General features: G+C 45.2%; 1 protein-coding gene across 4 annotated transcripts; it reads right to left on the reverse strand.

Moving 5' to 3' along the window:
• Positions 1-10662: 10662 nt before the first annotated feature.
• Positions 10663-36891, reverse strand: LOC119966188 (transmembrane protein 106B-like). Of its 4 annotated transcripts, none has more exons than XM_038797500.1 (8): positions 36759-36891; positions 32853-33085; positions 27040-27103; positions 22690-22849; positions 17967-18107; positions 17473-17522; positions 14775-14828; positions 10663-12933 (listed from the first exon to the last, which is right to left on the reverse strand). In XM_038797500.1, exons 2-8 carry the CDS (start codon positions 33070-33072, stop codon positions 12777-12779), a joined length of 846 nt encoding a protein of 281 aa, XP_038653428.1. In that variant the 5' UTR covers positions 33073-33085; positions 36759-36891; the 3' UTR covers positions 10663-12776. The 4 variants fall into 4 exon arrangements, with proteins under 4 accessions (XP_038653428.1, XP_038653429.1, XP_038653430.1 ...); XM_038797501.1 differs by having other exon boundaries at positions 36661-36770; XM_038797502.1 differs by lacking the exon at positions 36759-36891 and adding an exon at positions 35159-35303.
• Between the last annotated feature and the right edge of the window lie 35198 nt (positions 36892-72089).

Consider the following 72089-nt stretch of genomic DNA (forward strand, 5'->3'; position numbering starts at 1 on the left):
TGAGAAACAATTGCTCAGATTACCGTTGACGATAGTAGAGGGCTCCGGACCAAGCTTAATTGGACGAAACTGGCTGAAACACCTAAAATTAGATTGGATGAAAATTTTCCACAGTGGAAGCGGGCTGTTGAGTGGAGTACTCCAAAAATACCCGGAGGTCTTCCAGGAAGGTTTGGGGGAAATCATAGGAGCCAAAGCAACTTTGCACGTTGACCCAGAAGCCCTTCTGATATTTTGTAAGGCCAGGCCGGTACCTTTTGCATTCGGGAAGAAAGTAGATGACGAAATAGAAAGGTTACGGCGCGACGGCATTATCAGACCAGTACAGTTCTCGGAATGGGCAGCGCCGGTGGTACCAATTTTGAAGCCAGACGGCTTGATACGTCTCTGTGGAGATTTCAAACAGACGGTAAACAAATACACACTGCTGGACAAATACCCAATCCCGAAAATAGACGACCTATATGCCAAATTGGCAGGTGGGCTTTTGTTCACGAAACTGGACATGAGCCATGCCTACCTGCAGTTAAAACTGGACAAGGACTCCCAGAAGTTCGCTACGATCAACACCCTGAAGGGCCTTTTTCGTTATACTAGGCTACCTTTCAGAGTGTCATCAGCCTGCGCTATATTCCAGCGTACGATGGAAAATATTCTGCAGGGGGCGATTTATTTGGACAATGTCTTAATCACGGGTAGGACAAACAGGGAACACTTAAGGAACCTGGAGGAAGTGCTCACGCGTTTCGCAAAGGCAGACGTATGGTTAAAAAGGGGAAAATGTGTTTTTCTGGCCCCACAAGTGATGTACCTGGGATATAAAGTAGACGAGTCAGGCTTACACCCATTAGAAGACAGAGTAAGGGCAATAAAAGAAGCCCCAGCTCCCACCACGGTCCAGGAGTTACGATCATTCTTAGGGTTGGTAATCTATTATGGAAAATTTATTGAAAATAGGGCGTCCATCCTAGAACCCCACCACCAGCTACTAAAAAAGGGGCAAGAATGGAAATGGTCCGCCCGCCAAAACCGAGCATTTAGGGACATTAAGGAACAGCTGTCATCCGAAAATGTCCTAGAGCATTATGACCCAAGGAAGGAGTTGGTGGTCACTTGTGATGCATCCCCCTACGGGGTAGGAGCCGTCTTAGCCCATAGAGGAAGGAATGGGGAAGAACGGCCAATAGCCTATGCTTCGAGGACCTTGGCGATGGCTGAGAGGCAGTACGCCCAAATCGAGAAGGAAGGACTGGCGGTGATATTCGCAGTAAAAAAATTTCACCAGTATCTGTACGTGCGGAAATTCACCATAGTGACTGACCATAAGCCGTTATTAGGGTTATTAAAAGAAGACAAGTCAATACCCCCGATTGCATCAGCTAGAATCCAACGCTGGGCGTTGCTACTGGCGGCGTACAGATATGTTCTGGAGCACAGACCGGGAACGCGAGTAGCAAATGCAGATGCTTTGAGCAGACTTCCCCTCCCGGACACTCCGCCGCAAATACCAAAAGTAGAGGAGACAGTAATGACTAAATTGTTTGGACACCCTACCAGTAGACGCACAACATATTTGGTTGTGGACGCATAAAGACCCAGTTTTAGCCAAAATGAAGCATTTACTGCTAACAGGGGAACTGGAATGACCAGTGGAGCCCCAGATGCACCCATACTGGAGCAGAAGGGACCAAATAACCGTAGAAGACGGTATCCTATTATGGGGAGCCTGGGTAATTGTCCCAGCTCAGGGCCGTCAGGCATTCTTAACCGAGTTACGTCACGGACACCCAGGCATGAAGATGCTAGCTCAAAGCTACGTTTGGTGGCCAGGTTTGGACACAGGCATAGCAGCCTTGGTATGTCGGTGCCAGGAGTGCCGACAGGGGCAAAGAGTGCCACCAGCGGCGCCATTGCACCCGTTGGAATGGCCAGGCAGACCGTGGACCCACTTGCATATTGACCACGCCGGCCGTTCATGGGCTCAATGTTTTTGGTGATAGTGGATGCCCACTCCAAATGGTTGGGCGTCCACCGGGTAAACACGGCAAGTACAGCATCGACAATTGAAAAGCTCAGGGCCTTGTTTGCAACACATGGACTTCTGGAGGTATTGGTGTCGGACAACGGAACGGCATTCACAAGTGGGGAATTTGGAAAATTCCTGAACGAAAACGGAGTAAATCACATCAAAACGGCCCCTTACCATCCAGCGACCAACGGCCTGGCAGAGAGAGTGGTCCAGACACTTAAAGCGGGACTCAAGAAGCAGCCGGCAGCGTCAATGGACGCAATCCTCTCCCGCTGGCTGTTTGATTACAGGACCACACTGCATTCCACAACGGGCATACCGCCAGCTGAACTCTTAATGGGAAGGCAGCTGCGAACGAGGCTGAGTCTCCTTTTCCCAAATTTAACGGGGAAAGTGGAGAAACAACAGGAGGCCCAACGCAGGGGGCATGATAATAGTCGGCAGCAGAGATATTTCCAGGTGGGGGCACCAGTTTGGGTCACGAATTATGGGAATGGACCAACGTGGGTCAAAGGCACGGTAGAGTCCCAAACAGGGCCCATGTCCTATGAGGTTTTGATAGGAGGCAAGGTGCTGAAGAAACATCTAGACCAAATAAGGGCAGCGGAACCACACCTGGAGGCAGGCGAAGCAGGACCGCCTCAAGCTGGGATAGCCCAGACGGAAAGGATACCCACACCCCAGCCCCGAGCAATTTCTCAAGACCCCGTCATCCAGTCGTCAGAGTCGGAGATGGACACGTTCGACGAGGCCGCCGCGACACCTCTCCCCAAGGAGGAGGAAGAACAACTTCCAAGGAGGTCGTCAAGGAAAAGACGGGCATCTATAAGGTACACCCCGCCCACTTCGGAGAACGACCCGGCGGATGACACAGAGGTGACAGACACAGACATGAGGAATGAGGAGCAGGAAAAAGCTCAGAGGAATGCCAGCTGGCAGGAATTCCTCGGACCTTGGGGGGGGGGGGGGGGGGGGGGGTGTAATGAACTCCAATTGGCTTTATTGGTTGGCCAATTGGAGTATGAGCTCCCTCAATGATAGTTCATTGAGGGGGCCTATATAAGCACCTGTGTAGGCTTTGTGAGCCAGTCTTACATTGACTGGACTGCTAGCAGCACTGTTTGTAGCTGCTCCTGTAATATCGTTATTGTAAATAAATATTGGTGTGGTAACGGAACTCCCGTGGATTAATCCCGTGGATTACCACAGGTGTCCTCACTTGGGAGTGTGGGGAAGTGCCCATGTATGTGGGGGGGTGACATTACCCATGGTAGGGGACCCACAAGCTCACTTCGAGATCGGGGCACTCTTTCAAAATGGCAGCTTGAGTCTGGATTCTCCATCAGCGGGGTCCTCCGCTTCACCGGCAGCACCTTCACATCTGCGGATTGCCTGACAGCGTGGGGGTGCCCACAATGGGAAACCCCATTGGCCGGTTGCCAGGACGGAGGATCCCACTGCCGGCGGAGGTACACCGCACCGGAAAATGGGTACGGCGGGACAGAGAATCTGCTCCAGGTCTCGGAGTTCAGCTCCCCAGTGCTAAAAAACAAATTATGGCCGTTTGACACGGAGAATCGAAGTTCACATGAGACTCGGGCCCGGCGTCACTTCCGCGATTCTAGTCCCCAGAAAATTGCTCGCGCGCCATTTACGCAGCGCGAGCATTGCCAGAGGCCCTCCCAGTGATACTCCGGTCCCAACCAGCCAAATTCCTGACGCCGTGTTTCTAACCATGCCTGGCTGATCGGGACTCAATCCGTGGCTGCTCTAGCAGGGGGGTGGGGGAATCAAGCACGGGGTGGGGGGAGCCTTATGGGCGGCAATCAGGCAGGTTAGACGGAGCGGTACGGAGCAGATAGTGTTTTTTGGTCCAGGTCCGCAGTTCAGCGAGGCTGCCACCGTGCGCATGCATGGACTCAGAACCGGATGTGCGGGGGCCCATATCTGAGCCAAAGCTGCAGAATCACGACGGAACCCTGCCAGCCCCCGGCAGGCAGGGGAATTGGTCTGTAATTTTTTTAATAGGTATTCTGGAGTGAAACGCCGGCGTGGGGACATAGCCCCATTTTTGGAGAATCCAGCACTGTAAGTGTGGGCTAAAACGGCGAGAAACTCCCTAGGGTCCAAAAAATTGATCAAGGGCTCGATTCTCCGATTATGTCCGCAGATCAGTCTCGTCTTACGAGCAAAAAGACGGTGCCTCCAGCTTTACCTGCTGATATGGATGCAGAATTGCCGGCCGTGCGCTGACCTGGCCTGCCAAAAAATGCCCCTCTGCAACCTCCCTCGCAACCCCCGGACCACCCCCCCCACCAGTTCCCCAGCCCCCGAAGCCCCCCGTGCCAGGCAGAACAGCTTCCCCACCTCCAACTGTTGCGGCACTGGACACAGTCCGCAGCTGCCACACAAAATCCTATAAATGTGAGAGGACACGCGACCGACGCCGTCGAGAAGTCGGCCCTTCAGGGAAGGGCGTCAGGTAATATTCTGAGGCCATCCCGACAGGGTGGAGCCTACTCGAGTATGCTGTTTTTGAGGGGGGTAGAGCATTGGGAAAAGGGCGCCACCCCCGATTTCGGCATAAAACGAACTCTCTGGCCGATCGCCGAACGTAATTTCGGCTTCAGCAATTGGAGAATCCCGCCCTAAGTGGCATTGAATAACGGTGGGGTAGTCGCCGGCAGAATCGGCATGAAACTCCTTGAAAAACCCACCACAAATAAACTTTGAAATGTTTTGAACCGCACCCTAAGTGTTGACGCTAGGGCAGGATTCGAGGACTTCCATAACAGCAAAACTGGCATGGCACCTGGACTGATTCAGCAACTGTTAAGGGGCTAGCACTGATGCCACATAGAACACAATTGAGAAACGATGCCGGATTTGCGATTAGCGCTCTGGAGGCAGACAAGTTGCAGCTGTAAATACAGCCGTCACTCCCCACACACACTATCCCAGCCAACAAGGTGGTACCAAGGAGAGTGGCCACATGACTCATGAATGCAGAGTTTGAGACCCTCCTGGACACCTTGGAAGAAAGGCGGGCCACCCTGTAACCCAGCCCGCGAGGGAGGCTGCCAGCCACTGCAGTTTGCTATACCTGGGCGCAGGAGGCAGAGGCGGTCAGCGCCACCATCCAGACCGGCCAGCAGTGTCATAAAAAACTGTACAACATGCTCAGGGTGGCCAGGATGAATAAACAATGTGCCCCTGGCACCAACTCCCGTCACCCCAACCCCCCCCTCCCCCACCAGGACAGTAGAACCCCATCCTGCGCCATGTGCCAGCACCCATACCGGCCGCCATGGCCAGGTGCCCTGGCCACTGAAACCACCAGCCACGCAACCCCTGGGCTGTATGCGTTGGACTGTCTAACACTGTGCATTTTCTGTTTCCCCTCATCCCCACCCCAGAAGAGGACCACTCATAACCGCAGGGAACGGGAGAAAACTGGAGGGGGACCTCCAGACCTGCGATGTGGTCAGCGGGCCCGAGGAAAGGGCAGCCACCCGGGTGGAAATCGGTCTTGGACTAGAAATTGAGTACCTACTGAGTTGTGGTTCCCCATGCCATGTGTATCAACACACCCAAACACCACCCCCACAGACCACTCTCACAACCACCACTAACCCCCCTCTACCCCCCAGCCCGCGGTCTAATCATGCATCTTTTCTCATGTTTTGCAGGATCCATTTGCTGCTGATGGGGCGGGCCTTTTTGATGTCCCCAGCCACAGCCCAAACCCAGGGAGCCAAGCAGCCATGATGAAACCAACACGCAGTTGACCCACATGCCTGAAACCAAGGACACCCCGGAGCCCGAGTCTGGGCTGGCCAGAGGGGGGTGGGGGGAGGAGAATTGGCCAGAGTTGGGAGCGGCCTTGGCTCATGGACCGCAGTTCAGACAGCTCTCACCGCTCCAGTGTCCCATTCCCACCCAACCATCCTTCTTGCCGTGCAGCTGAAGGCTATTGCTGATAGAAATTGCAAATGTGGGCACTTCACACAACCCCGGCAGATTCCTGTTTTGGGGGGGGGGGGGGGGGGGGCATGTAACATGTGGGAGTCATTGCCTAGCAACCCAATCACATCTTGATGCATGGACACCTTGCTTGAACACAGTGGGAGGCAACATCCAAATACACAGGGAATGGGACACAGCTCAGGGTACCTTGTCCACAGCCAGAGGGTAGGGGATGCCTTGAGAGATGGGCTAAAGGTTGAGAGGCCAAGGGTTTGCAGAGGAAAGTGAGAGGCATCATACTGCTTATGGTCAAGGATTTTCATGTGTCACAGGTGTCGAAGAATGCCCCACTCTTCCGGTGGTGCCTCCCCAACATCCTTCATGTCTCCCTCCTCCAGTGCCCTTAGTGATCCTCAACGTGCTTAACCTTCCATGCTCTACCACTACGCCTATGGGTGGCATGGTAGCACAGTGGTTTGTCCTGTTGCATCGCAGTGGCAGGGACCAGGGTTCGATTGCCGGCTTGGGTCACTATTAAGTGCAGAGTTTGCACCTTCTCTACATGTTTGCATGGGTTTCCTCCAGGCGCTCCAGTTTCCTCCCACAAGTCCCAAAAGATGTGCTCGTTAGGTGAATTGGGCATTCTGAATTCTCCCTCCGTGTACTTGAACAGGCGCCGGACTGTGGTAAGTAGGGGATTTTATAGAACATATAGAACAGTACAGCACAGAACAGGCCCTTCGGCCCTCAATGTTGTGCCGAGCCATGATCACCCTACTCAAACCCACGTATCCACCCTATACCCGTAACCCAACAACCCCCCCCCCCTCTTAACCTTACTTTTATTAGGACACAACGGGCAATTTAGCATGGCCAATCCACCTAACCCGCACATCTTTGGACTGTGGGAGGAAACCGGAGCACCCGGAGGAAACCCACGCACACAGGGCGAGGACGTGCAGACTCCACACAGACAGTGACCCAGCCGGGAATCGAACCTGGGACCCTGGAGCTGTGAAGCATTTATGCTAACCACCATGCTACCCAGTAACACAGTTTCACAGTAACATCTTTGCAGTGTTAGTGTAAACCTACTTGTGACACTAATAAAACATTATTATTTTCAAGAGGAGCAAAGGGTGAGGCAATAGCATAGTGGTAATGTCACTGGACTAGCTGGATAGGATTTTATTCTCACGTGTACCAAGGTACAGTGAAAAGTATTTTTCTGCAAGCAGCTCAAACAGATCATTTAGTACATGTAGAGAAAATATAATGAAAAGAAAATACATAATAGGGCAACACAAGGCACACAATGCAAATGCAGATACAGGCATCAGGTGAAGCATACAAGAGTGTAGTGTTAATTAGGTCAGTCCATAAGAGGGTCGTTTCGGAGTATGGCAACAGCGGGGAAGAAGCTGTTTTTGAATGTTTGCGAGTGTTCTCAGACCTTTGTATCTCCTGCCCGATGGAGGAAGTTGGAAGAGTGAATAAGCTGGGTAGGACAGTCTTTGAATATGCTGCCCACTTGAGGTGTTGAAAGAATCAATGGATGGGAGGCAGGTTTGTGTTTTGGACTGGGCTGTGTTCGCGACTCTCTAAAGTTTCTTGTGGTCCTGGACGAGCAGTTGCTATACCAGGCTGTGATGCAGCCAAATAGGATGCTTTCTATGGTGCATCTATAAAAGTTGTGAAGAGTCAGTGTGGATGCCAAATTTCCTTCCTGGAGCAAGTATAGGCAGTGTTGTACTATCTTGGTGGCAGCGTTCACATGGGTGGAGCAGTACAGATTTTTGGTGATGTGCACCCCTCGGTATTGAAGCTGCCAGCTATCTCCACCTCAGCCCCACTGCTGCTGCCTGAAGTCAATGACCAGCTCATTAATTTTGCAGGCGTTGCACCACTCCACTCGGTTCCCTCCTGCATTCTGACTAGCCGTTGTTCAAGATCCAACGCACTATGGTCATGTCGTCAGTAAACTTGCAGATGGAGTTGGAACTAAATTATGCCACACAGTCATGTGTGAATGGAGTATAGTAGGGGCCTAAGTATGGAGGCTTGCAGGGCCCCAGTATTCAGGACTATCGTGGACTAATCCAGAGACCCAGAGTGCCGCGGGGTCCCAGGTTCAAACCCACCACTGTAGATGGTGAAATTTGAATTCAATCTGGAATAAAAAGGCTAGCAGTGACCAGTCAATTGTCAGGAAAAAACTCATCTGGTTCACTAATGTCCTTTCACGAAGGAAACTTGCCGTCCTTACTTGGTCTGTCTACATGTGACTCCAGACCCACAGCAATATGGTTGACTCTTACTGCCCTCAAGGGCAATTAGGGATAGGCAATAAGTGCTGGCAAAGCCTGACCGTGATCCATGAACAAATAAAAACAATCAAGTTATCCTAGTGCCCCAGCCAATATTTTGCTCTCAAATCAATGATTACTAAAACAGATTTTAATCATTGTCCCATTACTGCCTGCTGTCTGTGGGAACTTGCTGTGCACCCCTTTTTCAACTAAACAAAAGTCTGGGGGACTGCCATTCCCTTTTCATTTCCCATGGCAATGTCTTAACCAGAGTAAACCCAACCAGAGTAAACCTGCCTAGTTTGATTTTCAAAACAAAGGTTTGGCAGTTCACTGATCCTTTGTGAATTCTCCATGACAACCAGAATTCACTTGCCAAGCAATCAGCATTCGCTTCTCATGCAGTACTTATTGTCGTCAACAGCACGCCGCTTTTTTCAGCAATACTCTGTTCTGTAGTACCAAATGACTATTTGATTTAAACTGAAGGATTTACAAAGTCATTGAAGCTGCTGATGTCACATAGACAACATTTCTAGAAAGCCAGATTTAAAGCCTATGATTATATAACTTGCAGAGACAAATTAGGCAGACTGATTTTCGTCAAATGTGTTTTGACTTGTTTTATTTGCCAAGAAGATATGGAATTCTACCCAAAGTAAAATACCCACCATTTTTACTCAGGAGGCTACTCCGAACCACACTATTTCCAAGCTAATATACAATATGCATTGGTTTCCAACAGTGCCTACGACCATAAGGTTGCCAAACACAGGTGGAAATACAAAAATTGCATGTTCATAACCAAGACACTATGCAAGGCACGTCACCTCAAAGACAGGGCACCAGCGGGCTGGATCCCCAATGAGCACTACCAGCCTGGCACCTAGCAGTGCCACTTGGGAACCCTGTCAGTGCTACAGTGGCATCATCAGGGTTGCATTGCCACTGCCTAGATGGCACTAGGGTTCCAGGATTGCACCCTGACCAAAGCCCAACCATCCAGCCCCCCCCCCCCCCCCCCCCCGATAAGAGACCCCATTTATTGTCCAGTCGGGTGTGGCATGGACAATAGATCACTGTAGGAATAGAAAGACAGGAGCTGCTATGACAAAGTGTGGGCAGTGGAAACAGGCAAAATGTACATAATTTTTAAAAATACTTAGCTATTTTAAAACCTCGACAACTGAACTTCATTGAACTAAAGTGAGTTACTGCCAAATAACAAAAGGAGCAAACAGGTTAAAAGCCAGAAAACAGAAGCAGAGAGCCAAGAATGTAGATGCAGTGATGAAACATGTCTAAATGGAGGTGGGGTGGAAAAACCACCTTAAACGCTATTTTATCTCGTAAAATTAAGGATCTTTGTCACCTCAAGTGATCTTCATCTTTGGAAGGGGTGGTGGCGGGCGGGGGGAGAAAAGAGAGAGAGGTAATTTATGCAGAAACTGAGCAAATTAAAAATAGGTGGATGTTAACACAAATATTTAGGGCTGAACAAGATTGTGCAATTGTTGACACCTGAACAATGGGTTTGCCACCATGCGACAGAACGCACAAGTAATAGAGAAAAAGATTTTCTTTGATACTTAAAATTTTTGTCTAGTTGCTAATATTAAAGTTTGATTTGCCACGGTCATTGGTTTGGGATCAAAATGCAAAAGAAAATACTTGCTAATGTAACGAGAAGTAGCGTCTTTTGAGCTGATAAAACGAGGTGTGCCATTTAATCATGGTCGCTTCCCTTTTTTCAAAGGGGGCTACAAAACAAGCTATACTTATGAATTGTACACTGCATTCATTCAGTTATTTGCCACTCACAGCAGAAATAAATGAAGCGGCACATTAAAATGGTTCAGTGGAATTAATGCTACAAATCAGAGGTTCATTAGTTTTTGGGTGTTGTGCAAATTAGCTTTTATATGGCATTTTATTGAAGGAATGTCATGAAGTTAGAATCAGTCCCCATTGGGAATAAGAGGAAACAAAAAAATATATATATAAAAAAATAAATGGAAAAAAGAACGCCCTCCACTCCCCCTGCAAGCCATTGCAAATTTCATGGATCCTGATCCTACAGGGCAGCATGAAAACCACATGGAATGATGGTGAAGGGAAGCATTGCACATATTTGACAAGTAAGGATGAAGACTGCTACAAAGAGAAATGTATTAATAATTCACATTAATATAGAGATGTAAGCTGTGGCTTTTCTGCTTCAAAGATGTGATTGGCACCCTGGAATTTAACATTGAAGTTAATATGCTTGTCCTTTAAAAGTTAGAATTATAACTATATGGTGGAAAAAAGCATAACTCTTCCAAGAAGGCACAAAAAATTTGTACAACATTAAGTTTCATTGATCTAAGTTTAGTAAAATGAAATTTTAATAATGCCATGTCATCAGTCTTAAAATCTTTATGCAGAGAGCTCCAAGTATCTAGTACATTACAATCAGAATGCCATAAGCCTCAATATTGCACTTACTTTGTATTTACATCTAAAGGATGGTCAGTAAAGTTATGAGTCAGCCTTTAAAAACATTTATTTGGTGTTAGAAATTAAAATTGCCCATTTTCTAATTCTGAAAAGTTAAATAAGTCATGATTGTAAAAAAGTTCTTATTAGCATAAATACTTTCAGATTAAAGTATTAGACTTGAGGTATTAACAGAAAAGTTCAGAGGCTATCTGCAAACATTTGCAATATCAACACAAACCAGCACAAACAAAACCTGTGCAAAGACCCAAGGTGTCATCTACTGCAAAACAACTACTATGAAAAGATTTTGCATAATTAATACTGAGATCCAGCAAAATTAAGGGGCAATTTTTGATTTCAGTGAATCAGACTGGTAGCTTTTCATGCACACCTGATATTTTAGTTCTATCAAAATTAGTAGAAAGAAAAAAGGCAGTGTGTATAATAAGTACTTGATCCACTATGGGCAGTTTGTCTCAAGACCCTCTAATTTGGTTGGAGATAAGTTGGGAGGTGGAAGGACATCTTAAACAATGCAGAAAAAAATGAATTTAACTGGCTGGATTCATTGACATTTATTTGTCTGCAAGCAAACCTAATTCACCAAGCCACAAAGGTGGCTGGTTTTATTTTTATGTAGCTTAAACATCAAATACTTACATGTTTCATCAGATGCACCATAGATGCCAACTAATTGCTATTATGTCTGCTATTCAGACTTAAATTTCAGTTTGTCCCAGAATCTGACAAAGTTCTAAACATTAAAGTGCACAAAGGTGAAGTAATGTTAATGGACATCAGTTACTGGATTTTAGAAATAAGAGCAAATGTCATTTAAATAATAAGGGTCAATGATAATTATACCCAACTTCATGCTCAGTTGTTACAAGTCATGGGAAAATGCTTTCATCACATTATAAAACAGGGCAAGCAACGTCTATTGACAATTGTTTGAACGGGTTTTATAGAAATTACAAATTTATCATTTAGTTTCTACAAGATGACTGCTCAATTAATTACAGGTAGGTTCAAGCAAAGACATCAATTAAAATAATAGAATGCACTTTTCTGTTTGGTAAATAAATTTAATAGCTGGTTAATTATAAATTAAACTACTGATGCATGAATTTGCTCAATGAACCCTTGCATAACCATTCTAAGAACGATTGAAATTTTCACCCAATATTTAAGATATCAAATCACACTGTCTAATATGACGAGTTAGAAACCAGTGATCCAAACAGAACAATCTAAAGATATTATGTTGCCTGGACACTAGGTTTTACCTGATCAAGATGAAAATATTCCTCAATCATAACATGACCACATTCCTAAAAACAAGTGACAAATAGTGCTTCCACAATGCATTGTAGGATAATTTGGTTAGAATTAAGAATTAAATGTGAAAATATCCATCACAGAAACCGCTCTGACTTCCATTAACCTTTAATGTGCCAATTTAAATAATAGGGAGAATTTTCCAGCCATTTTTGCCAGTGGGATCTTCCGGTGATGCCAAAGGCAAACTTTCGTTGCGGGTTTCCTACCAGCGGGGCTGGGATTCAATAGGAAAACCCATCGACAGCGATGGGACCAAAAGATCCCGCTGCTGGTCAAGATCCAGCTATCTCCTGCCACTGAGAAACATACCGCAAGGGGGCATGGAAAATCCCCTTCCCAATGTGTCAATATAGAGTTCATTCAACAAAATAAGCACCATACAGAAAACATAGCTCACCTGATAAAAAAAACCTGTTTAAATATTTCCTTGAACAAACAACCAGATGATAAATAACTTTAAATGTTGAGAATAAAATAATCAGTTTACTTTAACCTAGTTAATATATACGGAGACATCATGCAGCCATTTGTACAGTTAGTCATTAGTTTTCGGTTATAAATCAAATTCACTTCACACGCATCATTTAGAACATCTAGTGCACCCAATTTATTTTACTTGAAGTTTGTTGGTTACTGATAGCGTTTATATTCTAAGCACTCAGAAAAGGTGAATTATGTAGCTGTGCAAGGTTGAGATCTTCTGATCTTTTGTAATGATAGGTAGTGTTTCGTCCACAATCCACATACTGATATCTTTCAAGTGAAACCTGTTCTGTATGTCCAAAGTAGGACGTAGTAACAGTTGCTCTGAAAGGAAATGAAATCATGGTGAAACAGTGTAATCCATAACTTATAAAACCTAATTTATACCAATTTTAAAGGTAGCAGACTCTAATAACTTAGGAAAACAACTTCTCTTCATTTCCATGTTTCACTTAGTTTCTGTACACTTTAAAAAAAAAAAATGCACTGCAAAAGAACACGATTCATTAAAGAACAGGGTGAGACAGTGCGAATTCAGTCAATGTTAAAAATAATCTTTCGGGGTTCCAGGTTGAACTCAATCTTAAGTGAACAAGTTACATATATATATATATATATATATATATATATATATATATATAATTGTTGCAAGTTAGATACTCTGGTTTAATTGAACAATGACAGGAAACAGTACGTTGATTGCCTAAAATGTGTAATGAATGAATATTTCAAGTTGCCAGCTTTGTAGATCTTTTCATTTGTTTCACAATTACAATCATCTTCACAAATAAGCAGTATGGCGCTGAATAAATATGTATCTACAAATCCCGCGAACAAGGTAGCTAATTAACACTTTACAAAGAACAGTACAGCACAGGAACAGGACCATCGGCCCAAGCCTGTACTGGTTATGATACCATCCTTGGCCAAAACCCTCAGCACTTCCATTTATTAGCTTCATATTATCACATCAGCTAGCCTGGGTTTTACCTTCACTGTTTTAAACATTGTCCAGGAATGTCAATTTATTTCATATTCCAGCATCTGCAGTAATTTGCTTTTATCAACTGAATAAAACCTACTTCCTGTAATCCTGGTAAAAGTTTAATTATTACATCCATTTTATACCTTTCTCCATAGGAGGCTTGGCACGGTGTTTTAATAAGAGGTATATATTGGGATTGTATGTTTAGAATAAATGAAAGTCATGTGACTGGCTCTGCAGTCTGCTTGACAAACCCATGGGTAGTTTAATTGTGGAGGTCAAAGGAAGGCTACAAACAGTGGTGCTGTAAATTGTCAATTTAAACTCAGGTGAAAGGGGAATCTAGATCAAGGATAGCCAGTTAGTCCTTCTACCTGGATACAAAGTTTAATATGTTTCACCCTGCCGTGAAGAAAAGGGCAGAGAAAGCCATTTATGAGATATGGTTACAGGCATCCTTACAAATCAATTGAATACCTCAGACACAGACCCCAACATTTATTCATTGTGGAGTTAGATAGATGTTTGAAAGGCAAGGGTGTCAAAGGTTCTTTGGGGGGGGGGGGGGGGGGGGGGGGGGGGGGGAGGAGAATCACACAGTTGCAGACAAGTCCCAGTTCAAGACTTCAATACATAACCCAGGCAGTAGAGAGTACAAGACATAGGTAAGGACTTTTAGGCTTGTCCCTTTCCACGACTTGAAGAGTCGGTAGCCAATGCATTTCTGCTAACACTGGCTACTACCTGGAGCCATTTCACACTCCTTAGTCAGGAGGAAGTCCAACATGAGTGTTGCTGGGGCAATCTGATTGTCTGACAGCTCGAGTCCCAGCTGTCCTCAGAGTCTATGTTGTGTCATCGAGATTTTTCGGGGGATGGGAGACAGTGGAGGCCTCCACCTCATCCTCCCAACCCCCTCCCCCAGCCCGGAGCCACACTTTTTCCCACTGCCACAAATTCCTCTTCAAGTGTGAAAATTGAGACTGGGTGAGAAATGACTCAAGTGGTCAATAATTAGCTGCTTAACAGTCTCAATTGGAAAAGCCCCACCCATCCCACCATAAAAGTGTGCTTCCAATTCACAACTTCTCATTTATGTTTTTTTTAAAAAAAGGAGTGCAACCACATTCTAAATCAAACTCATGCACTTAATGTTTAATATGTTATCCAACATACTTACTGCATCATAATCACAATGTTATGTACTTTGATTGATGTCAGTGTGCAGTAGTCACTGTAATTATGAAATAACAGTTTAAGATAGTAAGCAATCTCAATGCAAAGACATTTTCAACTAAAACAATTTGCATTCTGTTGGAAAATATTGCATCAAATAATGTACATTTGGTCTGGTTGTTCACCCTCTTTGGCATTTAAGAGTATTTACAACCACTTGCATCAGAGGTATTGTAGCCACCTGAGTTGGCCACTTCCCAAGTTCAAAATGGAGAAACACAAGGAACGCAGGGAAAATTGGACAATCCTAGAGAAACAAGCAGTTTACAGACTTTTCCTGTGTAATCTGCCTGCAAAGAAAGCAGACAGCACTGAAACCAGCAGCCATGCAGATTAATGAGCGATTCCCGGGTACAATAGTAACAATCAAAGGTGATCGAAGTAAAGCTAGACTCCTCGGCGCCAGCAGGAGTCCAAGACAAGAGAAGCAAATGGGCACCCAAGGACTGCCCAGCGATCGGGAAACAGCCCCAGTATTGGGGAATTCAAACCAATCGATTGGTATGGGATCCAATCGATTGGAAGTAAGCTCGGGGTCCGTCCAAAAGGGCGCAAAGCCCGAGGACTATAAGATAGAGCCCCGAAGGCCAGTTCGCTCTCTTAGCCAGCCCTCCCAGCAGAACATCTTAGCAGCTTGGAAGAACTCTTGACCGTGAGAAGGAGAGGCCTGGCTAACAGCTACACCGACAAGTAAGTGTCCAGTCAACGCACGCTACGAGATGGGCGCTCCTGACCCTTAGTCCGTACCAGTTGGAAGCCTGCAGCCCCAGGATTGAACAAGAGGCCATTGTTCTCTGACCCAGTGGGTTCTTTTCCAAAGATAAGTATTGGCCTGTAGTGGTACAGATGTGGAATTCATTATCACAGGAAGTAATTGGAGGTCAAAACATTGCATGTTTTCAAGAAGCAGTTAGATATAACACTTGAGGCGAAGGGGATCAAAAGATATGGGGAGGAAGGCAGGATTAGGTTACTAGGTTGGATGGTCAGCTATGATCATAATGAATGGCAGAGCATGCACGAAGGGCTAAATGGTAGCCTCCTGCTCCTATTTAAATAGAAATAGACTTACAGTTGGCATGCTGAGAACAAGTGGCCACTGATACACAAGACGATAAGACAAAGGAGCAGAATTAGGCCACTCGGCCCATCGAGTCTGCTCCGCCATTCAATCATGGCTGATATTTTCTCACCCCCATTCTGCTGCATGATCAATGCAAGAGATTTAGAACAGGGGGCAAAATAAACTTGATTTGAGATAGTGCAAATCACTTTGAAGGTAGAGATTAGAAGGAGGGGGAAAGAGAACTAGGCAACTCAATTCGACTGAACAAAAGCTTGGAGGGTGGACATTCTAGGTTTATTCCCTGAGACAATGTCTTGGTTGGTCAACCTCGCTGGTTTGAATTTTAACGATAGCTTGGCAATTAACTTTTCCCTCCTGCATTCCTCATTGCAACGGCTTGACCAAAGTCCACTTGCCAGCTAATCAGCATGCTCTTTTCATGCTATGTAATGTAAATTGTTGTTCCCTTTATTGTTGGCAACCTTATGATCTGTCCTGACGCATGCAAGGCAAAAAGCTTCTACAGCAAGTCTTAAAGCAATATTTGTACAAGTTGAAAGAGACCTAGGAGTTTTTGTAGGCTCGGTGTCTGTTGTCAGGAATCAAAGCCAATAGATCATCAATTGAAATCAAAATTAAATACTGATCACACATCCAGGGATCTAGTCAGACAATACTTTGAATATCATATTTAATTCTGGTCACTTGGGGAAAAAAGAAGACATTCAAATGCAAAAAGAGTAATGAGGCTGATCTTTAGGTGTCAGGGTCTTAGCTATGAGGAAAGATCAAAGAGACTTTTGCTCTTCAACCTAAAAAGGAGGCATCCAGGAGACGATTTTAAGATTAAATTTGAGAAACATTAACCCAGATGACTACACAGTAAGATAAAAGGTTACAGCTTTAAAATCATTAAATGGTATATCAGGAATTTCATGCAGACATGGTTCAACACTTATAATGGATTCCAAGTGTAATGCTGGAGATAAAAACTTTAACCATGAGCTTTCAAGCCAAATCAAGAAAGAAAAGGTACTCTGGGAAACCACATCACTAACCATACTTCAAATCCCTTTAATTAAATTAGCATTTTGCAGATCATCAATTGTCTGGGAAAGTCATTTTGACTTGTATGGTACAGAACTTGTGTTGTTGAAATAGAGGGACATGGTGTTGAAGCTTTCCATCTTACACATTAGGATAGATGCAAGAATGCCAAATTTCAAAAAAAGGGAACAAATTTACACTGCATGAGAAAAGGGGTGCTGATTGGTCAGCACATTGGCAGAGTGGTCGAGACATGGTCACGGTGGAAATTTGACATTCTTGCATCTATCCAAATGAGTGAGATGAAAAGCTTCGACAGCAGGTCTCTTTCAGCAGTACAAAGCAACTTTCATCGTGATGCACTTTGCTTTATATGAATTTTACCCACATCAGTGCTTCAAGTATACAACATTCAGAACTCATTCATCAGGCTTTAGTCCAAGGGTCCAATGCTTTTTTACCAAATTATAAACAGTTCCACTAAGTTGATTTAAACAGACAAGTCATCATTAATGTGTAATGCACTTACTACATGTAGTTCATTTGGTCTCCAATTACGGTATGAACAGAATAGTCAATCTGTAAAAGAAAAATAATTACTAAAAATACAGGTTGGATACAGCATAAAGCTCTTGAACACCACGCTTGACATGAACAAAAAATATTCTACTCTGGCATAACGCAAGAACGGGTCTTTAAATTGGAGGATTGCTTTAAACAATGGATTCACAATACAGCAACTGATCCCACCTCACTAGTTTAATTAATCCATTATTCTTAGATAAGAAAGCAGTATATGCAGAAATGTTGCAGCAGAGTAAGGATAGTCACCATCTTTATTCGCATGCAAGCAAATGCCATTCAGAACATACACAAATAGATTATTGGAAATACACCAGTAAAGTCACATCTCATTTAAGGAAATGGTAACAAATCAATCTCATTCCTTTCATCTTTGGTTCCAGAAGGAGAGGATGAAGCAAATTTCAATAGGAGAAATAGTCCATTATTAGTAAAGATTACCTGCTTCATGTCTAGAGGCCCAATTTTTGTAATATTGCTTATCCGTGATTTCCCAATCACCGTTTTCGAAAACTGCACTTGAGCACTAATGTTTGCCACATTCACCGAATAGAAGTTGTTATTAGTAATGTTTAAAATGCTCTGCAAAGATAGAACAATCATTAAAATGAGAAGCAACTTTGCTCTTAATATACAGAACTGTTACAACATACAACTGGAGTTTCCAATGCAGAAATTGACCATTAGAATTGACTTCACAGTTTCAACTTTCCATAGAATTGCATTTTGGATTGCACAGCTTTAATCATGGTACTTGAAACGTAATGCACTGCCTGGCTGGGAGCGACAGAGGGATGAACTGAGACACAAGGATTCCCAATGGCTTGCTGGGTAAATATGCCATGTAACGATGTAACAATTCACATTATCAACAAGATCCAGAGCTAAATTACACATGCTGAGGTATACAACAGGCTGCATATAGAAAATGCAAACTTTATACTGTTCGTACCTTTTAATACTTTTTCTTATACTTAGATGCATTTTACAAGTTCCTGGTAGATGAAAGGTTAAAAGTATGAAGAAATCTTGTCTCTGTGATGAGTTAAATTGGAATCACACTAACAGGAATTGATTTGATTGTGTGAACTGATAACATGGGTAGAAATGGGGAGTAGAGGACATATGTCTGAATTATGCTATCAGTGTTGATGAAAGGAATGTTTTGAAATGTAAAAAATCAACTTGGACTTTAAAAAAATGAGGGGTCAAGTCAGCAAATGGTCATGCAGGAAAAATTAATGATGGACTGTTTCAAGTGTTTTAGGATATTCTATTCAGGTTGTGGGCCATGGATTCGGACCACAAATGGCAAGTTCAAACTACTTTAAGGCAGCACGGTAGCATTGTGGATAGCACAATCGCTTCACAGCTCCAGGGTCCCAGGTTCGATTCCGGCTTGGGTCACTGTCTGTGCGGAGTCTGCACATCCTCCCAGTGTGTGCGTGGGTTTCCTCCGGGTGCTCCGGTTTCCTCCCACAGTCCAAAGATGTGCGGGTTAGGTGGATTGGCCATGATAAATTGCCCTTAGTGTCCAAAATTGCCCTTAGTGTTGGGTGGGGTTACTGAGTTATGGGGATAGGGTGGAGGTATTGACCTTGGGTAGGGGGTAGGGTGCTCTTTCCAAGAGCTGGTGCAGACTCGATGGGCCGAATGGCCTCCTTCTGCACTGTAAATTCTATGTACTGACAGATGAAATAACAAGATCAAAGCATAATGGCTATCAGAACATGAAGTCAGTTGCAGGGGATACAAAAAGACTTGGGAGAGGTTCTTTGCACAGATTTGAGATAAAAGGAAGCCATGAGCCTCTTGTAGACACTAGTCAGTAGAAAGCAAGATCCATTTGAATTAGAAAACTGACTGCCTTCTTGTGTTATGCTTAATAAATTATCCTGATACCACTGCATGAATGAAATTTATTGTATGGACTCTGAACCTCTTACAAGACTGTATTCCTAGGCTCAGGAAAAGATTAGGAAAACTATTGACTCAGCACTACTGATTTGAGGCATGTGTAAAGCAAGTTTAATCCAAGTAATAGGCCTTAGCGGGTGCAAGAATTTCAACATTCAGGTAATAAAGTAATTCCAGCGATAACATGATAAAAAATATAATTGATGGTATTAAGGTAGGATTAAGCCACATATCCCAGAAATCCTTTCCCTCCTGAAGATTTTACAGACCATCAAAAATATTGAACAATAGCAGAACTAACAAAGTATTTAAGACAACAATAAAATTTCCCAGAACCATTAACAAAGATTGAGATATTACACAGCCTAAGGATAATAGCAATGACAATCAAGAAATTGCTTATTTCAAAGTAAACACTCAAACTATTAGCAAAACATATGGCCTAATTCAAGAATATTTTCCCTCACTTCCTATTTTCTTTAGAACATATAGAACATAGAACAGTACAGCACAGAACAGGCCCTTCGGCCCTCGATGTTGTGCCGAGCAATGATCACCCTACTTAAACCCACATACCCGTAACCCAACAATCCCCCCATTAACCTTACACTACGGGCAATTTAGCATGGCCAATCCACCTAACCCGCACATCTTTGGACTGTGGGAGGAAACCGGAGCACCCGGAGGAAACCCACGCACACACGGGGAGGACGTGCAGACTCCACACAGACAGTGACCCAGCCGGGAATCGAACCTGGGACCCTGGAGCTGTGAAGCATTGATGCTAACCACCATGCTACCGTGAAAGTGAAAGTGAAAGGACAGATGAAGAAAGGAGGGAGGTCAGGGCATAAATGTCTGTAAAAATACGAGTTTACTTCACACAGGTATGATGAACGTAGGATTTTAGATATATTGGATTGAAATGAAGTGAAAATCGCTTATTGTCACAAGTAGGCTTCAAATGAAGTTACTGTGAAAAGCCCTAGTCGCCACATTCCGCTGCCTGTTCGGGAAGGCTGGTACGGGAATTGAACCGTGCTGCTGGCCTGCTTTCAAAGCCAGCGATTTAGCCGTGTGCTAAACCAGCCATTTAACGGTTAAAAGCCTGGGTTAGAATGTGTTTGACTACAGTAGTCACGTTTTAAAAATAATTTTATTTTGCAAGACCAGAAAGCTTTTAGGAGCCAGAGGTATAATTGATCAGAATACAAAGCATGGGCTAATGAACAGTTGTTCGACTATGGGGAAGTTAATGTGCTTTCAGCTTGGGAAGATGTCATTGCTGGGTGGAGCTCAGGCATTCAGATATTTTGATTAGTAATGAGTGTAGCTATGACCTGGCAACCTTTTGGATCACAAATATTTTGCTCTCACAGTAGAATAGTTGAAAAAAAATAGAGTATTAGTATTTGCAGACTTGTCGGAGGACAGGGGGAAGCTGAAACAAACCAGTTGAAACAGCATTTTGGAAGACATCCAGCCAGAGCCACAGGGGTTACAAGAAGAGCTAAATCTGCTCTGGAAAACAAGTATTACCCTGTGCCATTGGAATGTAGGATGGATTAAGCCCTGTATCTTTTTTCTTACTGGTTGTTTAAGCGAGAATAGAAATAGTAATTAACAGTATTGAATTTTCTGTATTGAGTTGTATTGTTTAAGGGGTAAGCTATTTTCAGGTGCAAGGTTAAAGGGTTTAATATGGTGTTTAAAATGTTAAATTGTGTTTAACATTTTGTTTAAAATGCCAAACCCCTATTTCTTCTTGCAATCAATCCTGGAATGAAGTATCCTTTCTACACAGTCTTACAAAATAAAATATTGGGGTTTCGGTCCAGTATCCTAGCCACTGCCAGGGTTTGGTCTGGGACCGTAATTCAGGGAAGTTTACAACTATACAGACAAATTCTAATGATGCTAGCCACCCATTTTCTTCATCACAACAGCAAGAACGCTGACAAATTAAGGTCATGCTTTGGAACAATTATCAGCCAAGGCAACGGCAGCAAAATCAGGTTTGTCAGTTGGCAAATTCTTGACCAACATAACAGGTTATATCGATTTTAGGATAGAACTCCTCACACTTTTACCCTGGAACATAAAAGATAATGCTCTAGCAATTCACAGCTTAAGAGCCTTCCCAGCCCAAATCAAAGAGCAAGATCTGAAGAAGAAGCATGTCAGTGATGAGCTCATTCTGCCAAACCAATAATACTATAAAGATAAAGATTGAACAGTGATATTCTGCACCAAGGAAATAAAGGAGGATTGCAGAAATAATTAAAAAGATGTAAGGCGGAATTCTCCGCTCCCGCGGAAAATCGGGAAGGCCGTCGTGAACTCGGAGGCCGCTCCTCTCACCTTATTCACTAGGAGTGGCCCTCCGTAACTCTCGGCCGCCGGGCCTTGACGTTTGCGTCAAGGCGGCGCGCCGAGGATGACGCGGCCGGCGGGCCTAAGTGAAGTCAGCCGCGCATGCGCAGGTTGGCCGGCTCCAACCCGCGCATGCGCGGTTGTCGTCTTCCCCTCCGCTGCCCCGCAAGACGTGGCGGCTTGATCTTGCGGGGCGGCGGAGGGGAAAAAGTGCGTCCCTTTGAGATGCCGGCTCTAGATCGGTAGGCACCGATCGCGGGCCAGTCCCCTCCCGAGCACGGCCGTGGTGCTCACTCCCCTCTCTGCCCCCCCACAAGCTTCAAACCAGCTTTTGGCACCATGTTCACGACGGCAGCGACCAGGTGTGATTGCCACCGCCGTGAACCGGTCGCGAATGTCAGGCCGCTCGGCCCATGCGGGTCGGAGAATCGGCGGTCGCCGTCAAAAACGACGAGCGGCGATTCTTCCGTTCTTCCGAGTGGGGGGTGGGCGCGGGCGCCAGGGGGGCGTGTCGTGAGTCACCCGGCCCTTCCGCGATTCTCCCATCCGGCGTGGGGAGCGGAGAGTAGCGCCAGTAGACTGAGGCAATCCTGTTCTCAACTAAAGGATTAAATGCGAGTCGAAGCAAAAGCTTTTAGTAAATATTCAGAATATTAAGCTTTCATTATCTAATAATGAATCAAACAGAAATTAAAGTTCAAGCTTAACAGCTCAATCAAGAGGATTTTTTCTTAAATGGTGTGGATGAGTCAACAGACTCTTATTTAAAGAAGTTTGTATTATTAGTATAACAAAAATTGCAAAGTATTCATATACTGTAACTCTTTTAAAAATAGTTCATCAACTTTCACCAATTTAACAGTTCAGGGCTTACCGTGATGTTGAGGTAAACTACCCGGTTGACTTGGTCATAACTGACATAAATGGACTTTACACCAACGTAACTCACATCAATAGATCGTGGGAAGAGGAAAAATACGGCTAAACCGGAAAGCAGCAAACAAAGAACGACTGACGATGTCACATACAGTTTCCTGCAAAATACAAGAATTTAAATATTTTAAAAAACAGCATATATGGTGTGATATTCATTGCTTCTGCTAAATTAAGTGAAAGTTCAGTGTTCTCTGATACATTGGATCCATCATTAATCAATGTTTTGCTATCATGGTCAGTTTTCAATTGCTGATTTGTTGTCGGATTCTTTGTTCCATGCATTTATCTATAAACCCAATACATTACATTTGGTTTCAATTAAATATCAAAGAACCTACAGCAACTGTTACCCGGTGATCCCAGAATCTGGTCACTGAATTCCCACAAACTGCTTAAAAATTTATTCAAAAGATTTTTTGCTCATCATTTATCTTTCGTCAGCAAGTGAAATGTCTAATGCCCAAAATAATGATTTAAACCTTTAAGAAAAGGGACATAAATTAACTTCTTACTGCAAAATGTTTTTCCTATATTTAAACACCTATTTGAGGGATTCAGCTCTACCAACAGCACAAGCTTGGACATTTTGCTCAGCTGTAGACAACAAAGTAATTTTGTTGTAGCAGGTGCCATGTGCCCATGTTCCCTGAATATATTGGTACTTTTCAGTTAACTGTACTAATGAAATATTTTTCTCCAGCTTCCAGCTTTGAGTTTTCTGTAAATAATTGTAACTTTTCTTCAAATAAAGTAAACTAACAGAAAATATAAAGAATATTACAGCTAAAAGAAGGAAAGTGGAAAGAAATGGTAATAGATGTGATGAGAATGAGGAAGTTGGGAGAAAAGAGAGTCGCTGAAGATATTTGCCTTACAGCCTGCAATCAATGGTGGCTCCTTTCACTATTACACCATGCCAGACAACTCGGATACCTAAAGCAGGACAAAGAGTAGCAAGAGGGGATTTAGAGAGGAACAGAACAGGTGAAAATGAGACAAAAGCAGAAGAGAGCATGAAAATGAAATGAAATGAAAATCGCTTATTGTCACGAGTAGGCTTCAATGAAGTTACTGTGAAAAGCCCCTAGTCGCCACATTCCGGCGCCTGTCCGAGGAGGCTGGTACATAAAACGAACAAAGAAATAAGAGTGACTACTTTTTCCAGTTTAACATGGACAACACAATGAGAGTAGTGATACACTCAAGTTATTTACAATTTCTTAATTGGATCCGATCCAATCTATTGATAATCACACTTTCAACCGAATAGACCTCAAGATATAGGAGCAGAATTAGGCCTTCAGCCGATCAAGTCTGCTCAGCCATTTGATCATGGATATGTTTCTCATCCTTATTCTCCTGCCTTCTCCCCATAACCCCTGATCCCCTTATTATTCCAGAAATCTCTTATTGAATCAAAAACACTAGACTTGTGCTTGAGGTGCTGTTATCCACAGAGCTACAGACAAAGAGCTAGAAGGTGGAATTCAACAGGGAAGTTCTTTCTTAGAACATAACTCCACCTGCCACATTTTGGCCCACTCAACCAACCTATCTATATCCTTTTGTAAGGTTCTTATTTCCTCATTGCAACTTACTATTCACCTATTTTAGTGCTATCTGCAAATTTGGCTACAGAATCTATCCCTGTATCCAAGATGTTAATAAAGGTTGTAAACAGTTGGGGCCCCAAGGACCAAACCCTGTTGCACCCCACTAGTTGAAAATGAAAATCGCTTATTGTCATGAGTAGGCTTGAAAGAAGTTACTGTGAAAAGCCCCTAGTCGCCACATTCCGGCACCTGTTCGGGGAGGCTGGTACGGGAATTGAACCGTGCTGCTGGCCTGCTTTAAAAGCCAGTGATTTAGCCCAGTGTGCTAAACCAGCCCTAGTTACATCTTGCCATCCACATAAAGACCCATTTATCCTGACTCTAACTTCTGTCCATCAGTCAGTCTTCTATCCAAGCTAGTAAATTACCCCAAACCTCATGTGATGTAACCTTGTGTATTAATCTTTCGAATGGCACCTTATCAAACTCTTTATGGAAGTCAGATATACTGTATCTACAGGATTCCCATTATCCACTTGGCTTGTTACATCTTCGTAAAACTCTGGCAGATTAGCCAAATATATGATTTACCCTTCATAAAACAATGCTGACGCTAATGGATTGCATTTTGACTTTCCAAATGTCCTGACATTACTTCCTTAATGACTGATTCTAATATTTCCCAGATATTAAACTAACTGGTCTGTAATTTCCTACATTCTACTTCCCTCCCTTTTTGAATAAGGGTGTTATATTAGCATTTTTCCAATTCACTGGAACATTTCCCATGCCCAGGGAATTTTGGAATATTAACCAATGGGTCCATGATCTCTACCGCCACTACCTTTAACACTCAAGGATATAGGCCATCAGGCCCCGAATACTTAAATTAAATTTGTCCATTTCTTCAACTCCAAACAAGAGATTAAGACAACATTCAGGAGCAACAGCTTTGGACAGACACCAGCTGATACTTTAAGCATACCAAAGCTTCTCAATGCTATATCCAAGGCCTAGACTTGAATCTGATCACAAGATTCTAGTCAAATGCCAAAAAAACCCTCTTATCCTATCCCGCATATCTTTGGACTGTGGGGGGAAATCGGAGCACCCGGAGGAAACCCACACATACACAGGGAGAACATACAAACTCCAGTCACCAAAGGCTGGAATTGATCCCGGGTCCTTGGTGCTGTAAGGCAGCAGTGCAAACCACTGTGCCACCGTGCTGCCCTCTATTCATTGAAAATATACCCCATTGACCATGCCTTCAATCAACTCCCATTTCCTACCGTCACTCGGCATCCAATTTTACTTGTGAATCATTTTGTAGTTATACACTTAAAAACGGTGGCAGAAAGAAAATAAAAAGGACAAAATACAGAAAATCCATCAGTATCTGGAAAGAGAAGACAGGTTAGCAGTAGTGATTCAAAGCAGGTCAGCAGACATTTAATGTAGGACACTTAGAATTGATAATAAAGTTCATAATAGAAAACAGTTATTTGATGATCATAAGCTCTTATGGCTATATTTATTATTTAGTCCTGGCTAGCCTAAAGAGAGATCTGTTTAATATCAATTCATGGATACTCCATGGAAATTCTGTTGGTATTAGTTATCTTGTTTAATTGACTGCATGTTTAAAATCAGTGATAAGACAAGGCAAATCTGTATCTACTCAAATTTGTTGAAATGAATCTAATTTGAAATAAAAGTTAAAATAAGCCATAATTACTACACCCTACATGATGAAGTCTGAAATGTCTAGCTGGTCAGACCAATTCAATGAACTCTTTATTAAACATAATCTAGATCCCTTCCATAGAAAATAATATGAATTTCAAAAATTGTTTTGCTTTACTAGGTTTCAAGTTGAAATCAGTCTGCTAAATTGGCTGATCTTAACCAAATCTGCAGTAAAGTTAATTTGTTTTAATTTACTTATGCTTCTCATAAGATTACTGTAGGGTAAATCATGCTGAAGTGTCAGGAATGATTCCCACATGCAGGAATAGCCTACCAACATTCACTTTAATGCAAGAATGATCCCACTTTGGAAAAATCATGAAACTGACACCCATATTTGGGTGTCTGGAATTCTCTGCCTGAAAGGGCAGCAGAGGCAGAAACTTTCAACTAATTTAAAAGGTATCTGGATATGCACCTCAAGAACTGGAAAGTGGGATTAGGCTGGGTGGCTTAATCCTGGCTGGCGCAGACACAACGGGCCAAGTGGCCTCTTGTTGTGCTGTAAACTTTCTACGATTCTTTGTCACAATACCCCAGTCAAAAAAATTCCAAGTGTGAGGGAGGCAAGCAAAGGAAATTAGCTGATTGATTTCAAGTCACCGGAATGCATCAGCCAGGCTCGTGTGATTCTACTCAGATAGTTACTGGAAGATAGGTCATTGTTGATTTCAAGTCACCAGAATGCATCAGCCAGGCTCATGTGATTTTACTCAGATAGTTACTGGAAGATAGGTCATTGTTGATTTCAAGTCACCAGAATGCATCAGCCAGGCTCATGTGATTTTACTCAGATAGTTACTGGAAGATAGGTCATTGTGTTTTGCTGGCAAAGCTATACAAATTCTAAAGACCAATCGACCTTTAAATTCCTATTTGGTAACTTACAATTCAAAACAGAACTTTACACAAATATTCACACAAATTCATGATAGTCATGCATAACACAGGTTCTACTATTTCTCAAATAATTTAAGTAAACCTACGTTCGTCTTGGTCTCAGTCTCTGATCACTATAAGGAATCAAGGCCACAAGTTGGTTTTCTTGATCTAAAATGAAGATAGATTTTTTGATTTAATTCAGGTCAGAATTAGAATATGGTCATTTTCTTTCCAAACAAAATAAAAATTGGAGGAAAGGCTAAAGTGCTTCCACAATAACATTCTAATTTATATTTTAAAGATTATATTTTTAATTAGCAGCAGCTCTTAAAAATAAAATGTGCCCAAACTGGGAACAGTTAATACAAAATTGGTTGCTAAAATTTCTTAGATCAGCATTCAGGTTCAGTACACACCCAATTTATCAAGTAAACTATGGGCTTACACCAGTAAATTATTGCTTGGCAGAATGGTCATAAAAACCAAGTGGTACACCAGGGTTCTTTGAGAATACATGTGCCATGCCCAATCAGGTCCAAGTGCTACTCCACTAGCATTAGGATGACCTCAATGCCCTTGGGGAAACCCAGGATGGACAACTATATAAACACTTTGCCAGTACTTCACATATACCAAGAATTGAAGATTGAGACATTACAAAACAGTCCAAAAACCGAAGGCTTACCTCTGAAGCAAAGTAACTATTGGTACAAACAGTAATTGGTTTCTATTGGCCAGTATTCCACAAATCTTGGGTGAAGATACAAACAAACCACCACCAATAGCCAAAAATAGATTGGCGGTCGTACATGTAGGCAGGCCAAGACACCTAAAAATTCAGGTTTCACTTGGGATGGATCTGAGTTTCCATGACAAGTTTAACATGGAAATTAAAAATGTTAATAGCAGCTTCGTCAAATAACTCAAATCGCTTATCTTGTAAAAGGTAATGGTTTATTTGTTACCTCGGCCTGCTGTTTGTAAGTCAGCAAAAATACATCTTAAGCCTCAGTAGGAAATTGTATTCAATGGAGTTATCTTTGCATTAGCTAGGACGAGACGTTGAATAAACTTGGTTGGTTCTCACTGGAGCGACGGAGGTTGAGGGGCGATCTGATAGAAGTCTACAAAATTATGAGGGGCATAGACAGAGTGGATAGTCAGAGGCTTTTTCCCCAGGGTAGAGGGGTCAATTACTAGGGAGCATAGGTTTAAGATGCGAGGGGCAAGTTTTAGAGATGTCCGAGGCAAGTTTTTGTTTTAAACAGAGGATAGTAGGTGCCTGGAACTCGCTGCCGGAGGTTGCCGTGGAAGCAGGGACGATAGCTACGTTTAAGGGGCATCTTGACAAATACACGAATAGGATGGGAATAGAGGGATATGGACCCTGGAAGTGCAGAAGACTTTAGTTTAGACGGGCAGCATGGTCGGCACAGGCTTGGAGGGACAAAGGGCCTGTTCCACGCTGTACCTTTCTTTGTTCTTTGGGTTTGAAATGAAAATTCTTAAACATGTTCAATTATGTGGCTGGGTGTAGCATTATTGACTTCAAAAATAATATTCCTGGATATTATGCACCAAGGTTAATTGAGTAAGTAGACCAAAAGGTATGAGGTAAATGAGCAATGGGAAACATTTAATTAAACAATTCAAAAATGTTCAACTAAAACACATTCCATTGAAGAACAAGAATTCAGCAAGAAAGACTCATCTGTGAACAATTCAGGAAGGATAGTATTAGATTGCAGACAATATTGTAAAAACAGTAGCAAGTTTCAGGGGAGAATTTTAGAATCCAAAAAGGCCATCAAAAGTTCATTAAAAAATGGATTTTCCAAAATTCCTTACATTCAGGAATGGCTCCAATAGATTGGAAGTTGGCAAATATTACACCAATTTCAGAGAGAGCGAGAGCAGACCAGCATTTATTGCCCATCCCTAGTTGCCCTTGAGAAGGTGGTGAGCTGCTTTCTTGAACCATTACAGTACCTGATGTGCAGGTACATCCATAGTGCTGTTAGGGAGGAAGTTCGAGGATTTTGGCCCAGCAGTGAAGGAGCGATATATTGGCAAGTCAGGATAGCAAGTGGCTGGAGAGGAACTTCCAGATGGTGGCATTCAATTAATGACTTGCATGCAGAGACAAGAATAATGTATCTAAGTTTACTGATGATACAAACCTATTCATTTCATTCATTTTTCATTTCATTTCAACCTAGGTGGAGATAAGATGTGCAGAGTGTAGCCATCTGGGATGGCCACTTCCAGAATACAAAATGGACATTTGCAAAGACTATAGAGAAACATGGACAATGCTAAGAAAGCAGCCAGGCACAGAGCCTGGATGCGTATTGAGAAGACAACTCCCAGACGAGACTGAAACTGTAGGTCAATTAGCATATTGATGGCCCATCTCCAGGAACAAAGGAATAACATTCAAGTAACCGATACTAAGGTAGACACCCCGGCGCCAGAAAGTCACAAACGAAGCAAGGCCAACGGCCACCAAAGACACGCCCAGCCATCAGGGCACCCCCCCCCCTTTATTGGTCGAGGTCGATACATGTGATCAAAATGCGATCCAATTAATTGGGGCCAAGTTCAAGGCCCGCCCAAAAGCGCACAAAGCCCCCTTTAGGTATAAGAAGCCCCCGAGAGAGAATCGCTCTTTTGGACTCGGCTCTTGAAGCGGAGAGACCCGTCCACCAGCTGCACCGGAAGCAAGTAAGTCCAAGGTCAACGCTTGCCATCAGACGGACAACCTTAGCTGTTCTCCTGTTATCTCCTCGAACCCAACAGCCTCCAATCCGAACAATGTCCATTGTTCCTCTGACTGAGTGGGCACCCGAAGTTAAGTATAGCTGTTAGCGTTAGAGATAGTTTAGTTTATGGTATTTTGTGCAAGAGTATATATTACTCGTGTGTAACTTAGTATTGACTTTGAACTAACTGGTGCATTTGTTGTTTGATCAGTATTTGGGTTTGAACCTTGTGGCGGTATCAAAAGATACCTGGCGACTCTAGAGCAAACATAATTAGGATTAAGGAAGGCGACCATATTGACCGCTGTATTTAGAACCAGATAAACAGAGCTGTAGCCACCTGGGGTGGCCACGTCCCGATTCCAAAATGGATACTCGCAAAGAGTGCAGGGAAAAATGGACAGCACTAGAAAAACAAGCAGGTGCAAGGTTTCCTGTGGATTGGAACTTGCAGAACCCAGACAAAACTGAAACTATAAGCCATTAGCATAGTACTGAGCTATCTCCGGGGACAAAAAGAAACATTGAAACAATCGGTACCAGGACAGACTCCCCGGCGCCAATGGAGGCTAAAACAAAGGCAGGCCAACTGTTACCTAGAGCCTGCCTAACGATCAGGGAATGACCCCGTTATTGGAGAGGATCGATGCGAACGATTGGGACATGGTTCAATTAATTGGGACCAAGTCCAGGGTCCGCCCAGAAGGGCATGAAACCCCTTGGGGTATAAAGCAGAGTCCCCAAGGTCAGTTCGCTCTCTTAAGAACTCTTACTTTCTCCATCTTCACCTTGGCATTTGGCTCTCAGCGACGAGAGATCGGCAAGCTCTAGCCAAGTAAGTCTAAGGTCAACGCACGCTACGAGATAGATGCTCCTAGCTACTATTCTATACCAGTTCGAGGCCAACAGTATCAGAACCAGACAACGGCCATTGTTCCTCTGACTGAGTGAGCACTCGAAGCTAAGTATAGGCTTTTAGTAGTAGTTGTAGTTTAGTGAGTAGAGTATGTGTACGAGTAATAATTAACTGCGTGTGTAAATAAATGTGTATTGATTTCAAACTTACTAACTGGCGTATCGAGTCATTGATCAGTATTCGGCTTTGAACCCTGTGGTGGTATCAGAAAGATACCTGGCGACTCTTGAGCAAAGGTAATTAAACAGAGCAAATTAAGGGAAAGCATAACAAGCAACAAAGCAACAGGAGGACACGAGAGACTGAAGAGATATAGACAGATCAGGTGAGTGATCAATGGCACAACATCAGAGTTTAATATAAGTTATTCACTTCGGTCATAAGAATAAACAAAGCAGAATATTTTTGACGGTGAGAAACTTGTTAAGTGTTGATGGTTAAAGAGACTTGGATGTGTTGGTACAAAGAACACAGCAAGTGAGCATGCAGACGCAGAAAGCAAGTGGCATGTTAACCCATATTGCAGGAGATTGGAACACATGAATAAAGAGGTCTTGCTACAGGTCTGGGTAGCACAAGTGGATAGCACTGTGGCTTCATAGGACCAGGGTCCCAGATTAGATTCCCCGCTGGGTCTGTGCGGAATCTGCTCGTTCTCCCAGTATCTGCGTGGGTTTTCTTTGGGTGCTCCGGTTTCCTCCCACAGTCCAAAGATGTGCAGGTTAGGTGGATTGGCCATGATAAATTGCCCTTAGTGACCAACAAGGTTAGGAGGGGTTATTGGGTTACGGGGATAGGGTGGAGTGAGGGCTTAAGTGGGTCAGTGCAGACTTCATGGGCAGAATGGCCTCCTTCTGCACTGTATGTTCTATATACAGTTGTACAAGGTTTTAATGAGACTGCATCTGGAGCACTGTGTGCAGTTTTGGTCTCTACAATGAAGGATGTACTTGCATTAGAGACAGCTCAATGAAGGTTCCCTATTTTGGTCATAGGGATGAGGCGCTGAGTACATTTGGCGAATATTCTCTGAGTTAAGAAGTAGGAGAGGCAATCTCATTGGTTCACTTCACAGCACCTTGCCTCTAAATCAGAATGATGTGGGTTCAAGTCCTATTCCAGAGGCTTCAGCAAATAACCTCGGCTGGTTGACATTTTCAATTTGGTAGCGCTAAAATCAAAAAAGTGTAATTTTTGAAAATGATAAACAGGCCACGCTGCTTGGTTAGGTAGGCATAAAGGATTTAATGGCACAATTTAAAGATAAGCAGGATCGTATTGCACAATTCAAAGATGAGCAGGAGGCTCTCAGCATCCAGGCAAAGACGCTTCCTTCAAAATCAGCACCAAAGATTAACAGGCCATGTCTTATCATTCACTCGTGTGGAATATTACAGTGTGCAAAATGCTGGTGCATGACTACAACCCGAAAGTAATTTGTTGGCTGTCAAACCATTTAGGAAGCAAAAGGTGCTGTATAAGTGACAGTTATTTGTAAAGAAAATTAAAAATAGTTTTTTGAAGCTTGAAATGGATTTCTTACCTGGGTGACTTTAAAGCAAATCCTGCAATGACTGCCAAATCGCAGAATTAATAGATTTAACTTTACGATACAGATTTTTGAACCATAGGGAAATCTAATGTTATGGGAAACAGGCAGGAAAATGAAGCAGAGGTCAAGGTCAGCTCAAACCATATTATTCAATAGCAAAGCAGGCTCAACGGGCTTTATGGCCAATTCGTGCTCCTATTTCACATCTTGGCTATGACATTCTCTAAAGTCTGATTAATGTTTCCACATGCCAGTGAATGTCAAAGCACATTAGGCCTCATTTAGGTTTATTTAGTAACAAATAATTTCATGTGTATTTTATCCACTGATGTTAATTTCCCAGCCAAAGGACAATAAACTGGAAAACACTTAAGGCAAAAGAAATCTCAAATTAAATGCAAATTTAAAATGTAGTGAATCTGTACAAACCAACAGTTTAGGAACATATTCAAATATAAAATATGTGAGGTATACCTTAAAACAGTGCAAGAGAGATTTATCGTAAAATAATGTTTTCAGGGCAGACAGCTACTTATCAGTGATCACCAAGCAGAACTAAAGCTACTGCTAATATGAACTGTTTCACTTTATAAAGTGCTTGCCCAGTACGAGTCAATCCCCAAATTCCGCAGCCGTGAAAAGAAAAAAATATGAAAAATATCATTGAGAACATTCAGAAATACCCACCTCTTGGAATTCTTCCTGTACCTTGACAAGTTGGACAGGTAACACTGTCTCTGCCTGTGAATTCCACATACGGAAACTGAGACACATCCCCATTTCTGCAAGAGTCTTCATCCTGATTGGTTGAAATATCCAGTTTATCCCTGTCAGTTGTTGATGTGCTGGACTTGCTGCTTTCACTCATGGGTTTGTACACTAATAAACGAGATAGATTTTTCCCCATGGTTCAATAATCACTTGAGGAAAAAGAATGAAAGTAAGTTAATTTACATATACACGAGACCCAGAAACTCTACCTATAAATCCAGTGGCAAAGTCTTCATTCACATCTCTAAAATTGAGCTTCCAACTGAAACATAAAAAACGTAAAACAGGAGTATTACTGTGACTGAAAATAATCAGGACAGCTCCTTTCACTAAAGCGACATACTCAAGACTGTTCATTTATTGTCTCAAAAGCAGTAATAAACCTTAGCCAAGACAGAGCAATTAGATGAAAAATCGCCAGAGAGCATCCTCTGCAGCATTCTTCCCGAACTACATTTCTTCTGGTCACCTTTCTCTAGTTTTCCCCATTAGAACTTGAGTGGAATTAGATATTGAGATGCCCCGAAAGCCTGGAGAAATCCACTGCTGAATTTGGTTGCACTTTTGTACAGGAAAAAGTTCCCTTGAGCCAGAGCACTTTACACAAGCATTATTAATCATAATAATGATACAAGCTATACAAGGATAGAAGAGATCAGAGGGCCAAAAACTTGATCAAACAGAGGTTTGACAGGCTGGGTTAAAGGAGGAAAGCAAGGTAGAGAGATGTCAAAGGGATTTCCAGAGCTTATGCTCCATGCAGCCAAAGGCACTGCCCTCAGTGGTGGTGCAATTTAAATTGGGCATGTTAGTGAGGTCAAAATGAGAAAAGCACATGTAGCGAGGTCAAAATGAGAAAAGCACATGCTGCTTGAAGGGTTGAGGGCTGGAGAGATAGAGAAGTGAAAGACCCTGGAGTGATTTAAAACAAGAATGAGAATTTCAAATCAGGACATTGCTTGTTCGAGAGCTGATCTAGGTCAAACACAGTAGTGATGGGTGAATTGAAAGTAATTCAGCAGGATAATTACCAGAGCAAAATGTTCTAAAAGGGGAAAACAGTGGCTGTCTAAATTATTTATTTTCACATAGTCAAAAATGGCTAAATTTAAGTAATTGAACAAAAGTCACCAACATAAATAAGCACAGGGGGAGATGGGCAGAAGCTGGTAGAAATACCCTTAAAAAGGATTGTACAGAAATCCATGAATTTTCTTTTATGAGCAGCGAAAGCCAATTCTCAACTTGTAAAGCAGTGATACTAACTGCTATGAAAACAGAAAATATTGGAAACACCAAGCAGACAGCATGCAGCTGTGGAGGGAAACACAGTTAATGTTTCAGGTTGATGACTTTCATCAGAACTTTTTCAGCCCGATGAAAGGCCATTAATCTCATTTGAATTTTCCTATTAACTGTTTTTCTCTTCATACACACCACCTGACCTGCTGCGTATTTCTAGCATTTTCTATTTTCGTTCAGCATTGCAAGTGTTTGGATTCTGTAACACAAAATGCAATATACCTTATTGTAAAAAAATAAGCATTTGCTTGAATAGTAAATATTCATCAAGAGATTAAAATCATCTGACAGAAAAATCCCCATTTGTACTATCTCTAAACATTTCTGAATGTAGCAAAACACACTGAATACATTGCAAGCACGACTTCACTATTTGGTAATGGCAGCATTACAATTGTCATAAATGTCAACTACACCTTGGACACTAACCAATAAGGAAAAGGGCCTTTGGACATAGGTGTTAAATATTCATTGTGATGTAGATTGGCAATTGCAATCTCATTACTGTGCTTCAACTAAGCCAATAACAAAAAACAGTTATTTTGTTAGGAACATAATATACAAACATGCTTAATCTCTCTCTTATAAACTGCAATATGTTCAATACAGAAACTCAAAAGTTGGTTTGTTGCCTCCTTCCTCCCCTTTCCCCATCAAAAGAACTTTTAGGTCTGCAAAAACAAAAATGTCAAATAAAGCTAAAAACAAACTTGATAAAAATAGTAAATGCTGGAAATACTCAGCAGATTATGACAGCATTTCTGGAGTGAGAAACAGTTACCGTTTCAGGTCTGTGACCGTTATCAGATCAAAACCTTTGTCATCCTTGTAAAATGGTCATCACAACAGAGTATAAATATATTTCAAATTTGTTTTGACAGGAGATAGCAGAGTTGAATTTTAAAGTGAAATCCACTCACATTAGATTTAAAAACAGTTGGCGTTTTCTATAATGATTGCCTTGTAACAAGGTCAATCCCGATATTGTGGAAGACATTTTAAACAAACTCAGGAGAATGCATGTACGCAATTTGTTCCATATGCAGATGCCTAACAAACTTAAAAAGGTAGTGCTGGAAATAAAAATGAAAAAAGGTAAAATAGTCTGACCATGTATTATAGTCTGGGAGTCCAAAACTAAAAGAAACAATTAAATGAAATGTAATTTTTAAAATTACCAAGGTTTTATTTTAAGAGAAAACTAAATCATAGTCGGTTGAAGAAATTTACAAACAGGTAGTCAGTAGTAGTTCCCAAACTTCAAGCAATCTAGCCATTAACCTGCCTAATACTGCAAGACATTCCTTGGAGATGAAGGTCACAGAACAATTTGATCGTTCAGGATAAGGCAACTCTCATCCAATGGACCAATGTTAGTTAGGGGAACAGTCATACCACTAGAAGACAGCTGAGCAAGTCAATAGTATACCTCTTTATAGAAGCACAGCAAACTATTATTCTGCAATATTGAATTTAATTACAAGTTAGTGGAGTGGTCTTTGCAGTTTGTAATTAAAAATTTACTTTCAAGCTCAATTTAAGGTTGTGAGTATTTACCTCTGGATTGGATTTATTGTCACGTGTACAGAGGGTCAGTGAAAAGTATTGTTCTGCATCAATAAAGTATTTCTTGTTGGGGGGGGGGGGGGGTAATTTGCTGGTAGATTGCAAATGTTTAGCATTTAAAAAAGGGACAAACTCGCATGCAGCAGTAACACAACTGCAACTGACAAAAATACTGTTCCTGTTGCATCCGTAAATAAGTTACTGCATACAACCGAGCGCATCCATCAGGTTATGGACACTCATTTTACAAAAAAAAGAGTAACTTTAAAAAAAAAAGGCATCTACGCAACGGACCTGATTCGGAAAGGCTCTGCTTTTCTATACTAAATAAGTCCCCAATAAAACTGGAAAATAGCGATTTTAAGTATCTACCCCAGAATTTTCAAAGTTTATTGGAGGAAACGTGAGACTAGTACATCGCAAATCTCCCGAAAATTAACTTCATAACGTGCCCTGTGGAATAGTTCTGAACCACATAAGTCGGAAAATGACCATCAATAATGCATTAACAGATATGTCCCCTCCCAATAACATCGCATGGTCTTCACGGGTGCAGTCGTGCGAATCAACTGGAGAGGGCGAGGAAAGTGGGCTGCCCTGGGGCGATGCACTTGCACAGAGCTGAGCAGCGTGGGCCGGGCTCGCGGACATTGCTCGGGCAAAGCTTACGCGTCGTCGCGCAGGGCGAGTCACCCCCGGATGCGGGGCCCGAGGCGCCGGGTACGGGTAACTGCCGGGTGCGGGGCCCGAGGGCGACAGCCGCCGTTCCTTTGACCGGCGTCAAACTGCCTCCCCACAGACCGCGAGCGCCCCAGGCACCTGACCTTCCCCTTGGCTCCGCCACCCTGCGGCTTGCCTTCTCGATTCGGTGTCCGGAAGCAGGTGGGCTCTGCCGCTGTGCAAGTCCGTTAATGTTTAAAAAGAACAAGCTCATCGCCCGCCCACCGTGTTTACCTTTCTCTCCACGTCCCCAATCAACAGCAGCACGGGCTGATGGGATTACGTCACCGCGTTCCTCACACCAACACAAGGACATCCGCTCCTGTCAGTGTCCTCTCCAGCCATAGGTGGGAGTTTGCCTATCGCTGCTTCTCATAGGCGGCTTCTTAACTTCACAACATGTAAATTGGTTTGATATTGGAAACTTACAAAGTGAGATGATCTGTAGCCTTCCCCCTCCCGCGAACATTTTTTTTACAATGCCGTTTCTTAAATCTAGTACAGCAGGTGGAACCGATCAGGTTTGTTTGCAAAAGGAAGCTGTGTTCTTTGGGGTTTTGGCCAAGGGTGGTATGATGACCAGTGCCGGCTTGGACGGCCCAAGTGTCTGTACCTGCGCTGTATTGTTCTTTGAGGCCATTCGGCCCATGAGTCTGCACCAACCCCCTGGAAAAGCTCCCCACCCAGGCCAACTTTCTTGACCTATTCCTGCAACCCCACCTGACCTTTGAACACTCGGGGGCAATTTAGCAAGGCCAATCCACCTAACCTACACATCTTTGGATTCTGGGAGGAAACCCACAGACACTGGTTTGCAGGCTTGGGTCACTGTCTGCGGAGTCTGGGTTTCCTCCGGGTGCTCTGGTTTCCTCCCACAAGTCCCAAAAGACGTGCTGTTAGGTGATTTAGACAATCTGAATTCTCCCTCAGTGTACGCAAACAGGTGTCATAGTGTGGTGGCTAGGGGATTTTCACAGTAACTTCATTTCAGTGTTAATGTAAGCCTACCTGTGACACTAATAAATATTATTAGATTATTATTAGATCATAAGACATAGGAGCAGAATTAGGCCACTCGAGTCTGCTCCACCATTCAATCATGGCTGATATTTTTCTCATCCCCATCCTCCTGCCTTCTCCACATAACCCCTGATCACCTTATTAATCAAGAACTTTTCTATCTCTGACTTAAAGACACTCTGTGATTTGGTCTCCACAGCTTTCTGTGGCAGAGTTCCACAGATTCACCACCCTCTGGCTGAAGAAATTCCTCCTCATCTCTGTTTTAAAGTATCGTCCTTTTAGTCTGAGATTGTGTCCTCTGCTTATAGTTTGTCCTACAAGTGGAAACATCCTCTCCACGTCCACTCCATCCAGGCCTCGCAGTATCTTGTACGTTTCAATAAGATCCCCCCCTCATCTTTCTAAACTCCGAACGAGTACAGACCCAGAGTCCTCAACTGTTCCTCATACGCCAAGCTCTTCATTCCAGGGATCATTCTTGTGAGCCTCCTCTGGAACCTTTCCAAGGCCAGCACATCTTTCCTTAGATACGGGGCCCAAAGTTGCTCACAGTACTCCAAATGGGGTCTGACCAGAGCCTCATATCGCCTCAGAAGTACATCCCGGGTCTTGTATTCTAGCCCTCTCGTCATGAATGCCAACATTACATTTGCCTTCCTAACTGCCGACTGAACCTTCACGTTAACCTTAAGAGAAGCGTGAACAAGGACTCCCAAATCCCTTTGAGCTTCTGATTTCCTAAGCCTTTCCCCATTTAGAAAATAGTCTGCCTAAATTCCTCCTTCCAAGTGCATAACCTCAGACTTTTCCACGTTGTATTCCATCTGCCACTTCATTGCCCACTCTCCTAGTCTGTCCAAGTCCTTCTGCAGCCCGCCTGCTTCCTCAATACTACCTGTCCCTCTACAGATCTTTGTATCATCTGCAAACTTAACAACAGTGCCTTCAGTTCCTTATTCCAGGTCATTAATGTATATTGTGAAAAGTTGTGGTTCCAGCACAGACCCCTGAGCCACACCACGAGTCACTGGTTGTCATCCTGAAAAAGACCCCATTATCCTTACTCTCTGCCTTCTGCCACTCAGCCAATCCTCTATCCATGCCAGGATCTTACCCTTAACACCATGGCTTTTAACTTATTTAACAGTCTCCTATGCGGCACCTTGTCAAAGGCCTTCTTGAAATCTAAATAAATCACGTCCATTGGTTCTCCTTTGTCTAACTTGCTTCTTACTTCTTCAAACAACTCTTTAGTAAACAATTTTAATGATGCATTTTTGGCATTACAAACAGCAACAGTATGAAAACAATATACAAAGAACAATAAACATAGTGCAATCACCGACTCCCAACCCGCCAAGACCCGCCTAATTGACCCCTTATTCTACGCTACCCGAACACCCCCTCCCAGACCCCACCCCCTTGCTGACGATTAATTCTCCTCAAAGAAGTCGATGAATGGTTGCCACCTCCAGGCGAACCCTTACAGTGACCCTCTCAAGGTGAACTTAATCTTCTCTAGTCTGAGAAAGCTCACCATGGCAGTTAGCCAAGTCTCTGACTTCGGGGGCTTGAGTCATCTGCTTTGAGTCCGTCCAAGCTACCGGTATCCATCTCCGGGCTACCAGGGAAGCAAAGGCCAGAACATCTGCCTCTTTCTCCTGGATTCCCGGGTCTTCCTACACCCCAAAAATCGCCACCTCTTGACTCATTGCCACCCTTGTTTTCAATACTCTGGCCATGACGTTCGCAAACCCCTGCCAATATCCCCTAAGTTTTGAACACGCCCAGAACATGTGGACATGGTTCGCAGGTCCTCCTGCACATTTTACACACCTGTCCTCCACCGCAAAGAATCTACTCATCCGTGCCAATGTCGTGTGGGCCCGGTGGACAACCTTGAATTGGATCAAGCTGAGCCTGGCGCATGTTGCGGTCTCTTTGATTCTGCTCAACGCATCCGCCCATAAGCCATCCTCCATCTCACCACCAAGCTCCTCCTCCCACTTACGCTTCAGCTCCTCAGTCCGCGTCACCTCCACCCCATGAGTTCTTTGCAGATTTCCGAGGCACTCCCCTCTCCCACCCATCCCCTAGACACTACCCTATCCTGGATCCCCATGAGAGGCAGAAGTGGGAAGGATGATACCTGCTTGCGCAGAAAGTCCCGCACCTGTAAATATCTAAATTCGTTCCCCCTTGGCAACCCAAACTTCTCCTCCAGTGCCCTCAAGCTAGGGAAGCTCCCCTCTAAAAACAAGCCCCCCATCTTCTCAATTCCCACTCTTTGCCGTACTCGGAACCCCCCATCCAAGCTCCCCGGGGCAAACCGGTGATTGTCACATATTGGGGACCAGACCGATGCTCCCACTGCGCCAACGTACCTCCTCCACTGCCCCCAGATTCTCAGGGCCGCCACCACGACGGGACTGGTGGAGTACCTTGCCGGCAGGAACGGCAGAGGTGCCATTATCAACGCCCCCAGACTGGTGCCCCTACACGAAGCTGCCTCCATCCGCTCCCAAACCGACCCCGCCCCCACCACCCACTTCCTTTTCATAGCTATGTTAGCCGGCCAGTAATAATTACTAAAATTCGGCAGCGGAAGCCCCCCATGCCCCCCGGTTCTGCTCGAGCATCACCTTCTTCACTTGCGGGGACTTACCCGCCCATACAAAGCCCAGGATGATTTTATTAACCCTCTTAAAAAAGGACCGCGGGATGAAAATTGGGAGACACTGAAATACGAACAGGAATCTCGGTAGGACAGTCATTTTGACCGTCTGCACTCTCCCAGCTAATGACAGCGGGAGCACATCCCATCTCCGAAACTCACCCCTCATCTGTTCAACCAGTTCAACCTGTGTAACCGGCCCCAGTCGCGCGCCACTTGTATCCCTAAGTACCTGAAACTGTCCCCTACTAACCTAAACGGCAGCTCCCTCAGCCGACCCTCCTGACCACTCACCTGGACTAAAAACACCTCACTCTTTGTCATATTCAGTTTATACCCCGGAAATCGGCCAAATTCCCCCAAAATCGCCATAATTTCACCCATCCCTGCCCCTGGATCCGATATATAAGAGCAGGTCGTCCACGTATAGCAAGACTCTATGTTACACCCCCCCCCCCTCGAACCAGCCCCTTGAAGCTCTCAGAGCAATTGCCAGCGGCTCTATAACTAATGCAAACAACAGAGGGGAGTGGGAGCACCCCTGTCTTGTCCTCTGGTACAGTCTAAAATAGACCGAGGTCATCCTATTTGTCCTTACACTAGCTTCCGGGGCCTGGTACAACAGCCTGACCCAATTGATAAAGCCCCTACAGAACCAAATCGTCCCAGCACCTCCCATAGATAGTCCCACTCCACCCGGTCGAACGCCTTTTATGTATCCATTGCCACAACTACCTCAACCTCCCTAATCTCTGGGGGCATCATGATCACATTGAGCAGCCTTCTTATATTGGCCACCAACTGCCTGCCCTTGACAAACCCGGTTTGATCCTCCATAATCACATCCGGCACACAATCTTAATCCTGGAGGCCAACATTTTGGCCAGCAACTTGGCATCCACGTTAAGCAGGGAAATCGTTCTATATGACCCGCATAGCTCTGGGTTCTGGTCCTGCTTCAATATCAACGAAATAGTGGCCTGTGACATCGTCGGGGGCAGCACCCCCCTGTCCCTTGCCTCATTGAAAACCTTGACCAGCAACGGCCCTAAAATCCCGGAGAACTTTTTATAGAACGCCACCGGGTACTTTACCCGACTGCATTGCCTTCAAGCTCTCAACTATTTCTTCGGCCCTAATCGGGGCCTACAGCCCATCTAACAGCTCCCTACCCACCCTTGGGAAGGTCAGTCCAAAAAGCGTCTCATCCCCTCCGGCCCCATGGGGGGTTCCGAGCAGTAGAGCCTACTGTAATAGTCCCTGAATGCCCTGTTTAGCCCTGCCAACTCCCCTACTAAGTTCCTATCCCCATCAACCACCCTCTCTATTTCCCTGGCCGCCTCCCTCTTCCTAATCTGCTGTGCAAGCATTCTGCTGGCTTTCTCCCCATGTTCATAAAACACCCCCCTCGCCTTTATGAGCTGCTCCACTGCCTTACCTGTGGACAACACCCCGAACGCAGCCTGCAGCCTCCGACGGTCCCTTAAGAACTCCATCCCTGGGTTCACCGCATACCTCCTGTCTATCTGTAAGATCTCCTTAACCAGTCGGTCTGTTTCTGCCCTATCCGTCCTGAACCTATGATCAGCTCCCCTCTCATCACTGCCTTCAGCGCTTCCTAGACCACCGCTGCTGAGACTTCCCCCGTGTCATTAACCTGCAGGTAATTCTGCATGCACTTCCTCAGCCTCTCGCACACCGCCTCGTCCGCCAACAACCCCACATCCAACCTCCATTGCGGGCGCTGGAAGCTCTCCTCACTAACCTGCAGTTCCACCCAGTGGTGGAACATTTTCTGAAATAGTAATGGCCGAATACCCCGTGTCACCCACCCCTGCCAGTAAATCCCTGCTCAAAATGAAAAAGTCTATCCGGGAATAAACTTTGTGAACATGCGAATAGAAAGAAAACTCTTCCCCCATCGGCTGCCTAAACCTCCATAGGTCGACCCCCCCATCTGCTCCATGAACCCGATCAGTTCCTTTGCCATTGCTGGCACCCTCCCTGTTTTCGAAGACGACCGGTCCAGGCCGGGGTCGATGACTATTAAAAATCCCCTCCCATAACCAACTTGTGCGAGTCCAAGTCAGGTATCTTCCCCAGCAGCCTTTTTATAAATTCCAAGTCATCCCAATTTGGCGCGTACACATTAATCAAGACTACCTTCTTCCCCTCCAGCTTACCGCTGACCATGACATAATGCACCCCCCCCTGTTCGTGACTGTACTGCCCACCTGAAATTGCACCCGCTTGTTGATCAAAATCGCAACCCCTCTTGTCTTGGTGTCCAGCCCCGAATGAAAGACCTGACTGACCCAACCCTTCCTTAGCCTGACTTGATCTGCCACTTTCAGGTGTGTCTCCTGCAGCATTACCATGTCCGCCTTCAGAGCCCTCAGATACGTGAACACATGTGCTCTCTTAACCGGCCCATTCAACCCTCTAACATTCCAAGTGATCAGCCTAGTTGGGAGGTACCGTGCCCCTCCGCTTCGCCGATCTGCCATCCCCTTTCCAACAACCGCCCCCAAGCCATGCGCCGCGCCTCCATCGGCCCGCCTCCTGGCAGCCCCCACCCCGACCTCCTCTCTGTCCCAAATCCTGAGTCCCTCCCTCGTCAGCAGAGTAACTCCCCCCCCCCAGCAGCAACATTTTGTAACCTAACCCCTACCATAGATTAATCATATACACACCCCCCACTTTGCTTCCGTAGACCAGCTAATCTGTTGACCCTCACCTCCGGCGCCAAGAGGTCTCCCACCTATTGTTTCCTCACTCCCCTCCCCCGACCCCCGCCCATCAAAACCACTTCCTTCATCAAACTGGCCCCAAACAATCGCCCAATTAACATAAGACACAACTCAAAAAGAAAAACACACAGAAAACCCCCCAATAGTGTAAATCAAAGTAATACAAAGATGTGCAGGTTAGGTGGATTGGCCATGATAAATTGCCCTTAGTGTCCAAAATTGCACTTAGTGTTGGGTGGCGTTACTGGGTTATGGGGATAGGGTGGAGGTGTTGACCTTGGGTAGGGTGCTCTTTCCAAGAGCCGGTGCAGACTCGATGGGCCGAATGGCCTCCTTCTGCATTGTAAATTCTATGATTCAAAAATAGCCCCACCAGCCCCCCCAACAAAACACCGAATACCCGCAGAAACCGAATAACTTTCACTTCTCCCTTCTTCAACCAAACTCAAATACAGAAGAGAAATGCCAATAGAAACATACAAACATCACTCATAAAGTTGTAACTTAAAACAAAAAGGTCTCAGTTCAGCACCAGCCCTTTCCTCTTGGCAAAGTCCATCGCGTCTTCGGGCGACTCAAAATAATGGTGCTGGTCCTCGTGCGTAACCCAAAGACGCGCCAGGTATAACAGTCCAAATTTCACCTGCTTCTTGAACAGGATCGCGTTAACTTGGTTAAAGCCTTCCCTCCTTCTGGCCACCTCCACCCTCAGATCCTGGTAGACACGCAAAATGCTGTTGTCCCATTTGCAGCTCCGCGTACGCTTGGCCCACTGGAGAACACATTCCTTGTCCAAAAACCTGTGGAACCAGACCGCCATCGCCCTTGTGGGGGTCCCCCGGCCGCGGCTTCCTCGCCAACGCTCTACGCCCTATCCACCTCCAACGGTCGGGGGAAAAAACCCTCCCCTGGAAGCTTCTGAAACATACTCGCCACAAACGCGCAGTATCAGTCCCCTCAGCCCCCTTCGGGAGATCGACAATTCTTAAGTTCTGCTAGCGAACTCTATTCTCCAGATCTTTTACCTTCTCCAGCAGCCTTTTTTAGTTATCCTTCAGCATCCCCACCTCCAGCTCAACCAACATTTGGTGCTCCTCCTGGTACGCCAGCACTTTCTCCAGCTTCTGAATCGTCCGATCCTGGGCATCCAGCTTGTGCTCCAGACGATCGATCAATTCTTTTATCAGATCAAGACAGTCCCGTTTCTGACTAGCGAAGCCCCCTCGAATGACCTGCATCAACTCCTTCGTTAATGGTTGGGCCGTCACAGCAGGGGTCCGATCGTCAGTCATATTGCCTTCTGCCGCAGCCTCCACCCAGCCCTTGCTTGTCTTCTTATTTCTCCCTTTTCGACCCCTTGGGGCTCTTCGTTCCATACACCAATGTGACAAACCAGTGCCAAATTGACTTTGCCTTCAAAGCCAGCGCTCAAAAAAGCAAAATAAGTCGGGGGGGAAAGGTCCAAAAATCCAGCCAGAGCGGGAGCCACCAAATGCGCGACTTACTCACTCATAGCCGCCACCGGAAGTCCTTCTTCAAACAATTCGTAACAGATTTGTCAGACATAACCTCCCCTTGATGAAGCCGTGCTGACTCAGTCCTACTTTATCATGCACTTCCAAGTACTCCACGATTTCATCTTTAACAATGGACTCTAAAATCTTACCAATGACCGAAGTCAGGCTAACCGGCCTATAATTTCCCATCTTCTGCCTCCCTCCCTTCTTAAACAGCGGTGTTACATTAGCCACTTTCCCGACCTCTGGGACCCTTCCTGTGATTCCTGAAAGATCACCACCAATGCCTCCACAATCTCCTCAGCTATCTCTTTTAGAACCCTGGGGTGTCGTCCATTCGGTGCAGGTGATTTATCCACCTTCGGACCTTTCAGTTTCACCAGAACCTTCTCCTTAGTGATAGTCACTGCATTCATCTCTGACCCCTGATTCTCCTGGAGCTCTGGCATCTCACTGGTGTCTTCCACCATGAAGACTGATGTAAAGTAACTATTCAGTTCGTCTGCCATTTCTTTGTTTCCTATTATTACTTCTCCAGCCATATTTTCCAGTGGTCCAATGTCTATATTTGCCTCTCTCTTACCTTTTATGTATTGAAAAATCTCTTCCTATCTTCCTTTATATTACTAGCTAGCTTGCACTCGTATTTCATCTTCTCCCTCCTTACTGCTTTTTAAGTTGTCCTCCGCTCGCTTTTAAAGGCTTCCCAATCCTCTGGCTTTGCACTAATCCGCTCCACTTTCTTTTGCTTTTATGCTGTCTTTGACTTCCCTCGTCAGCCTTGGATGCCTTGTCCTCCCCTTAGCACGTTTCCCCTCCTTGGGATGAATTTCTGTTGTGCCTCACGAAGAACCCTCCAAAACCCCTGCCATTGCTGTTCCACTGTCTTCCCTGCTAGGCTCCTTTTCCAATCAACTCTGGCCTCATGTCTTTATAGATACCTTTATTTAATTGTAATACCTCAGGGTTCCTTCACCTTAAGTTCCCTAATCAGGTCTGCTTCATTACACATCACCAAATCCAGAATTGCCTGTTCCCTAGTCGGCTCTGTCACCAGCTGCCTACTAGGGAACAAGCAATCTGGATTTCGTGATGTATAATGAGGCAGACTTGCAAACTCCAACAGACAATCACTCAAGGCCAGAATCAAATTGAGTCCCTGGCACTGTGAGACAGCAGTGCTAATGACTGCAACTATTAGATTTTCACAGTAACTTCATTTCAGTGTTAATGTAAGCCTACTTGTGACACTAATATAGATTATTATTATACTTAAAGCAGACCCAAAATCAGGAATACACACTCCCCAAATTTGGTGTCACTTATAAGAATTATACAAGATATAGATGAACATGATGTAGGTTAATAAAGTAAAAATACACCACTGTCACATTAAGTAATCCACAGTAGGGTTGCTAATTCTGGTTTGGTGCATTTCTGGTGACTTTACCATATATGACCTGAAGGAGGGTTCAGCGAAATGTGAATTATTATTCTAAAAACAAAAGTGAAGGCTATAGAGAACAATAGAAATTTAGATAGAATCAAACAAGTTGTGTCAGGGCAGAATAGGGGGTTTTAACATCAGTGGTAGGGAATTGTCAACTAAGGCCACATCAGGGAAAATAGTAACACATTCTAATAGTAACACTGTGTGCCAAAGAAGCAAATCCGTGTGTTCCCCAACCGGAAACCCTGGATGAACAGGGATATCCACTGCTTGCTGAAGTCTAGGTCTGAGGCATTTAAGTCAGGCGACCCTGACCTATACAAGAAAGCCAGATATGATCTAAGGAAATCTATCAAAGAAGCCAAAAGACAGTACCGGACCAAGCTCGAGTCCCAGGCTAGCCAGGACCACCGCTGACTATGGCGAGGTCTGCAAGACATAACGGGCTACAAGATGAAGGCATGTAAAATCACCGGATCCAACGCACCCCTCCCCGATGAACTGAATGTATTCTATGCCCGCTTTGAGCAAGAGGTCAGCGAGAGCGTGCTCTGCACCCTGGAAGCCTCGGATGAGCTTGTATCCAAGGTCACCATCGCAGATGTCAGAGCAGCCTTCTCAAAGGTCAACCAACGGAAAGCCACTGGCCCGGATGGGGTACCTGGATGGGCACTCGGGTCTTGCGCGGATCAGCTAGCAGGGGTATTTGCAGACATCTTCAACCTCTCTTTACAACAATCTGAGGTCCCTATCTGCTTCAAAAAGACGACCATCACCTTTGTACCAAAGAAAAGCCAATCAGCATGCATTAATGCCTAAATATTGTACAGTGGCTCTTACATCCATCATTATGAAGTGCTTCGAAAGGTTAGTCATGGCACAAATCAACTCCAGCTTCCCGGATTGCCTTGATCCACTACTGTTCACCTACCGCTGCAACAGGTCCACAGCAGGCGCCATCTCCCTGGCCCTGCACTCAACACTGGAAGACCTAGAAAACAAAGACACCTATGTCAGACTCCTATTTATTGACTACAGCTCAGCCTTCAACACTATTATTCCGACGAAACTTATCTCCAAACTCCGTGGCCTGAGCCTCAGCTCCTCTCTCTGTGACTGGATCCTGAACTTCCTAACCAATAGATCACAATCAGTAAGGAGAGGCAACAACACTTCCTCCACGATCATCCTCAACACCGGTGCCCCACAAGGCTCTGTCGTCAGTTCCCCACTATACTCCTTATAAACCTATGACTGTGTGGCTAAATTCCCCTCCAACTGGTTTCTCAAATTTGCTGATGACACCACCATAGTGGGCTGGATTTCAAACAATGGCGAAACAGAGTACAGGAATGAGATAGAGAATCTGGTGAACTGGTGCGACGACAATAATCTCTCCCTCACAGTCAACAAAACGATGGAGATTGTCATAAACTTCAGGAAGCGTAGAGGAGAACATGCCCCTGTCTACATCAATGGGAATGAAGTAGAAATGGTCGAGAGCTTCAAGTTTTTAGGTGTCCAGATTACCAACAACCTGTCCTGGTCTCCCCTTGCCGACAATATAGTTAAGAAAGCCCACCAACGACATTACTTTCTCAGAAGACTAAGGAAATTTGGCATGTCAGCTACGACTCTCACCAACCTTTACAGATGCACCATTGGGAGCATTCTTTCTAGTTGTATCACAGCTTGGTATGGTACCCAAGACCACAGGAAACTACAAAAGGTCATGAATGTAGCCCAGTCCATCACACAAACCAGCCTCCCATCTATTGACTCTGCCTATAATTCCTGCTGCCTCGGAAAGGCAGCCAGCATAATTAAGGACCCCAGGCACCCTGGACATACTCTCTTCCACCTTCTTCCGTCAGGAAAAAGATACAAAAGTTTGAGGTCACGTACCAACTGACACAGAAACAGCTTCTTCTGTGCTGCCATCAGACTTTTGAATGGACCTACCTCGTATTAAGTTGATCTTTTCTCTACATCCCAGTTATGACTGTAACATTATATTCTGCAGTCTCTCCTTCCTTCCTTATGTACGGTATGCATTGTCTGTATAGCATGCAAGCAACAACACTTTTCACTGAATAGTAATACATGTGACAATAATAAATCAAATTAAATCAAATGAAAAGTGATATATCTGAATGCTCTGGTCCCCCGCTGACATTGGAATCTAGGCTCATGCCCCACACCAATGGTAGTCTTAATGACCCATTTGCATCCTATTAACGGGCTGGGCACCATATTTTCCAGGCCTGTGTGATTCTCCTGTCCTCTGGACCGGGAATCACATGGGCGAGAATTGGTGCAGGTCTTGATAAACATGGTCGTGCCACAGTGCGTTTCTCGTCCCTTCTGACCTGAGATACCCTTGGCAGCTGTCCTCTGCAGCGCCTGGACCTGGATGGACCCAGCCAACATTTGCGTGTCAGAGGTGATGAGGTGCCAACCTGTTCTGCCCGCTGTCCATCAGTTGCGCCAGTGTCAAGTGGGGAGGATTCAGAAGCACTGAGGTGTTCTAGCTTCTCCCCTGCAGGAAGCACCGGCATGGGCCCCTTCACTTCCTCCTCCCTCGGGATGTTCAATGGCTCCTGGGCTACTCCATGGGATGGAGGTGAGGCCAGAGTGAGCTCCCAAGGCGTCACTATCACCTGGCGCTACCAACCCTGCAGGGCTGCCCTTGTCTGAACAAGTGTCCCGATGCCTTCAACCATAGAACACTGAGACTCGACCAATCCCTCAGCAAGTGAGCCATGCTACTCACTGCCTCGGTCATGCCTCTCCAGGAGTGTGCCATGTCCCTCTGTGACTGGCCCAGATCATTCAGCACCCAGCCAATGCTCTTGATGCCCTCAGCCATGGCCCTTTGTGAATGTGCCAAGTTCAGCATCGTCCATGTGGGCCCGGTTCCTGGGCTCCCCTGTCCTGAGCCTCAGCCATTGATTGCACAGTGTGCCCCAAGTCTTGGGGATCGAGACCCATGGCTCTGACGTCTTGTCCCAGATCTTGCACCAGGGAGACCACCCATTCAATGTTGGCCTCAGTACCATGTATTGTCGGCACAATCTCCTGCACCTGAATGCGGATGGACTCCTCTAGCTGCACCTGTAGGCTTTGGAAAGTTGCTGACACCCCCTCCTGTGAATCCTGGCTCTGTTTCTGCATCTCCACCAGTGATGGGATCATACGCTCCAGAATGCGATACATGTCCGTTCTGCAACTGCTTCCCAGAATCCTCTCTACTGAGTAATATTACACTCCTGTATGCTTCACCCGATGCCTGTGTCTATGTATTTACATTGTGTATTTTATGTTTGCCTTATGTATTTTTTTCCATGTATGGAATGATCTGTCTGAACTGTATACAAAACAATATTTTTCACTGTACCTCGGTACACGTGGTAATAAACAAATCCATTAGGCAGTCTTCCAACTGTCTGCTCCCTCAGATGTCCCTACCTCCCACGATGGGCTGCAGAATATGTGACGTGTGCACCAGAAGGTGATCCAGGAGCCTCAGCACTAAAATGCCCCACCAAAGTGATAGCTTCTGCAATGGTGGAGGGTAACAGCAGTAATGAAAAGTTGGTGTCTTCCTGGAGTGGTGCTCTGGAGTGTACTGGGGATCTGGCTGGGACTGAGGTACCCCAGATGGGCCAGCCTGGTCTGATGGTGATCCTGCAAGACAAAAGACAATGAGACATGGTGAGATCTTGGGAAGGAGTGGTCTGTGGGAGAGGGGTGACCCACTTTCTCTCGGGCATCACTTTGCATTAAGAGCTCACTTGGTTGACACAGGCCGACCTCCACATCTGAGATAGCCCTCTTTTGCTGGCTAACTCAAGTGCCCGCTGCTCCACGGGTCTGAGGTCCTTGAGGTCCGGGACGGCCTCTCTGGTCTTTGCCCACTCTCAGCAATTGTGGGCTGCCTTTTTGTAAAGGACATGGTAAGACGCATGGAGGTGAGTTACATAGGGGGTCTGTAGCTGGTGGCATGTGAGTGCAAGGCATCTGTCAAAGAGGACAATAGAGGTGCCTGGGTTTGGTGCAGGGTGGGATGTAAGGGAGATGCAATAAGGTGGGTTTTGATTGACCTCCAGGGGAATGGGGGGTGATGTGAGGATTGAGGGTCAGCAGTGATGTCGGAGGACAGAGGTGGTGACTCACCTGAGCTGCCCTTAGGATCATTCATCTTTTTCCTGCCCTGCGTGCCGGTCTACCTGATGACGCTAGCAGCATCCACCACCTCGGCCACCTCCTCTCAGGCCCGGTTCACAATGGTGGGCTCGAGCCTTCTGACTACCCTGATAGAGCGTGTGTCCTTCCTCTCCACTGCATCAAGCCTCCTGTCAAGGTCCAGCTCCAGGAACCAGGGGGCCGATCTTCATCCTGCAATCTTCTTGACTGGAATGAGAGTGTGTGTGGATTGGAGTGTTTATAAGCAACTCCAGCTTGTTAAGCTCGCCAGCATCATTTCCGGCACCAGTGAATCAGACGCTGGCGGGAATGAGAACTGATGTACGTTCTCGTGGGCAGAGTGCTGGCCCATTAACCTGAGTTACTTTCCAAATAGCACCCACAATGGGAATGCGAACCGCATGCAATTCAGTCACTTGGGGTGCGATTCTCCCAAATGGGAACAAAGTATGCTAGCTGTAATGATATGTATAGTACAAGTGTGGCAAAGGGTTAACGAGAGACTACATGTAACTAAGTTACTAAGTGATCATATATAAGGCTGTGTCTCTAGGCATGCTGGGGAGAAGCTGGTGAGATAGAGAGAGAAAGCTGAGGGAGATTTCATTGTGGAAATATAGCATGAGGTTGAGTTATAATGTAGTTTAATAGTTAGAGAGAATATTGATTACTGTACTACAGATTCAGTATTATTATTTTATTATCTGTTACTTAGTAAAGTGTGTGAACCTAATCAAGTTTAGTAGTGTAAAATAAATTTGTTTTGATTTAAACTTCTTAGTTTTATATTCTTTGTCAACACTACATATGTGGCTATCTTGGAGAACAAGAAAAGGAATATAACAAGTGAGCATGTTTAGCCACATGTTTCCTGGCATTCGCAGTGCCAACACATGGCTATTCAACACAAATCATGTTGAATAAGGCCTGAATGGGGAGCACACGGCCAAGGCCACACGGAGCCCTGTTTTTTACAGTGGGAAGCTGTGCTTGCCAGAGATCGGAAAGCCATTTTTAAATGGCACCCGATTCCCGACCTCCTCCCCCCCAAGCCCGAACACAATATGGAGGGTCCCCGCACCTCCCCAACACCCACAACCCCAGCCTGATCAAGCAAGTGCACAAAATGCCAACCTGGCAGTGCCCATGCTAGCTGCACTGCCAGGGTACCCAGGTGGCAACAGCATGCCAGGGTACCACTCTGCATAAAGGGCATGCAGCTGGAGGCCTTCAATCCCCTTGGCGACTGCTACGAGTGCCATTCCATCTGTGGGGAGCACTACCAAACAGCGCTCACCCAAGGTCTCTTAGGCAAAGGGGTCAAATCCTAAAAACTCAGGTACCTCGGGAATCTGCACATTAGAGTGAGGCTTACTGCCTCCTTCTAATATGCAGATTTGCTAAAATGTGATCCCGCCCATTGTGGCCGGGATTCACATCGCAACGTCTCACGAGATTGTGTTGAATCTCAATAGACATTGCAAGCTGGGTAGATCCCGGGAGCGTGGTCTACCGCCTTCAACGGCCACGCTACGCCTCAGCAAGCTGATGTATCAGTGCAGCTTGGCCGTAGGATCGCTCCCTTTGTCTCCCAAACCGTGAATCCTGCCTTGTGTTGATTAGTAATCTTGAAGTAAATGATCGTCTAGAGAAGAGGGATCATAATGTCTAAAACTCTGCTGTGTCCTTACTCTCACATGTTTGCCCATCACACCTGTGCTCACCTACAGTGGCTCCAAGGTAAGCAACTTGTCAATTTTAAAATTTTCATCCTATTTTCAAACCTCTCCATGATCTTATTCCCTCATTTTGTCTGTAATCTGCAGCTTCTAAGATAGTTTTGCTCCATTAATTCTGGCCTCTTCAGACTCTCAAATTTCAGTGCACCAGCATGGTGGCTGTGCCTTCAGCTGTGAAGGCCCTAAACTCTGATTTTCTCTTCTTAAAACTCTCATTCCCTTCACCTCTCTTTCCTGCTTAAAGATGCTTCTTAAAACCTACCTCTTTGACCAAGCTTTGATAACCTGCCTGAATGTCCCCTTGTGTAGCTCAATGCCAAATTTTGCTTTATAATGCTTTCATGAAGGGCCTTGAAACGTTTTATAACATTAAAGGCACTGTATAAATACAAGTTGTTATTATTTTTGAATATTTGATTGTGATCTGGCTAAATCCAATTTTGTTTTGCATAGTCAATTACAGAATTAGTTAAAGTAATTTGGAAAATTAGATTAAACAACATAATAGGAAATGAACTAAATAAGACAACTATAGGTATGTAGAGACAGTTAGGGTTAATATTAGTGTTATTGACAGGAGAGAAAGAAACTGAAAGAGAAACTGAACATCGTATCGTCCCCACCTTCCCGTAAGCGAAGATGTTTTTGAATTATTTTTAAAGTAGGCTGTGCCATGGTTCCCTCAGTTTGTGTGATCCAATTTAAAAATAACTCACAGAAAAGTCACATTATGATTAACTCAGAACATTAATTAGAAGGATAAGGCTAAAGGGCAAATGGAAAACTTCTGTTCCTATTTCTTAAGACATTTGATCACACAGCATTCAGTAGTGTGCTCATGAAATGCTTAATCATGTGTCATTTGACCACAACTTTGCAAATATCATTGCATTTACTCTTTTTGGGTGTTTCAGTATCACAAAGATCTGAAAAGAATATTTAACATTTTATTTTATAGCGAGATGAATAACATATAAATCAAAAAAAGAACATGAATGAAAAGAAAGTTTTAAGGCTCGGTAATGTTCAAATAAAGATCGTTCATTTAATTTTCTGAAGGACCAACTATAATGTGAAACACAGCCGCAAACTAGCGGCCCCATTAGCCACGGGGACAAATCCTGCTAAATTTCGCAAGTGGCCAAAAACAGGATTTGCGACGGTGAGGTCTCAGTTTGAAATTCTCCCGGCCTTCACCTGTAGGTGTTGTAATCCGTTTTACGTCCTTTTGAAATATATTTACATATACTTACCAGCCTTGACGCTGTAACGCAGGCCCGCGCCTAATCTTCCCGCCCATCAAGCATGATGTCATGCCAACGTGAATCACTACTAGTTTTCAAGTAAGGTATAGCGGGATATGGCCAGACAGGGCCCTGGCACTAGGGTCAGTGGCAGGGGTGGCACTCTATGGAGCCGGACTATGGTGTTCAGCTTAAGTGAGGCGGAAGTGGTGCCCCGATATTAGCATCGTTGTGGGTGGGAGAGAGGTTCCCCTGATCTTGGCGTTGTGGGTGGGACAGAAGTGTCCCGATGCTTTTGGGGGCTGAGAGGCTTAGATTTTACTTTGAAATCGGGACACCCTTAAAAAAGGATGCCCTGATCTCAGAATTCTGGCTTTGCCAGCGTGTTTAGGACACCCCCCCCACCCCCCCCCCCCCCCCCCCCCCCCCCCCACCCCAAAGGTGTTTAATATCAAGTGAGAAAAAAGCGGCCGTGAAGCCGGCAAGTCTCACACAGCTTTCCTTGTCTGATCCCCCCCCACCCCATATAAATTCCACTGACTCAACACCATAGAAGCATCAGCCAACAATCAACACTAAAGAGTTGGGCTTCAGAACTGGGGATATCCTCGTGACCAAAGGGTAAGTGTGTGAATCAGGGGAGGGCACGGTCTCCCTAATGTTCCCGGCAAGGACCTCGGGTCTAGTGGCTCCTGCTGTGGCCAGGGGTGAGTGTGCAGAGTGAGATTTTGCAGCACAACTGGCTCAGTGGATGGCACTCTGAGAGAAGGCAGGACACAGAAGTGTGGGGTAGGCTTGGAAATTTGAGGGTCCTGGGGTGAAAACTCGAATTAATTGCCGGTCTCTTTTCTTCAATTTCTTACAGATATGCAAAATGTGAATGGTTATGTCGGTCCTGCAGAGGCTGCCCTCGCAGACGGCAGAGAAGTTGGCAGCAGCGTCAACGTAGGCTGGAGGCCCATGTTTAGTGGCCCACTGCTTACCCTGAAAACCCGGCCTCTATCATGCTGAGGAGGAACACACAAGAGGATGCCAGCAGTGGACAAAGGTGTACAAGTGCCATTCTTCCTTCGAGGAGACGACGGACAGCATGTATCACAGGATACTGTGTCTCAGCAAAGAGACAGTACAGCACCTCTGCCATATCGTCCTTGACTTGGCGCCCCGTGGAGGAGGACACCTGCTCTCGGTGGCCATTCAGGTCACCGCAGCCCTGAACCTCTATGCAACCGGTTCATTCCATTGCCACCAAGAGCAGGTGTCCTCCTCCACGGTGTCCTTTCCTGTGCTCGAGCGGGTACTTGCCAGCATTTCCCAAGCTACAGCCCACAAGTGCATCTGTGAGGTAACAAATGCCCTGTATGCTTGGGCATCAGGCTATCTCGATTTTGAGCTGGACCAGGCCCACCAAGATGTCTGAGAAGGATCTGGACCAAGAAGGGTGGAGGGCGAGCCTGGAGAGAAGCCACAGGAGGTGCAGAGGAGGACAGGCAGCGGCAATGGTCCAGCATGCCTGAAGGACCAGGGTTGCCTTCATCCTCGCCCCATTTTCAAAGAGTGATGTTTTGTTCATCAGCTCATCCCCCTCCCCCATCCCTCCAGTACCCTCAATTCCTAATTCCCTCAAATGCCCTTCCACATCCCTCCTTCCCCCCAGTGCCCCCATTCCTCTCCTTCCCATCCATATCACTCCTTCCCCTTTCTCCCCCATTTCTCTCATCTGACCCCCAATTCCCCCCCCCCCCCCCCCCAATTATCTGTTACACCCTCCAAGGGTCTGTGTAACATCACCTGAGGTTGATGGCCCTGTGTCAGCACTGTCAGTGGGTCAATATTCAAATCAGGAGAGTGTTGATAACTCACTGTGAGGTATCTCTGGTGCTCCTCTTGAGTTATGTCAAAGTCTCATTCCTGTCTTTCTGCTGACAGCGCGCTTATACCCATCCTCTGAACGGGGTCTGCATCAGGGCGATAGACCTTGGACCACTGTGCCTGGAGGTGGGGGGAGAGGTGGAGGGCAACAGGGATGGGGGTTCAGGCAGGCCCGCTGTGAAAATGAACACGACAGAGGCTTCACATGTATCAGGTGTAGCATGACTTAATTGTGAATATTTGACATTTCCATTTCCCGAGATCCCCCCACACCCCCAGAGCCCACTCAGTGATGCTTTCTCTTGCACTTCGTGGTCTACTGCTACGCCTAGGTGTGTCCCCAGGATGAACATCAGAGGTGGAGGCAGTGTGCTGCTTTCTGCGCACTGTGGCCTTTGATGCCATTGGTGGACATCCTCTGGAGGGCCTGGAGACCGATGGCCTCATCCGACTTACCAGCGTCGTCATTCCACCCTGTTCTGCCCGCTGCCCTTGAGGTGTGCCAGTGTCAGGAGGGGGTGGGGATTTGAAAGAACTGGAGACTGCTGATGTCTCCTTGGTGACAGGCCTTGGGTTGGCCTCCAGCCCTTCGTCCTCCTTGATCGTGCTCCTCGGGCTTTAGGGGCCTCCATGGGATGGTGGGGCAGTTGGAGTGAGCTCCAGAGGCCTCTGCGTAATCGGCTCTATCAATCCTGGCAGCTCCCTATTGTCTGCACCATGATGTTGACACCCTCAGCCCTGCTCCTTAGTGACTGGGCCATCCTCTGGAGTCCCTTGGCAATGTCCGCCAGAGTCTGGGACATGTCTATTATCAACTAGGGCATGATGTCAAGGCTCTCAGCCATGGTTGTCACAGACTGAGCCACGCTTTGGGCACTGCCACTCAAGATGCTGATGTCATGTTCCAGGCTTTACACTGAGATCACCACCCTAGAAGTGTTGGCCTCGGTTCCACGCATTGTCCACATCATCTCCTGTGCCCTTAGCCTTTGGGACTTCTCTATTTGGCTATGCACTCACTGGAATGCTAACATTCCCTCCTGAATCTCACAACTGAGATAACCTTGTCCAGTGGGTCTGAATCTGACTGGGACTCAGCTGAGTCCTGGGATCCAGCAGACCTCCAACTGCTGACTTCCTTGGATGTTCCTGCTTCCAATAGATGTGCATCAACAACTATCTGGTGCTTACCAGATTGTGCCCAGAAGCCTGTCCACTAATGGCACCCACCGAGGTGTGTGTCTCTGCACTGGTAGAAGGTGGTGGTGATAGTTGTAACGCCTTGATGGTGGTCACTTCAGAGTTCTCCTCTGAGGTGGTCTCTTGGGTGACAGTGTGGGCGTGATGGAAATGACTCTGGATGACTCCATCTGATAGAGATATCAGATGGAAATCCTGCTAGACAATGAACATGCGGTCAGTGAAAGGGATGGATAATTTTGTCTGACATAAACAACTCACTTGAGACAGGTCATCTGGGTGATTGGGCATTGGATCTTCACCACTGCGGTGTAAGCCAACCTCGCAGTCAATGACTTCTCTTCTCGCTCAACCCCACAATTTCCGGGCCAGTGCCTCATAGGGGATGAGGACCTGAATCTCTGGTATTCTGCCCCCCAACTTGGCCCTTTCCCACTTGTTATGGGCTATGTGGGGACAAAGAGAGGCCACTGTGAGCCATATACTTGATGAGTCAGGGGGATCTATAGCAGGTGTGGGCATCGCACCTGGGCATGAAGGGGCTGTGCGGGTGCCAGTGGATTCTGAGGAGCAAGTTCGAAGATCGGATGTGAGGAGGGTGTGAGGTATCAGCCAGTGATTTTCATAGGGTGTGGGTGGCAATTTGAGGGGCGGCACGCGGAACTGATGCCAGGTGAGAGATGGTAACTTACCCTTGCAGCTTGGTGGAGGTCATTGATCTTCCTACTTTGGACGGCGGTCCTTCTAGTCATGCAGCCTGTATTGCCAGCCGCTGCCACTGCCTCGCAGGTGGTATTAGTAACCTTGCTGCTGGTACTCCGATCCCCATGGAACAGTATGTCCCGTCTCGCATTGACGGCATCAAGAAGTCCAGCAAGGTCAGAATCCCCAAAGCGAGGCGCGTCCATGCACTGCCATCAGATGATGAGACAGCCAGTTATGGTGAGAAGCTCATGGGGACTCATTTCCAGCACTAATTACCATTAAATATGGGCCGTGATCTCACCAACATGATCGTTGAGAAACACCCTACTAATTGTGCCCAAAATGACACTCAGAAATTTCTCCATTAAACCGCGTCCAATGCCTCTGGTCAAAATTCATTATTCAGCTTAGGAATTGCATGGTGGTTATTAGTGCCTCCACAGCTATAATGAGTTTTCATGGCTCTCTCCTTGTTATATGTCCAGGCTAGAGAGACAGATCAACTGTTGTTCCCTTGTTTTGTTGATTCTAATGATAGGTGTGAGGTTCCTCTAATTATTGTTGTGCGTTTCCAGAACTGCTGCGAATTTGCCATATCACGTGATCAGCATCAGCCTTCCTTTGCCCCAGTAAAGTCCATTTTTAAATAAGCAGAAAAAAAGATTTCATTTGAACAGTTTGTCATGTCCATGACAAGGTATTCAAACACAATGGGAGATTTTTCTAACACACCTAGGAAGAAACTGTTCCTTCTGGGAAGTTGGTTGGCAAACAAAGGTCATCAATTTAAAACAGTTTGTTAAAGTACTAGAGGGAATCATAGAATCATAGAATTTACAGTGTAGAAGGAGGCCATTCAGCCCATCAAGTCTGCACCGGCTCTTGGAAAGAGCTCCCTACCCAAGGTCAACAACTCCACCCTATCCCCATAACCCAGTAACCCCACCCAACACTAAGGGCAATTTTGGACTCTAAGGGCAGTTTTTCATGACCAATCCACCTAACCTGCACATCTTTGGACTGTGGGAGGAAACCGGAGCACCCGGAGGAAACCCACGCACACACGGGGAGGATGTGCAGACTCCGCACAGACAGTGACCCAAGCCGGAACCGAACCTGGGACCCTGGAGCTGTGAAGCGATTGTGCTATCCACAATGCTACCGTGCTGCCCACGGCTTGAAATAAAGAGAAATGTTTTTGTACATACGTTGCATACACCAAGTGGGCAAGTGATGATGTGGTTACTTAAGAGGTGACGTGAGGGAAGTACAGCAGTTCTCCCCAGAGTACAAGCATGTAGTAGCTGCTCTGTGAGTGAATTAACTATTGTTTGTGAAAAGTCCTTGTTTGCCAGTCTTTTGGAACCCAGCACTTGTTCAGGTTGGTTATGATCTGAACTATACTACCAGACAGAATGGCGGAACTAGATTCCAAGGAAAGGCAGTCAGACATGTACATGAAGCATGCCAGTAGGTTGTGTTTACCTTCAAGATCAGTAAGAAGTCTTACAACACCAGGTTAAAGTCCAACATGTTTGTTTCAAACACTCGCTTTCGGAGCACTGCTCCTTCCTCACCTGAGGAAGGAGCAGTACTCCGAAAGCTAGTGTTTGAAACAAACATGTTGGATTTTAACCTGGTGTTGTAAGACTTCTTACTGAGCTCACCCCAGTCCAATGCCGGTATCTCCACATCATACCTTCAAGTTGGCACATAACAAAAACAAAGTATCAACAGTGATTAGTTGAAAAAATTGAGCATTATGCAACCACTAAATTGATACGTATAAAAAGAAATAACAAATAGCCATGGAAACCAGATTCCCAGACAGGGATAACATATAATGACATTACCTTTTTCTTTTTCTATTCTTCAGTTCATCAAACTTCCTTCTTGTATTAAGTATTAACTAACAATTCCTGAAAAAATAAAAACTAATCAAGAGTCTGTTGAATTTCACAAGAAGTTTCAAGTATTGTGAATCTCGCGAGAGGCCTCTTGTAAGATTCAATGGCCTTTTCTCGACCCCAAGTCGGGCACGACGGGATTGGTGAATCACGCCCAGCATCTTTGCATCAAAATAAAATCTCAAATGAACATAGGCGCTCAAAGAATACAACACCATAAACACAAGAAACAACATTTTCTTGGCAAAAGGCAATTTAAGCATACACATGGGAATCACAACAAATTGTATGCATATATACAAACACATTTCACAGGTATGGACTGGAGTTTATTTTGCCCCAAAATATTAGCATTAATCCGCAAATATGAAATCTGTTTGATATTTTGGGAGGAGTCTCTGTTGATTTAAACACCTCAAAGCAGGCACCAAAGTAACAGGCCTAGTGTTAGGAAAACATAGATAGGTAGTTTTAGGGGAATTAGACCTGTATTGGTAAACATTAGAAATACAGTTGTAGTAATCCACGGGAGGCAGGAGTTCCGTCACCACACCAATATTTATTTACAATAACGATATTACAGGAGCAGCTACAAACAGTGCTGCTAGCAGCCCAGTCAACTTAAGACTGGCTCACAAAGCCAACACAGGTGCTTATATGGGCCCCCTCAATGAGCTCTCATTGAGGGAGCTCATACTCCAATTGGCCAAACCAATAAAGCCAATTGGAGTTCATTACCCCCCCCCCCCCCCCCCCCCCCCCCAAGGTCCGAGGAATTCCTGCCAGCTGGCATTCCTCTGAGCTTCTTCCTGCTCCTCATGTCTGGGTCTGTCACCTCTGTGTCGTCCACCGGGCCGTTCTCCAAAGTGGGCAGGGTGTACCTTACAGGTGCCCGTCTTTTCCTTGACGACCTCCTTGGAAGTTGTTCTTCCTCCTCCTTGGGGAGAGCTGACGCGGCAGCCTCGTCAAACGTGTCCATCTCCGACTCTGCCGACTGGATGACGGGGTCTTGAGAAATTGCTCGGGGCTGGGGTGTGGGTATCCTTTCCGTCTGGGCTATCCCAGCTTGAGGCGGTCCTGCTTCGCCTGCCTCCAGGTGTGGTTCCGCTGCCCTTATTTGATCTAGGTGTTTCTTCAGCACCTTACCTCCTATCGAAACCTCATAGGACATGGGCCCTGTTTGGCCTTTGTGCCTTTGACCCACGTTGGTCCATTCCCATAATTCTTGACCCAAACTGGTGCCCCCACCTGGAAATGTCTCTGCTGCCGACTATTATCATGCCCCCTGCGTTGGGCCTCCTGTTGTTTCTCCACTTTCCCCATTAAATGTGGGAAAAGGAGACTCAGCCTTGTTCGCAGCCACCTTCCCATTAAGAGATCAGCTGGCGGTATGCCCGTTGTGGAATGAGGTGTGGTCTTGTAATCAAACAGCCAGCGGGAGAGCTTTATGTCCATTGGCGCTGCCGTCTGCTTCTTGAGTCCCGCTTTAAGTGTCTGGACCGCTCTCTTTGCCAGGCCGTTGGTCGCTGGATGGGAAGGGGCCGTTTTGATGTGACGGACTCCGTTTTCCTTCAGGAGTTTTCCAAATTCCCCACTTGTGAATGCCGTTCCATTGTCCGACACCAATACCTCCGGAGGTCCATGTGTTGCAAACGAGGCCCTGAGCTTTTCAATTGTCAATGCTGTGCTTGCCACGTTTACCCGGTGGACGTCCAACCATTTGGAGTGGGCGTCCACTAATATCAAAAACATTGAGCCCATGAAAGGGCCGGCGTGGTCAATATGCAGGCGGGTCCACAGTCTGCCTGGCCATTCCCACGGGTGCAATGGTGCCGCTGGTGGCACTCTTTGCCCCTGTTGGCACTCATGGCACCGACGTACCAAGGCTGCTATATCTGTGTCCAAACCTGGCCACCAAACATAGCTTCGAGCTAGAATCTTCATTTTAGACACCCCTGGGTGTCCATGATGTAACTCGGTTAAGATTGCCTGAAGGCCCTGAGCTGGGACTATTACCCGGGCTCCCAATAATAGGATACCGTCTTCTACGGTTATTTGGTCCCTTCTGCTCCAGTATGGGTGCATCTGGGGCTCCACTGGTCTTTCCAGTTCCCCTGATAGCAGTAAATGCTTCATCTTGGCTAAAACTGTGTCTTTTTGCGTCCACAACCAAATATGTTGTGCGTCTACTGGTAGGGTGTCCATTTAGAGTCATTACTGTCTCCTCTACTTTTGGTATTTGCGGCGGAGTGTCTGGGAGGGGAAGTCTACTCAAAGCATCTGCATTTGCTACTCGCGTTCCTGGTCTGTGCTCCAGAACATATCTGTACGCCGCCAGTAGCAACGCCCAGTGTTGGATTCTAGCTTATACAATGGGGGAGTATTGACTTGTCTTCTTTTAATAACCCTAATAACGGCTTATGGTCCGTCACTATGGTGAATTTCCGCCCGTACAGATACTGGTGAATTATTTTTACTGCGAATATCACTGCCAGTCCTTCCTTCTTGATTTGGGCATACTTCCTCTCAGCCATTGCCAAGGTCCTCGAAGCATAGGCTATTGGCCGTTCTTCCCCATTCCTTCCTCTATGGGCTAAGATGGCTCCTACCCCGTAGGGGGATGCATCACAAGTGACCACCAACTCCTTCCTTGGGTCATAATGCTCTAGGACATTTTCGGATGTCAGCTGTTCCTTAATGTCCCTAAATGCTCGGTTTTGGTGGGCGGAACATTTCCATTCTTGCCCTTTTTTAGTAGCTGGTGGAGGGGTTCTAGGATGCACGCCCTATTTTCAATAAATTTTCCATAAATTCCAACCCTAGAAATGATCGTAACTCCTGGACCGTGGTGGGAGCTGGGGCTTATTTTATTGCCCTTACTCTGTCTTCTAATGGGTGTAAGCCTGACTCGTCTACTTTATATCCCAGGTGCGTCACTTGTGGGTCAGAAAAACACATTTTCCCCTTTTTAGCCGTGTGCCTGCCTTTGCGAAACGCCTGAGCACTTCCTCCAGGTTCCTTAAGTGTTCCCTGTTTGTCCTACCCGTGATTAAGACATCATCCAAATAAATTGCCACCTGCGGTAGTCCCTGCAGAATATTTTCCATCGTATGCTGGAATATAACGCAGGCTGATGACACTCTGGAAGGTAGCCTAGTATAACGAAAAAGGCCCTTCAGGGTGTTGATCGTAGCGAACTTCTGGGAGTCCTTATCCAGTTTTAACTGCAGGTAGGCGTGGCTCATGTCCAGTTTCATGAACAAAAGCCCACATGCAAATTTGGCATATAGGTCGTTTATTTCCGGGATTGGGTATTTGTCCAGCAGTGCGTATTTGTTTACCTTCTGTTTGAAATCTCCACAGAGACGTATCGAGCCGTCCGGCTTCAAAATTGGTACCACCGGCGCTGCCCATTCCGAGAACTGTACTGGTCTGATAATGCCGTCGCGCCGTAACCTTTCTATTTCGTCATCTACTTTCTTCCTTAATGCAAAAGGTACCGGCCTGGCCTTACAAAATTTCGGAAGGGCTTCTGGGTCCACGTGCAAAGTTGCTTTGGCTCCTATGATTTCCCCCAAACCTCCCTGGAAGACCTCCGGGTATTTTTGGAGTACTCCACTCAACTGCCTGCTTCCACTCTGGAAAATTTTCATCCAATCTAATTTTAGGTCTTTCAGCCAGTTTCGTCCAATTAAGCTTTGACCGGAGCCCCCTACTATCGTCAACGGTAATCTGAGCAATTGTTTATCATATTCCACAGGTACATAAGTCGTGCCTAGAACTTCAAGGGGTTCCCCCATGTAGGTTTTAAGTTTCGTCAATGTTTTTTCAGGGTTAGTGGCTCGAGTCCATCTTTGATTTTTCTAAATGCTGCCACTCCCATTACTCATACGGCCGCACCCGTGTCTATTTCCATTATTGTCAGCCGCCCGTTCACCCGTGGGGTAATCTTAATGTGTTCTGCTTTCTTCGTTGCAATATTATATAATTGTTCCCCTTCGGAGGAGGATGGGGCGTCTAGGTTGTGTACTTCCCTGCGTCCCCACCTCCTATTCCTCTTTTGCCACCTCCTTCTAGGGTTTCTGTTGCTGTTACCCCACTCTGTCTGGTGCCAGAAATGGTCGTTCTCTGTTGGGGGAGCCTGAGCCGGTTCTTCCCTCTGTCTCCAGTTAGTCCTGGCAGACTTGGGGGCAGTTCTGGGGTTTTCCTTTTTCCCTCTATTCCTCAGGCTTTTCCTGAGAGCGGCTATCTGGTAGCAGGACCCATTGTGGTTGTCCCTCTCACAGGTATCTACCTCCATTGGTGTGCCCTGTAGTTCCTGCATCCCACTTGCTGCCTTTTCTAGGGACAGTGCAAGCTATAACGCCTGCCTGCAGTCTAGCTCCGTTTCCGCCAACAGGCCTTTCTGTATTGTGAGGTCGTTTATACAACAGACTAACCGGTCCCGAAGCATTTCAATTTGCGTCGGGCCGAACTCACATTTTTCCGCCAGCCTTCTCAGGCGGGTCAAGAAATTTGTGACTGACTCCCTGTCTTCCCGCTTCACTGTGTAGAATCTGTACCTACGCAAAATGCGGGGTGGTTTTGGGTCGTAGTTCTCTTTCACCAATTCCGTTACTTCTTGGAAAATTTTCGTGTCCGGCGCATCGGGATAAGTAAGACTACGTATAATGGCGAAAGCTGAGTGTCCGCACGCCGACAGCAGGATAAGCCGTCTCCTTTCGTCCGTCAGTATATAATTTGCCCGGAAGAAGTAACACATTCTCTCCACATACTGGGACCAGTCCTCAATAGCTGGGTCGAATGCCTCTAAACTCCCAAAAAATGGCATTTTTAAAATGGCAAGGCTTACCCTCCGAGTGCGGCAGCTGGTCTCTGCAAAATTCTTAGTTTACCTCATCGCCAGTGTAGTAATCCACGGGAGGCAGGAGTTCCGTCACCACAAAAATATTTATTTACAATAATGATATTACAGGAGCAGCTACAAACAGTGCTGCTAGCAGTCCAGTCAACTTAAGACTGGCTCACAAAGCCTACACAGGTGCTTATATGGGCCCCCTCAATGAGCTATCATTGAGGGAGCTCATACTCCAATTGGCCAACCAATAATGCTAATTGGAGTTCATTACAACAGTATAGTTTTAAGTGTGTTTAATCTAATGTTTCTCTGCCTGAAAGGTTCAAACCTATCATTAGATTCATGATGAACAAAGGTGCTTGTATGTATGGGGGTTGGTTAAGTTGCAACTGTGATTCAATTGTGCTTAGAGAGGGCTACAGCGTGAAGAATAAATATAGAGGACAGCAGAGTGGTTTATTTCAGGTGTACCTCAACTTCAGTCATAGAGGCTAGTGAATCTTCAAACACCTTCTCGTACTTCATCAGGAGTTGTTGCAAGTTTCTCTTTGAATCCACCTGTTGATTCACTGCTTCCCAGTGAAGTCTAACCTTAGCCAGCCATGCTCTGCCAAATAGAGAAAAAAAGTTTCCACATGCAACATGAAAAGGAAATGTCCCTGTCTGTCCATTTACTTCTACTTTCACCATAATGCATCTATTTAATGCTACAACATCTTAAGTTTATGTTCTTCGGATCACATTTTGTGGGTTAAAAGGTAGCTGCTTCAGCTTTTGATGATAAATTGCCCGTATCCACTTCCATTTTAATTTCATGGCCTTGAGTTTTGGATATGCCCAAAAACTGTCGTTGATCACCCTGCATTGACAAGACACCTAGCTTCAGTTCTAGCAGTAGCTCGGTTACGTTGTCTTTTGAGTGATCTTGAGCTTCATCCACTAATTGTCAGACAAACTAGATTGTTGAGCTGTATTTATTTTCTTGCACCTTCTTGGTGTAGGAGAGGTTTTCTGAACCCAACATGTCTTGTCGATATGGTCCTTCTTGCCACAATTCTTGCATGTACTTGTTTTACTCCAACATTGCCCTGCTGAGTGTCCAATTTGAGTACATTGGTGACATGGTTTCACCCTTTGAGCCTTGTTCCTTGTGGTATCCATTTTGCTCTAGCCTCTATCTGTGATGCTTCTCTTGTTGCTCGCTCCATAAATGTAGCAACTTGCACAGCAGCTTTTAGAGTTAAATCACTTACAGTAAGCAGCTTCTTCTGAATAGCTTCATTATGGAGTCCACAAGCCAGCCTGTCATGAAGAGTCTCACCAAGTGTTGCACCAAATTTGCAATATTTAGCTAACCTTCTTAAAGTCGCTGCGAACTGTAAAATGCTTTCTTTCACTTTCTTCCTGACTATGGCAGTGGAACCAAAATCTTTCTGCAGTTAACAACAGTCTAGGAGAGAAATGTCCCTCTAAAATTTCCATTAATCCAATGTAGGACCTATTTCCTTGTTTTGCTGGGTGAACTAAATTATGTAACAGCAGAAACACTTTACGTCCCACTGAGCTGAGAAAAGTTGCGACCTTTAGGCCCTCCAGTGTCTGATTTGTTATGAGAAATAATTGGAACCTCATATGAATTCCATGTTTCATAATCCTCATTAAATACATCTATGGTGCTTGTGTTTCCCATCATTTCCAGATTCCAGCTCAAAGGGTCTACACTTCAACCAGTTTTCTGCCTTTCAACTTTTATGGAAAGGATGGCACAAACGATCCCTTTTAATAAGCAACTAGAACTTTCTTTCCATTTTGCCTGACGGTAGTTCGACTTTTCCCTTGAGTAGTGGTCCATGCAGAGTCGGCAGACTTCAAAATCTCCGTTCCCCACAGTCCGTTTAGCTTTGTCACGTGTGCAGTCCCTGCAGCCCAGACCCCATTCACGTCAACGCGAGCAAGTTTTCCCTGACTATCGGTCTTCTTACTCACAGTTGCAGTCAATTTTTTTTAAAAACTGCAGCATCGGCAGCAGTGCTTCACCCAGTGTCTGAGTTTATGTGAGTTTGGTCCCAAGAAACTTTTGTTTCTCCCGGTGTCATTTCCATGTTAGGTGATAAATTTTGTTTTAGCGATTTGTCCTGCCAGTATCCTTGTCACCAGTTTTCTCTTATGTTATATTCCTTTGTTGCTGCAAAGTGATAAAATATGGAGGTGTGCACACTCTGGATTCTTCTAAGGCATGATGAGAGATTTATTAAGAAGTCACTACACATTACGTGACGCTAAACCAGCAGGAATATATTCTCTGATATATAACACGTATGTGGGGTTTATTCAGCAACTGGGGTTTGGTAAAGTAGGAAAGCTTTTAAGTTTTAGTTTAACTAATTTGATTGCTGTTGGACACGGGACCCTGGGGAGTGACCACCTCTCAACCCAGCCAGAACTGGACAGAAGAGGAGATGCAAAGATGCAGGCTTCGTAACATACAAGTTATACACCAGATAACCAGTGAATAGGGCCAGAAAGAACATTTAAGATACCTGAAGTTAAGAGAACAGAGATCAAGGTATTATTCAGAAGAGTTCAAGGACGAGTAAGCAAAGTGTCTGAGTTAAAGAAACAATTGCAGTAACTAGATTTGAAGTGGAACAGCAGACTTCAGAGGTAGATTAAATGTTTGATGTCATTTTAACTCAGTCTGGAATTGCGGGTTAAAGCAACTTTAAGCAATTTGCACGGCAGTCAAAACGAAGAAATCCTACAAGGGTTTGTGTAAAATCCTGGACTCGATGCACTATTAAAAGTAGAGTGGAAGCTAAATTTAAAAATGTCATTTGGAAAAGCGTCTCAATTTCAGAATGCAAACCATTCAGGGAAAGCATTATTATTATGAGCACAGGTTTTAAAGGGTGTTTTGGGGAATGGAGTTTGAAAACTCTCATGTGACAATCATCTTGAGGGGGGTTCTGAGGAGATATCTACGAACCTTCACCTGGGGTTCAGAGTGGAGAGTGTATCTGCCCACAGTCATCTTGTGTGCTTAAAAGGTACTTTGTGTTAATGGGACCATTGTATCTTAAGATGTACTTTGTAAACCATGTTAATCTTAAAATATGTGTGTATTCATTAATTCATTAAAGGTTGAGTGATAATCCAATTTTTTCATGTTTCTTTTTGTTAAAACTAATTAGTGGTCCTGTGCCTCTGTCCTCCCAAGTTTTTTATAAAGCAGTAACAGTTACTGCCTTTTGATCAAGGGTTCCATTCTAGAACTTCCTGGTCTGTTATAACAGCAATTGGGATCATAACACTTGCGGTACATATAGACAGTTGGCTAGATGTGCTGAAAGTTGAGATGAGAGGCCTGGTCTGGGAGCTACAAGAATGGATTGGATGGCTGCATCAGATCGAGGCCTTCAATTTAGGATGAGGTAATAAAACTCCATGGCTGTGGATCAGGCATTAACACCTTCACATTCTGGGGTGCAGCTCAGGGATTTGTCCTGAAGTCAGTGATTTAAACAGGACCAATGGAGCCATCATAGGTGTAGAGTTTGCACAGTTGATCCAATGTTTGACAGTAATGGAGGTGCATGTTGAAGGTGTAGACAGCTCAGCCAGTATGTTAAAGGTTGGAGGAACAGACCAGTCTGGAGGTAACATTTAGCCTCTCAAATGCTGGTAAGCTTCATTGAACAACAGCTGCCTTGCAACAGGTGGACATGCATTCAATGGAGAGGGGGACATTCAGACTGGATAGATAGCCATGCTGGCCTGCTGGTGAAAGCGCATTTTGTTGAGCCTGACACAATGACATCAATGGACAGTGGAATGAGACGTCTGGTATATGAAGGAACAGACTTATCATGTGGGGTCCTCACAATCAGGCACATTGCAGATGACAAAATCTGAAGGGATATATGCAGATCTAGCTAGGTCTGAGTGTTATCAATTGTACCCACTTAGCTATCAAAACACTAATAGAGCACCCAGCCATAATCCTAAACAGAAGGCCTCCACTCATTGAATGTCTTAGTGTGTGATCACAGGAAATGGATCTGGCAAGTCTGCGCTCAGTTCCTGGGCAGCTGCCATATTGTCTTTATTCTTCGAGAGTCCCAGGCACCACACATCTGGAAGTCAACGCCCAAACTCCATGAATCTGCTGGGGGATAAACATTATCCTCTGAAGAAGTGGCTCCCGTAGCTCAACCAGTACCAACTTTCTATGCAGAGAGGGATTATAGCCAAAGACCTCTACTAACACAATGAAGTGAGCAGACCATTGGCACCTTGAAGGTGTGCCTTTCTTACTTTGACTGGTCTGGTGGAACCCTGCAATATGAGCCAGCCAGAATGTCTTGTATAGTGCTTCTTTGCTGCACACTGCACAACATGACAATATAAAGAGGCATGGAGCTTGGATGAAGCGGAAGACCTGGCATACTATTCTTCCTCTGAGGAAGACAGGGTTGTAGTAGAAGATGAAGGGGAAACTCCAGAGGAGCCCAGCACCCAGACATTGGACAAAAACCACCAAGACCATACCAGGTCACATGACAATAAGCAGACAGCATGACCACTTGAAGAGCTCTCAGTGTTATGACTGATGACTCTGGAACTCTCCATCAGAGAAAGATTCGCCACAGATCTGAATAACTCCATTGCAGTCCAAACATATTGACAATGGGGTCATCACCATCAACAGTTTCCCACAACACAGACCATGGTACTGGAGGAAACTCAGGCCCCAGTGAAGATGTCTTGCATCCGGGCCAATTTCTGCAGGTGCTCCGTCTGTGACAAAGGATGAGGTAGAGGCAGCTTGCTCCCTTGTCTCCGCTCATGGCTAAGATGTCTGTACCTTTTTTCTTCATTGTGGGGGCTCATCCACAGGCTGCTGCATCTGCATTATTGTAGGGGCAATCTCTGTTATGGGGCATTGCGGCATAGATGGTTCCTTAGTGGAGGGGCTGAGGAGGGGAGAGATGATGCTGGCACACCCTGAGGACTGGCTCCTTCATCAGCCTCTTTCACTGCCTCAAACTATTTTTAATGCTCGATAATCCCACCACTGTCACCATTGGGTCGCAGCTGACCTCTATTCCATACATCTCTGTGTTACCAGTAACACTAACTGTTCAATGCTACTGTGAGCATCATTGCTTCTATGCTTGTCAGAATACTGCTCATGCGTGCACCCAGAGTGGTGCTGCATATGGCTGTCCAACTGGCTGTCCACTCTCAATGGAGACGTTAATGTGCACAAAAACAAATAATCATGGAATGCTTGCTCTGCATGGACTTTTCCATTCTCTACCTATGATTTTCAATACCTCAGGGATCTCTGACATTCAGGAACTCATCTGCCTCTGATGCTCCAGAAAAGTCCTCCCTCTGTGTGACACCCAAAGTCCAACAGTTTCACCTAGTAAAGCATGGCTGTGGCTGTTCTCTGAGAATGTCTGCCTACTGTTGATTATTACACCCTCCTTCTCCTGCACACTTGTGATATGTGACACATGCGGTGCTCTCCATTTTAAGCTAGATATGAGCCCAACCGAGGTGAGTGTATCTATGCTGGTGGAAGGTGCAGATGAATGATGCAACATATTTTATTCTCAAGGAGGCCAGAAATAACTGGGTCTGGACATTCTTCATCCACTCACCAGCTGACCCTCTGAGTAACACCAGAGTGTGGTGACGTTGATGAGGACTCCGGCCATTCAGCAGATGGCTGAGCACAACCAACCCCATATATAACAGTGGTTGAATAGTCCAAGTGCTTTGAGCAGGAGTACAGGTGTACCAGATTAAGCTGTCAGATGACCTCGCTCTTTATTCATAGAATTTACAGTGCAGAAGGAGGCCATTTGGCCCATCGTGTCTGCACCGGCTCTTGGAAAGAACACCCTACCCAAGCCCACACTTCCACCCTATCCACATAACTCCATAACCCCACCCAACACGAAGGGCAATTTTGGACACTGAGGGCAATTTAGCATGGCCAATCCCCCAACCTGCACATTTTTGGACTGTGGGAGGAAACCGGAGCACCCAGAGGAAACCCACGCACACATGGGGAGAACGTGCAGACTCCGCAGGCAGTGACCAAAGCCGGGAATCGAACCTGGGACCCTGGAGCTGTGAAGCAATTGTGTTAACCACTATGCTACCGTGCTGCCCCATGGTATATCATCTCACCTCTCACCATCATCCATGGCCTGACACAATGAACCCTTATGATCTCCATCAATCTACTCTACCATGGTCAGCATGTGGAGTTCTGGCCCACCACATTTCCCTTGAACTCTGCATTTTCTTCTGTGACAGGATGAAGATAGAATGATATGTGAGTAGCCTAACCTCCCTCACCTTTTCCAGCATGACATCCACATGAGATCTTGCTCACTTTAGTGATACCTCTGTTTATTTGCGCCCCATATGTGAGGGCAGTTGGTGTCTCAGTGATACAACTGACCACTTGATTTGACAAAGTTTTTTTGATAAATTTATAGTACCCATTTTTTTTTCCAATTAAGGGGCAATTTAGAGTGGCCAATCCACCTAGTCTGCACATCTTTTTGGGTTGTGGGGACGAAAACCACACAAACACGGGAAGAATGTGCAAATTCCACACGGACAGTGACCCAGAGCCAAGATCGAACGTGGGACCTTGGTGCCGTGAGCAGCAGTGCTAACCACTGCGCCAGCATGCTGTCTTGATTTGACAAAGTTAAGGAGAACTGTGGGCACTCAGCCTTCTTAGCTTGTTGCGTGTTGGTACTGAGAGAGTTAGAGGCCTGACCCTCATGTGTCACTTGCCACTCACTTTTCCAGACTTTATCAAGTCCTTGAAGTGCTTTCTGCACTGGGTCCATATACTCTTTCTGACTCCACAGCTGCTGACCTCTGTTGCCACCTCCATCCATTCTATCTTGGTCTCACAGAATCACAGAATAATACAGTGCAGAAGAGGCCCTTCGGCCCATCATGTCTGCACCGAAGCATGGAAGACACTTTACCTGCCTCTCATGGTAGATGTCTTCTTCTGAACATAGAAACAGAACATTTTGCCTGTAGGACCCGACAGTCATTAAAGCCTAGAGGGAGGCATCTGAAAATCATGGAGCTGCCTTGGATGTCGAGGGAATCCTTGGATGGCCCTCCGATGTCCTACTGTTCCAATGCTTCAGGGAAGAACAAGCCTTGTCCTGACTACCATTCACTTTTTCAAAGGGCTCTCCATTCTTTGGCACTACCTCCAGGCCATTGTTTGAATTCACCCCTGTGCTAGAATGTCCTTTTATATTTCAAATTTGAGTTGCATTATTGATGTTGATGCAATGCAGGATCAGGATGCAAAAGTGATCCAACTGTCAGGTAGGTTCCCCACTCTGGATTGAACATCCAGCTCTAGACATGTCAAACAGTGAGTAAGGTTTGTAAGCCACAAATCATGAATGAAGGTGAAATTCTAAATAATTTCTTTAAAATGTCTAGTAATATGTCACTTCTCTTCGTAATCAAATTGGTTGGGTAGTTTGGTTCTTAACAATATGTTTCTCAATTTCTGTGAAATCAGCAATCTTCCTCAATGCTGTTACAAGGATTACTAATCAGGGCTATTTCTAGTTTCTGAATGGCTTTTCCCATGGAGTCCTTGAGACAGCATTTGGTTTTCAAGTCCAAATCAAAATATCATTCTGTGGAAGATATTCCAATGCTCAGCAGTTAGTGTTTTATAAATTTGTAAAATTAACAAAACAGATTATACTTTAAAAGTCAGAAACTGATATTATTGTTCCTTTATTTGATGTTTTAATGTGACACTTATTAATGAAATCATCAAGTTTAGTGCAACATAGACTCGAATTTCAGTGTCACATAAATTTAACATTAAATAGACAACTGAACTAACACTATTCAATACAAAAAGTACATTTACAGAAACAACTTAAAACACTGATTTGAAAATCAGTTCCTTTATTTCTTAATTGGCTGTATGCCAACACGCAAGTGCTTACTCAGCTTCTTATCGCTGCTGTCTTTAAACATACTGTTGGCCGGTTATATTGTAGTCCAAAATATAATTCTAAATTCCATTATTTAGGTGGTCAGCCATTTAAAGGATTCAAAGCTGCATTGAATTGACAGACAAATAAAGCTGCCAAATAGCATGTAAGCAGCCCTGCTGGAGGCTTGAAATTGAATAGAATGGCTTGACCTATTGATCAAATACAATCAGTTTGAGTGACCCCTTAGATGGGACCCCATCCAAGGACATTGGCAGCAATAAATTAATGCGTATCAACCAGTCTGGTTTGAGCATTCCCTGTGGTCTGCAAAAATAAATAGCAATAGCCATGGGAATAGTCAAAGGAAGCATGTGCATACTGTTAGGGGCTAGGGTTTAGAAA

The sequence above is a fragment of the Scyliorhinus canicula genome, chromosome 5, assembly GCF_902713615.1.
Source record: "Scyliorhinus canicula chromosome 5, sScyCan1.1, whole genome shotgun sequence".
NCBI classification, from domain to species: Eukaryota; Metazoa; Chordata; class Chondrichthyes; order Carcharhiniformes; family Scyliorhinidae; genus Scyliorhinus; species Scyliorhinus canicula.

Coding starts and splice junctions, on each gene's coding strand:
- LOC119966188 (XM_038797500.1), bottom strand. CDS start 33,072: ATGGGGAAAAATCTATCTCGTTTATTAGTGTACAAACCCATGAGTGAA. Junction 22,850..27,039: donor AGACTGAGACCAAGACGAAC/GTAGGTTTACTT, acceptor TGTATTTTGCAG/GAAACTGTATGTGACATCGT. Junction 18,108..22,689: donor TAGTTTACCTCAACATCACG/GTAAGCCCTGAA, acceptor CTATCTTTGCAG/AGCATTTTAAACATTACTAA.